The sequence below is a fragment of the Mirounga leonina genome, unplaced genomic scaffold (genome assembly GCF_011800145.1).
Source record: "Mirounga leonina isolate KUSES-001 unplaced genomic scaffold, KU_Mleo_1.0 Mir_165, whole genome shotgun sequence".
In the NCBI taxonomy this organism is placed as follows: Eukaryota; Metazoa; Chordata; class Mammalia; order Carnivora; family Phocidae; genus Mirounga; species Mirounga leonina.
The window spans coordinates 27,835,969-27,908,057 of NW_023270415.1; positions in this window are offsets into that span (position 1 = coordinate 27,835,969).

Below are 72,089 nucleotides of genomic sequence, written 5' to 3' on the forward strand. Positions count from 1 at the left end.
GAATGTAGCATTTTTGTACACCTGAAATTAGTATAACAGTGTATGTCAACTATACTTCAGTGTTAAAAGGAGGGAAAAGAATGTTAGCAATATAAACTTTCAGAGGATCACAGAATAATTTCTGCATTAAATGAATTTGCATTGTCAAAGATATTCCTTATATGCAGTTGTCTCTTAATTGCTGAAACGGCTGGCGCTTTTTTAAGATTTAAAGCAATAGTTGTTCAATATTAATGCAAAGAAGAGCTAGTAAAATATGGATTTGAAGTCTGACTGGATGGAGGAGGTGAGTGTTAAAGGACTTGGAATAACCAAGATAAGGTAAGCAGGTTTCTTCAGACAGGGGATGAAAACTTAATTTTCCTGACAAAAGATGTTCATTGGCATATCGAGGGGAGGGGATCAAGATATTCAGATTGATTAAAATTCACTAAAAACTTTTAGTTACAAAACTGTAGATGTTAATCTTTAACAATCAATGTTCCAAATTGCACTGTCATTCAAAATATATAGGATCAAACTTTGGGTCTGCGTTTTGAATATATTTGCCCCGTGGCTAGAAAACTTCGAAAATTTTTATGGTGCCAGATGTAATACTTCTCTACTTCTTTAAACATGCCTTAAACTGAGCGATCGTAGGCTTGGATTTACTTGCAGTTTTCTTTCTGTAAACTCCGTAGCGCAGTCAGCAGCTGCTCGCCTACACCACAGTTCTCAATTCCGCCTGCAATATTTTATTGCTTCTGCTACTTGGCCTCCCAGACGGTATTCAATAGGCACTTTACTACACCTAACGGTAGCAGATAACTTAACTGTATTGTCACTGCATCACATTGACTAGCAGGTACCCTCCTTTTCCACTGGCAAGGATGTCATCCCTGTTTTAAAATATAAAAACATCGGATAATAAATCCCAGAATTCTATCTTTATAATTGACTTCATGGAATCACTTATGATAATAAAATTCTCAGTTTGTGTTTGCTAAGGATGACAGTAACCATTCTAGATATTTCAAGTGGAAAAAGATTGAATACAAGATGAAAAAAAAAAAACAACCATGACATTTCAAGATTCAAGAAAACTGCTGATAGCTCTCAGATTTGCCTGGGACTAACACCTGAGAAGTCATGAGGTTGCACGAACCACAAGAAACTTTTGGCAATGAACACATCTGGCCCCAGACATGAGGCAGAAGTTCTGCGAGAAAGCTTCTGGAGATAGCAGCAACAACTTTGTGCCTGATAAAGCTCATGTTTTTGCTCATTGTTACTAGAGGAAATATTAAAAGTCTTCTGTCACCTTCCTCCTTCCAATTCTTACATTCGTGTCTCTAATTTTCAGACTCTAAACCTGACCCTATTGGTACAGATTATAGGAAAAGTGTTCCTGGACTTCCAGCTGGGAGAGCAGAGAAAGCAGGGAAAGTTAGGGCTGAGAAGCATCAGACAATCTCATATTAAATTGTAGTGTATAATTTCTACTGTGTTGTAGTTAGTTACTCATGGGGTAGATTAAGACTTGCTTATGACAAATCTGTTTGACCTTATGAAAAACTAGGATCTTTTCCCAGCCTTAGGTTTCCAAGTAGCACTTAATGTTATCTAAACAAACAAACAAAAAAAAAAAATGTCAGATTTTTTTAGGATGATACCTTGAATTACAGAATAAAAATATACTGGAAAGGTAAGATAGTGAAAGCACACAGATTGTTGAATAGATTATTGCTATATTCCAGGGGGAAAAGATGATGAAGGTTAAATTAAATGAAGTGACAACAGAGTTCAAAAGAAGGAATACATTCAAGAGGCATTTTAACATAAAATTAACTTGAATTGCTGAATAAGGGGAACTCTTAGTTCCTCCCCTTTCCTGTATCACCTTCTACTTTTCCAAACCTACGTGCCATTTAATAGATTACTGTTTGGCTAAATTGTCTTCTGGTTCTCAAATATATTGGATAGATGATAGATAGATCAATAGATAGATAATAGATGATAGATAGATAAATAGATAGATAATAGATGATAGATAGATAGATAGATGATAGATAGATAGATGATAGTTGATAGATAATAGATGATAGGTAGATAGATGATGATAGATGATAGATAGATGATAGATAATAGACGATGATAGATAGATAGATGATAGATAGATAGATAGATAGATAGATAGATAGCCACTGTCAATGTAGAACCTCTCATCATTTCCCACAAGGATGACTGAGACAGGTTCTAACAACACAAACAAATAAATTATTCTTCTGGAAAAAGCCCTTCAACAATTCCACATGATCTAAAGGAAAAATTCCAAACTCCATAGAATCAGATGCACACTTGATATATTTATCAGAGCAGGAGCCTGGTCTCTTCAACTTGTGGGTATCATTTTTTTTTCACTTTTTTAGAGCAAACTTCTCCTAAATTCCATATATCCTGGTAAATATTGCCAACTACTTTGTGGTAGGGAAGGTTTGTTATGTAAGAAAAATGGAGCCAATCATATGGCTTCCCTGCTTGGCCTCAGAGATATATCTAGATATTGGCATATGGCCCAAGAAGAGCCAGTCAGTGTCTCCTAGCTAAAGTTTTTCTAGCTGGAACTTCTGGGGAACACGCAGAGATACAGAGATGGAATAGAGTGAACACCTGTAATCTTGAACTTGACTATACGATAAAGCCATTCTGGATTTTGAGAAGATAAAGCAAAAATACAAGAAACAGCAGACAAGAAAGAAGAAAATTCCACCCTTGGTTGAAGCTCAACCTGTATCCTTGTCTTTTTCAAGGTTTGGATGAGAGCAAAATCTCTTTTTTATTTAAGACTGAATTAAAATTCTGCATCATACTACCAAAAAGAATGAACAAACGAAAGAAAGAAGGAAGGAAATAAGGAAAGAAAGAGAAAGAAAACACATACTTAATACCATTACGCAGAAGAAACTTAGTGGTCTGGATATGCAGTTTCATGTTTTCCTGACTTCATGTATGCTGCCCCTTTTCTGGACTCTTCTTTCTCTTCCCTTTATCCCCTTATCTAGATCCCTTCTACATTCCTTTTAAGACTGGTTCAAGTCTCACCTTCCCACTAATCCTTCCCTGACCTTTTTCCTCAACAGATTTCCTTTGCATATTTCTATCACAATCCTTACCATATATAACTTATGCACATTTATATATGGATTCTCCATACCACTGGGAACCCTTTGACTGGAAGATTCATCTCTTTTTGTTTGTTTGTTTGTTTCTTCTAGGAGACTATTTCAGCAAAGTTATTGCTCAGTACATGTTTGTTGAATAAATAAATGAATGACAGGAAATAGAGTACTCCCAAGTCCATGGAAAAATATTATTCTTTCTCATTTTTTCTAAGACAAATGTTATTATTTTTATCTGTAAGTTGATATCTATTACATAATTCTTAATTTAGCTCCACATTAAATACTGAGTCAAAAAAAATGAATAAGCTAACATGAATATGTGAGGCAATGCATTTGCCCAGGTATTTGGACCACACTTTTTTTTTTCACTTTTGCCTCAATTTTTTTTTTGCATATTGATATTTATAGAAAAAATCCTGTAAGTGATTAACAATAAAAAATATTTACCAATGTGAACAGCAAAATCAAAGACCAAAAGCTAATTCATAGTGCCAACTGATAAGATTCAATTCCATTCAGTTCAATTAAATGTTGGTCACATCACCTCCACAGCATGTATTGAACATCTACTATAAGAAATACAGTTTGTTAGGCCCTATAGGAGATACAGATATAAAAAGTTATCTGTAAACAAGTATTAATTTTAGTGAAGAGTGAAGAAATGGAGAGGACACTTTTGAATCTGTATCTCAAAGTTCAGTTTCGGTCAAGAAACCCTTGACTCTCCTAGATTAGCATTATGTTAAATAGATCATTAATAAACCCAACCAATAGTTGATCAAGTCTTTATGAGCTTTGAAAATATGCCTTCGATACAGCCATGCAGCCTATAAACAATTACCAAGTTTATACATATAAACATAGTGTTACAATTAATCTACAGAGTCACTTTGTATCAGATTTGTGACAAAGCAAATTGAGTGGTGACTTTTACACCAGTGCGTAATCATTTTGTAGCTGCCTCCCACTATTTTGGCAAGACTTTCAAATGTTTTCTCGCTCCATCATGTTCCAGCAAGAAAGCCAACAGCTGCGGCTAAGGCAACAATTTTGGCAGTGGTAGTGCCCAGATGTGTCTCCAGCAGTAGCAGCGACATCTGGACTACTTGCCACACTTGAGCGTATTTTGGCTCAATTCCATTTTCTGTATCCAGCTGGAGAGCCATGTCTAGTGCTATCTTCAAATAAGGAAACAGTACTGTGAGAGAAAGTTATCTTCTTATTTTCTTATCCTCTGATTATAAGGTTATTCACATTACGTATGTGTGGGTGTGTAGTTGCCGCATGTATGTGAATTTTGTGAGAAGGGTTAAAATCAGTTTGTTTAAAAAGAGAGAGCATTAAATACACTCTATGTCTTCAATGCACTATATTCCGTTATAGCTATATATTTGGGCTTATGTATGGACATGTACATACACGCAAGCATGATCTGAGTCATTATTCAGACAATTCAGCATTTAAGAGACTTGGCCTATCGCAAGATGTGACTACTTCCTTTATGAATTCATTTGGTGCATAGAGAGTGTTTTCACTACTAACCACTATGTGCTTTGAGGAAGTAACATGTAAAGATGCAGATTACCTAAACATAGCGTAATCACAGATGAGGAGTTCAGAATCTCACCACTGGAGAAAGGCATAAGAAATTCAAAAGAACCAGTAAGTAAGGCAGCACTTTAACATATCCATTATTTGAGGGCCTTGAAATGCATCATCTGTACTTCATTATGATGTAAATTACTACTTACCTATCAAGAATTGTGCCGTTCCCTCTGCACACAGTATCTTATTTAATTCTCATAACACTGTGAAATAGGCATTATTCCCATTTTACGGATAAGGTAGATGAGGCTCAGGCAAATCAAAGGTCACATGACTCATAAAGGGTGAAGCTGGATTTCAAACCCTCATCTGTCTGCTTTCAGAAGTCACTATCTTTACCTCTGTCCCTCCCCTACAGCATCTAGTACAGGAGCTGACCATTCGGTGCATTTCCTGAAATCAGTCCTATCATAAACAATCAATTGTGTGGAAATCCAAAAGCAAGAGTTACAGAAGGAATTCCAATAGGAATAGAGTAAAGAATATGAGAAAAAATGGAGACAGGATATTTCAGGTAAGAAAATTTGACATTAATGGACAAATCAGTGGGGGGGGGTGCCTGGGTGGCTCAGTCGTTAAGCGTCTGCCTTCAGTTCAGGTCATGATCCCAGTGTCCTGGGATCAAGCCCCGTATCGGGCTCCCTGCTTGGCGGGAAGCCTGCTTCTCCCTCTCCCACTCCCCCTGCTTGTGTTCTCTCTCTCACTGTGTCTCTCTCTGTCAAATAAATAAATAAAATCTTAAAAAAAAAAAAAAAATAGACAGATCAGTGGACATCGACAAGGCAGGTTAGCAAGCTGATAGGCTCGTCTGTCACCACAAGGCCAAAGTAGACATTTTGATACCTACAGTGTTTGAGTGACACCCTCTGGATTACTTTCTTCTGGTAAAAATCTTTTACTATGAAGTCTGGCATCTCTATTTGTTTTGACAACATCACAGGTCATGGCATTGCCAGCATTCTTCTGCAAATGAAGTCAGCCCCTTCTCATTTCCTCGGTCTTACTTCTGTGCCATTGAGCTGAGGAGCGGTGCCTGACTAAAATGCCAGAGGTTTCCACTGTTCTTACTGAGCTTCAGTATAATGTCTTGAATAGATATTTCATAGTTTGCTATGTGACTTTGGTCAATTTTAGATGTTTTAAATGGCTGAATTTTTATAATTTTATCTGATTTACCTTTTCATTTTAAAGAAAGGATTCGTTGAGGTCCTTAGTCCGCCATTCTGGAAGTCCTACTCTCTCTGTTTCCTTTGTCTTTCATTCCCTCATTATTCCTTCCTACCTGCTTTTGGGTTATTTGAGCTTTTTTAGTGTACTTAATGTCTTCTTGACTATATCTGCATATTTGTGTTAACGGTTGTTCTTTGGATCACAATATAATTTTAACTTTTTAGTCTGTTTGGAATCATTTTTAGCACCTCAACTGAAATATGTAACACTTAACACCATAGAGATCTCTTTATCCTACTAATTACAGTTTACTTACATTATATATTACATTTATGTACATTGAATTCCATGACAGTTTTAGGGGCTTTGCTCTCAACCATAACACATATAATAAAGAACAATAAAAGAAAAGAATAGTCCATTACATTAATGTGTACATTTACCATTTCAGTTGCTTTTTTCATTTCTGATGTTCCAAATTTACTTTGGTTGCTTTCCTTTCTGTCTATAAAATTTACTTTCACAATTATTTGAAAGCATATCTCCTAACAACAAATTCTCTAAGATTTTCTCCATTTGGGAGTGTCTTTACTTTGTTTTTAATTCCTGAAAGATATTGCCTCTGGATAGAATTCTGGGTTGATAGTTATCAAAAGGAATGAGATCTTGCCATTTGCAACGACATAGATGGAACTGGAGGGTATTATGTTGAGCGAAATAAGTCAGAGAAAGACATGTATCATATGACCTCACTGATATGAGGAATTCTGAATCTCAGGAAACAAACTGAGGGTTGCTGGAGTGGGCGGTGGGGTGGGAGGGAGCGGGTGACTGGGTAATAGACACTGGGGAGGGTATGTGCTCTGGTAAGCGCTGTGAATTGTACAAGACTGTTGAATCTCAGATCTGTACCTCTGAAACAAATAATGCAATATATGTTAAGGAAAAATAAAAAAGAAGAAGAAGAAGGTGGTAGCGGGAGGGGAAGAATGAAGGGGGGAAATCGGAGGGGTAGACGAACCATGAGAGACGATGGACTCTGAAAAACAAACTGAGGGTTCTAGAGGGGAGGGGGGGTGGGAGGATGGGTTAGCCTGGTGGTGGGTATTGAGGAGGGCACATTCTGCATGGAGCACTGGGTGTTGTGCACAAACAATGAATCATGGAACACTACCTCTAAAACTAATGATGTAATGTATGGGGATTAACATAAGAATAAAAAAATTTAAAAAAAAGAATTCTGGGTTGATAGTTACTTTCTTTCAGCACTTTACGAATGCTAGTCCGCTTACTCCTGGCCTCCGTGGTTTCCAATGAGAAACCCAGTCATTCCTATGATTTTCCCTTATAAATAATGCGCCGTTTTTCTCTGGCTGCTTTCAAAAGATTTTTATTGTCTTTAATTTTCAGCAATTTGCTTAGGATATAACCTGGCATGGTGTTTATCTTTTTTGGACTCAATGAGCTTTTTTTTTTTTTTTTTTTTTTAGTTTTTTCCCTTTTACTAAATTTTGGAAGTTCCCAGTTCTTTTTTTTTTTTTTTTACTGAATAATTCTTTCTTTCTGAAATTGTGATGACGTGATTCTTAGAAATTTTGGTACTGTCTTAAAGGTCTCTGAGGCCCTTCTCATTTTTAATCTTTTTTTCCTCTATTTTGTTCAGATTAGATAATTTCTAAATACATTTTCAGTTCACTGACTCTTTGGGCATTTCCATTTGGCTATTGAGCCCAACCAGGGATTTTTATTCCAGTTACCATATAGTTCAATTCAAATATTTCCACAGGCTTCCTGTACTTTGTATTTCTTTGATGATATTTCTACCTTTCCACTCATTCCACGAGGTTCGCCTTACTTGTTGGAGTATTTTTATTATAGCTGCTTTAATGTCTGTGCCAAATAATTTCGATATCTTTGTCATCTCAGTTTTGGCATCTGTTGAATGTCTTTTCTCAAGTGAGATGAGGTTTTCCTTATTCATATTTTGCTGAGTAAATTGCATTCAATCCCCAGATATTTTGAATATTATGCTGTGAGACACTGGATCTTATCTAAATTCTATGGAGAATGTTGATATATTTGTTTTAGCAGGCAATTGGCCCAGTTAGGTTCAGACCACAATTTCAACTACTTTCTGTAGGATGAAGTCTGTGTCCGCAATGTTTTTCACATCAGTCACACATATGTAGTACCCCAGTGGACAGTCTGTGACCTAGGCAGTGGTCTTTTTTAAGTTCAGTTCTCAACATCTATGATGTGTTGTTTAGTATCAGGTCCATAAATATACAAAACAGGAGTAAGTACAAAAGTTCATAAACAAATCAAGGGGATAGCTTTCCCAAACTACTCCCTCTCCACAATCTCCCTGATATTTTCTGGTACCCTGGGCTCCTCTTTGGGCTCCTCTTTTCTCTGGGCCGAAAGCTGGGGATTTTTTTTTTAACTTTGCACTGCTGTGTACTTCCCACAACTGTGGGATAAGCAGCAAGAGGTGGGGGGGGGGTACAAAAAACAAAACATGGCTATGCACCACACTCTTGGGATCACAGTTCTTTCGATGAGATGGCGGTTTTCTCTCTTTCACCGTTAAAGGCTCTTATAGTCCCCGTGATACCAACACCCTGGGAATGCTTGGTGGCCTAGACAAAAAGAATAGAAAAAAGAAAAGAAAAACAATGATGGACTTCCCATACTCTTTTTGAATGTTAGGAGACCCCCTTCCAAATCCTCACAGCAGAATTATAGGAGGTCTGTTGGAGCTTTCTCCCTCAGCGTCAATTCTCATTTCTGGGCTTCCAGTCGTGTTCTTTCTAGTCCTGAGAATACGGGAAGGAAAAAAATAGTAAATCCACCACCAGTTTGATATGATTTTGAATTTTACTCTCTTCCAATCTACTGGCTAATTTTTGCTTTTCAGAGTTCTCAAATAGTTTTCCAGGCATTTTCTCCAGGTTTTATGGCTTCATTTAGTGGGAAATGCAGAGTTTCCTTATTTCATCTTACCCAATATATTTTTGCTACTCCATTGATGTCTTCACCCATAACTCTAGTTGAGAATCGTATCTGGTGCTGCTTCTATTTCAGCAAGTTGTCACCATTGGTGTTCAAACTCTTGTCTCTCTCTCTCTCTCTCTCTCTCTCTCTCTCTCTCACACACACACACACACACACACACACACACGCACACACACACACACACCATCCCCAGAAATACATTGATATTACTTAACAAGGTTTCACACAGGTCTCCCTTATTCTTTTCTTGTAGAGTTTAATCTGAGGACAGTTCTGTTAATCCACTAGGGAAAAATTCTGAACCTAAGTAAATTCCTTTGGTTATGTGAGAATCTGGCAAGTGATTTTTTCACTCTTTTTTGTAAGCATGCATGCCAATTGTTTTCCTGGAATTGGTACCAACTTACTCATCAAAGGATAACCATAGGAATCCCTCCCCATTCCCTGTAGTAGAATGCATTGGCTCTCAGTCACAACATTTCTGCCAGGAAATGTACTTTTATGAGCTATGGTTGTTTGCAAAATATATGATTATAGCCTACAACTTGAAGACCTCCATGTCACTTCATTCTATCTAGGTATTTGACAAATTAATCACTGTCGATAGTTTGAGTGAATGAATAGCCAGAATGATGAGTCTTCTGGGGGTTAGGCAACTCAAAAGATCTTGGAACATTCTTCAGAAATGAAAATTCCTGAAATAGCTGATCCTATTATTTTAAAAGCTTTCAAGGCAATGACATTATCAACAAGAAAATACCTTAAAAACGGGTGTCCTTTGAATACAAAATATTTATTTTTAACCATTTGCTCTCAAAGAATATGACATACACAAAATCTCTTTCTTATTGGTATCTTCAAATTTCATTACCAAGTTACATTATTTGCAAGACATTTGGAAAGGTTTATAAACAGAATTTTTTTGTGTCTCTAAAAGGACACAAAAGTAATAGCTAAAACAAAAACATACTTGTTGGCGCAAATACAGTCATGTTTCATGTAGGCTTTTTTTCTTAATTGGAAGAGAAAAATATAGAAATTGCAGGGTGGTTTGCATCCATCTTCATAAAAGGCATTGAATGAATAATATTAGAAAATCAAGTTTATCTATAGCTTTCTTGATGTTTAGCTTTGCTTGCATACATACACATGTTCATGATCATGGACTACTGACAATTTGCCAATTGTAGAAAATGTTGATTTTATTTACTTAATCTAAGAAGCAGAGGAAGTATGGTCTTGGGAGGAGTGCAGACTATGACATATTTTAGAATAATAAGAATTTTGGATTTATAGTTTAATTTGTGGCTTATTTTCAAAACAAATTTAAATTTTACTTGTAATGCATTTCTTACTTCTTGAGATATTTATGATTTAAGGCCTATGCTGAATCTTGTCAGAGAAATTGAGATGTGGCAGAGATTGCTAGTTGCTCACCCAATATCCACTTTTATGTTGTTCCTTTTATTATGGATTCCTAGAATTTTTAGGAGATGGCAATGGGCCCAGCAAAAAATTTCTAGCATTGGGTAAGACTTCTGTGAGTTCTTAAATGTGTCTCTAATAGAAAATTCCTTCTTATGCTTGATAATTTCTCCTTTCATCCTGTATGGATGGGATACACAACTATTGGAGCACCAACAATCATCTGTGAGCACAGAGAGCTTGCATATGGAAACCACAGAATAAGGATGACAGAAAAGAAAGACAATGGAGCCTAAGTCCATGAGGTCACTGCAAAATGACAATGTGATGCTAGGATATAATTTTGTAATAAAGGAGAGGCAGAAAATCCTATTTTTTGAAGTTACTGTTATTTTATGTCTTTGTTGTTAACAGCCAAAGTAATTTCCTAGCAGATGCAAGATACATGGTGTGTACCACTGGTTGTCTTTCTGTAATACCACTTTCACTTTTGTGGAAAATTTATTTTCCCCTATTTCAGCTATATAATTCTAATGATAACTGTCATCTCTCTATAGAGCTTTGCCTTTCTTTCCATTATTAATTGATTCAAAGTCACCACCTGAACGAAGCTGGACAAAACAGCACACTTAATCCTTATTTGCACCCCCAATTACTATTGATTGATCTTGCAATGCTCATGTGTCTTAAGTTGTATCTGTTTAAAAGGGTTCAAGGATCTTTGAATTTAGCATTGGAGAGAAAGAAAAAAAAAAAACCTCTATTATCTCTCAGGTGGTGATATAATCAGCAAAACCTGGGCTCTCTCGGTGGTCCTATTTCCTACCTGACAGAGAAGGTGGCCAGAGAAAAGCGGGAAACCTGCGAAGATTTAGAGACTGGAGGAAAGAAAAGACTTCTGGTCATTTTCAAGTCCTTGGTTCCAGTCATCCTTAAAGCTGTGTTACACCTTTTTTTCATCCCAGAGATATACTGTACAATTCATTCCACATTTTACCTAAACTTCTTAGAATGGAAGTGCTTGACATCTGCTACCAAAATGTAATGAGCTATTAGATTAACTTGGGTCATTTTATTGTTCACAAAGAATACAAAGACACGTTCATCTGTTTCTGCATAACTGGAATTATGTTAGTAACTCAAGTTGAGCCAAAAGTGATTCGTTAAAATTAGTTCTTGCCAGAGAAACTTATTCACTAAGACATTTAAGACATCATTCATTCTCACTCACATTCTGAAATCAATATTCTAGCCCATCTTATACTTTGTCTTGAAGTTTTCATTCTTGTTTTTTGTTATTATTTACCCATTTTTCTCCTTCACTTATGTTTGCTTCCTGACAATCAGTCTGCTTGTCTCAGCTTAAAAGAGGGAAATGGTTAGTCATTATTCTATATATGTTCATCTAATTAATAATTCTTAGGCATCAACAAAGGAACCTGCACTGAGGCAGGATTGCAAATACGACTTAGACGTATTAACATAGCATCCCCTTTCAATGATCTTAAAGATTAATATACTTATATAAAGATAAATGCAAAGAAATTATGATGCAAGAAATATCTGCAATGAATAATAGAGTACAAACAAGGGAGTAATCATATTTATGTTCGAATTGGGAGTTTTTAGTAAAGGCTTCACACAAGAGTCAAACTAGAACAAAATCTTGAAAGGTGAGTATAGATAAGAAGTTAAAGAAAACTATCGTCTTCCTAAAATTCTAAATAGTTTTTTTTTTCCTGGTCTATAGGTTAGGTAAATGTTTAGGGTAGATGGCAAGTCAAGAAATAGCAAAGCTATGTAACTAGGTAACGAGGCAGAAGAAAGATCATAGAAGGAGTGGTATGTTTTGCTAAAAATCAGGATATTTCTCTATTAGTAATGAGCAACTGTTGGATAGATGCAGCAAGGTCATTCTGATTACAGTAAATTAATTGATATCTTATAAAAGTCTGAGTAAGAATTAAGTGGTGAGGATAAGTGGAGTAAATAAATTAGAGAGAACATAGGGATTCAGAATAGGGATATCATATTTAGTAAACAAACATGTATAGTTTATGAAAGATGAGCATAAATTCCTCACTTCTATTGAGATATGGAGTTTCCTGTCCTTGAATCTGGACTGGTTTGTGTGACTAGTTTGACTAAAAGAATGGAGCAGAAGCGACACTGTGCCATTTTCATGCACAGGTCTTAGGAGACTGGTAGTTTCCACTGCCTGGTCCTTGGAACACTCTTCACGGAAACCCTGAGCACAATGTAAGAAGTCTAACTACTCTAAGATCACCACATGTAAATGTTCTGATACACAAATTCACCTGAGCCCAGCTTTCCAGTCATCCACTCCAATGTATCAGCCACATCCTCTAGACAACATATTTCACAGCTGGATGATACTCTAGTCTATGCTACATAGTAGATGTCTTAGTCTGTTGGGCTGTTTAACAATTGTTATATATGTTACTGCAATTTTCCTGTGAAGGAAAAACTGGAATGTCTCAGGAAGATATTTCTGAACTCCTCACAGCCCAGAATTCAGCAACATTTCCTAGACTACAGAGAAAACTCTCAGAGCAGCACCTTTCAGATGCCAAATTTGCATCTCAGATACTCCAGATTTGGTCATAGCCATATACATGACAAATTAAAGAAACACCATCTCTACTTCCTTCCAAGGGGTCAGAGTGTGTGCAGTTTCTTTGTGTATCATCTTTCCCAGATTGCTCAGGCTAAGTGTCATTCTTCCTCATATTATGCTTACTCTGTTTTTCTGTCCTCCCTCTTCCCCTCCAGCTTGCAGGTGTTTTGGCCTCATGGGTAAGATTTAAGCATTTAAAATATATGAGGCATTGGGGTGCCTGGGTGGCTCAGTTGTTAAGCTTCTGCCTTCAGCTCAGGTCATGATCCCAGGGTCCTGGTTCCCTGCTTCTCCTTCTCCCACTCCCCCTGCTTGTGTTCCTTCTCTCGCTGTCTCTATCTCTGTCAAATAAATAAATAAAATCTTAAAATAAATAAAATAAAATAAAATATATGAGGCATAAATCACACCAAAATAGTATGTGTGTATGTGTGTGTGCATGAGTGTGTATATATATGTACACATTATGGATGTGTTTCTATGTGTGTGTGTATAGATATATATATGTACAATGAATGTATATGTATATATTTATATATTATATATAATAATATGTATTATTATATGCATAATATTTTTTCAGAACCATCTGAAAGAAGTTGCATATATAATGGCCCCTTACTTCTAAACACTTCAATTTGTGTTTCTTTAGAATAAGGACTTTTGTTACAAGTACAGTAGCACATAGTAGATCTATTACCTTCAGTAAACAATATTGGCACAATAATTTTATCTGTTATTCCAATTTTATGAATTGACCTAAAGATTTATTTACAGTATTTCTTTCCTTCAATACTTTCCTTTAATACACTAGTTTTCAGTACAATACCTATTGAATGTAGTTTTTACATTCTTTTAGTCTCCTTTATTTTGAACATTTCCAGAGCCTTTTCTTACCTTTTATGGCATTGATACTTTTGAAGAAAATTGTTGAATGGTACTTATTTTGAGTTTATCTGATATTTCCTAATGATTGGAATCAGATTATGTGTTCCTGACTAGAATGCTTCATAATTAATATTATATCTTTTGCTGGGTCTCATATTTGACATCACACAATGTGTATATCTGCTCTTCATTAGTGATATTTTGAGCATTTGGTCCAGTCCAGTTTCTCCAATGTATAGTTATTTACTTTCCCTTTACAACTAATAAGCAATTTGTAGGAAGATACCCTAAGACATATATAATCTGTTCCTTATCTCAATATCCCACTATATTTAGCATGAATTGTCAATTATTGCTTCCAAAATCTCTACTATGATTGTTGCAAAATTGATAATTTTTCCAGCTACAGTACTTCCTCCATAATTATCATGTCACTTGACAATTTACTGTAAGGCAAGAACTCTCCCTTTTTCCTATTTTCTTATGTATTTACTTAACTATCTATTCATTATCAGTAGATAATTCTTCAGATTCATGAATTCTTTTGTATTTTTCCACAATTTATACTAGCTTTGAAATCAATTATTTTCTGAGGATTACTGGTTTTTTTAGTGGGAAATGATATTAAACACTGTGATCTAGGCACTAGATTCACTAGATATACTTTTTACTACTGGGTGTCTGGGGCTTCTAGGCCCCTTCAAGATCAGAGCTAGAAAATACATGCATATATCTGTACATATTCATACACACATGTGGACAGCATATATATGTACATATGTGTATACACACATACACGTGCACGTGTGCACACATATACATACACAAATATGCATACATTAGAAATCATGTCTTCATACCAACATGTCTGACACCAGCTTATATCCACTCGGTGCTATTTTCTCCCATACCGTATGTGTTTCTTCGTCCACAGTGAGAATCCTGCTTCTCAACAACATGAACATAATTTTTCATTTGCTCAATCTATAATCTAAAATAGTTTCAGAACACCTTTTCCCATACAACCACAAAATAATCTATTTTTAGAAGTCCAGGATTCATTTGTATTTCTATTGTTATAAATCCCACTCAAGACTGAGGCTATATAGTCAAATACTGTGTTTATAGATTAATTTGATCAGTTTTTTTTTTTAATTTTCCATTTCATTGTGACTATTCTTTAAGAAAAAAAAGAGAAGGTTTTTTCTTTAATATTTATGTGGTCCAACAGGTCAATCTTTTGTCTTAGTACATTTTAGTCATAGGAAGTCTTTCTTTATATTCAGTTTATGGAGGAATTAACTTTTTAACATTTAAATTTATGATGCTCTTGGAGTTTATTCTTGGTTATGATATGAGCAACAGATAAACCATTGCCTTTTCCAAAAGCTGTACTGAAGCACCAAAAACATTTATTAAAAAGACCGTCATTGTCCTAGTGATTTGATATAGTACCTTTTTCATGCCCTAGACTTCTACGGGTAGTTGAGTCCATTTCTGGACTTTTCATTTTGTTTCATTGACCTTATTATTCATGTGCCAGTATCACACCATCTTAATTTTAGAGGCATTGTATTATATTTTATTATCTGGTAAAATCAGCCTCTCTTAAAAGTTTCTTTTTCAAAGTTTTCCAAGTGATTCTTGCATTTTGGAAATTATTCCATATGAACTTTAGAATCAAATAATCTAAGTCAAACAAAAGGTCATTGATGATATTATTAGGATCTTATTAATTAAATTAATATGTTAGTTTAGGAAGCACTTATCTTCATGTTGAGATATTTTTATCATGAAATAAGGAATGTCTTTCCATTTCTTCAAATCTATTTTTGTGTCTTGTCTTTCAAAAGTGTTTTATGCTTCTTCTTAGATAGATTTTAAACATTTCTCATTAGTTTATGCATAAATATTTTGTATTTCTGTTAATGAAAATCAGTTTTTCCCATCCTTTATAACTTCCAAATGGTGATTAATTATGTTTATAAATGCTATTTATTTTCATTTATTTATTTATTCATTCATTCATTTATTTATTTATTTGAGAGAAAAAGAGTGTGAGTTGGTGGAGCAGCAGAGGGAGAGGGAGGGAATCTCAAGCGGACTCCCTGTTGTGTACAGAGCCAGACACAGGGATCAGGGCTCAGGGCTCAGGGTTCAAGGCTCAGGGCTCAGTCCCAGGCCCATGAGATCATGACCTGAGTCAAAACCAAGAGTCAGATGCCTAACCGACTGAGCCACCCAGGCATCCCAATGCTAGCAATTTGTGACTGAATTTTATATTTTCACATATTGTTGAATTATTTTAAGATAAACATTGTCACTGATTTTCTAGGTTTTATTTTTTCCAGTTAAACTATCATAGCATCTGCAAATAGAGAAAGCTTTACTTTGTCTTATTTTTGTGCTTTTAATAGTTTTATCTCATCTAATTGCATTGGCTAATACCTTCAGTATAATGTTAAGTAGTAGTTAAGATAATGGGAATCTTTGCCTTTTTTCCTAGACTTTGTGGAATATGTCCAAGGGCTCATCCACTGATTAGCCATTAATTAACATACTGGCTTTAGGATTGAGGTACATCCACACAGGAACACAGTCAAAACTTCAAGCCAGCAATGACCGGCCAAATCCTTCTCATGTTTCAACTCTGTCTTACTACCTTTTCTGACGTATCTCCCTGCCTTCTGCTGCTTTTCTCTTTTGCTTGTAAGTGCTCGCGTCATTACATTGGTCCCACTTGGATAATCCAAGATAATCTCCCTAATTTAAATTCAGGTAATAAGTAACTAGAATTACAAATGCATGTCTCTTTTGCCATGTAAGGTAACATATTCAATAGTGTAAGACCAGAAGATGACAGTGATGAGGGCAGAAATTCCACCTAATACAGGAAGTTCTTACCCTAGTTTTTTTCAATGTTTGAGAGTTTCTATTAGAAATGGCCAATAAATATTGTCAGTTTTGTTCAGTATCTATGGAAAAAAATCATAGTGAGCTTTCTCTTTAGACATTTAAAATTAACTAAATTAATAGATTTCCAAATATTGCCTTATTCTCATATTCCTGTTGTAAAATCCACCTAATTATGGTATATTATTTTCATAAAGAACTGTTGAAGTCAAAGATTTTTTCACTGATATTCATAAAAGATATCATATGTAATATTCCTTTGGGGAATGTCAAGTTTAGGTACCAATGTTACACTTGCTCTAAAAAAAAATTATTTGGAAATTTGCCTTCATTTTCTGTGCTTGGAAAGAATTTATTTATTTATTTATTTTTAAAGATTTTATTTATTTGACAGAAAGAGATAGAGAGAGCACAAGCAGGGAGAGCGGCAGAGGGAGAGGCAGAGGGAGAGGGAGAAGCAGGCTCCCCGCTGAGCAGAGAGCCTGACGTGGGCCTCAATCCAGGATTCTGGGATCATGTTCTGAGCCGAAGGCAGATGCTTAACTAATTGAGCCACCCAGGCACCCCTGGAAAGAATTTATATAGCAGTGGAGCTATATGATCTCTAATGGTTTAATGGAACTCTCCAATTAAATAATATGGACATGGTAAGTTCTCTTTCAGAACTTTCACTACATCTATGGAAATTGACAAGCTTAAGGTTCTTATTAATATTGGGGTGAATTTTGGTAAATTTTTTATTCCTAATAAATCAACCATTTAATGTATGCTTCAAATTTATTTTACATATCTGTGTGCAAATTGTCTATTATTACTTTTCAATTTTTTCAGTGGTTAGTTCCTGCTTATTTATTAGCTTTCTTCCTTTCAATAATTTAATTATTTTTTCTCTTTTATAGAGTATCTTCAGAGAAATAGAATTCTACTACTTTTTTTCTGTTTTCTACCTTATTAATTTCTGTCTTTTACAATTTCCTTCTTATGCTCCATTTTTACATATTCTGTTGCTCATTCACTAGCTCTTTGTTGGGAATCATGGTAGTCAATGTTGTCCAGAGAAACAGAATCAACCAATCAACCCACAGAACAATTTCTTATAAATAAAAAGATGTATTATAAGGAATTGGCTCAAGTGACTATGGAAGCTGAGAAATGCCAAGATTTGCAGTTAATAAACTGGAGAACCAGGATATCTAATGGTGTAAGTTCTAGTCAAAAAGCCAGGAGATTCCAGACCCAAGAAGAGCCAATCAGTTCGAATCTAAAGGCAAGAAAAGACCAACATTCCAGATCAACAATTAAGCAGTTTTCTCTAACTTGCAGGAAGGTCACCATTTTCTTCTATTCAGGTCCTCGACAGATTGGTTGAGGGCCAGTCAAATTAGAGAGCACAATCTGCTTTACTCCGTCTATCAATTCAAGTGCTAATGTCATTCAAAAAAAAAATTTGCTCACAGACACCCAGAATAATGTTTGACCAAATATTGGAGCACAGCATAGAATAGTCAGGTTGACATATAAAATTAACCATCACAGGAATTTAAGTCATTTTCACTCTTTTATTTTTTATTGATGCAGATATTTGGGGCCATAGTTTTTCCTCAGATCACTGTTTCAAATCTATTTAGATTTTTAAAAATTTTTAATTGAAGTATAGTTGACATATATTAGTTTCAGGTGTACAACATAGTCAAGTTTAGGTACCAATGTTACACTTGCTCTAAAAAAAAATTATTTGGAAATTTGTCTTCATTTTCTGACAATTATATACATTACAATATTCTCACCATAATGAGCATAGTTACCATCTGCCACCACACAAAATTATTATATCATTATTATCATTATCCTTATTAACTATATTCCCTACACTGTACTTTTCATCCCCATGACTTATTTATTTTATAATAAATCTATTTTTAATTAAAGATTCTGAAATGTGTTTTTATTAATTCTTTCAGAAATTTTTTAATCTCTTTCCATTTTATCTTTCACTGAAAGGTTGGTTAATGGAATTTTTCACATTTCCAAGTGGAATGGCACTTGGAGTGGCAAGTGTCTCTTGCATTTTTTCTTTTTTTATGTCATTTTCATTCTCATTTGTTTCCTGATTTTCTTCAATAGCATTTAAATAAATTTTCATTTGCCTCTATCGGTTATTTTATATGATCCAATTATTAAATAAAGATTACTATTTTATTGTTTTTATAATAGCTTAGCATATATAAAATAAAAATTAAAGCATATTTTCTATATGAAAAATGTAAACATTAAGTATTATTGTAAATAAATCAAGCCAGAGTGATTTTTTTTAGCGTATGTGCTTATCTTTTGTGTGTGGATATATATCTATATTAATTCTTTTTTTTTTTTAAAGATTTTATTTATTTATTTGAGAGTGAGAATGAGAGAGAGAGAGAGAGCATGAGAGGGGGAGGGTCAGAGGGAGAAGCAGACTCCCTGCCGAGCAGGGAGCCCGATGTGGGACTCGATCCCGGGACTCCAGGATCACGACCTGAGCCAAAGGCAGTCGCTTAACCAACTGAGCCACCCAGGCGCCCCGTATCTATATTAATTCTTATTCATCTTTGAAGTCACATATTCAGGTTGGTGTTGATCAGTGTATTTTGTGTGTGTATATATGAAAAATATGCCATTAAAGTTAAGTAGAATTTCTCTAGTATCACTTTGAAGAGATATTTTTGTTCAACTGGGCTAGATTGAATTTCCTTTGTATTCCCTATCATTTTAATGATGTTAATTCTACTTTTTGTTCTCTCTAATATTTTCCAGCATTGCAATCACTTTAATTTGTACGTTCTTTTTTCTGATGTCTTCTAGCTTAATTTATATCCTCTGTTCTTATAATCATCTATAATAGCTCTAGTTTCTTAATATACCTTTTATTACTTTATCAGAAAGTATATATTGTTTATAAAATTCTGTTTTCTTAGAAAATTCCTCTTTTATCCTTTCTCAGCTTTTTATTTAACTTTCCTTCTCCTTCTGTTTTGCAACATCTATAGATTTTATGTGTATTTCTCAGGACTATTATGCATTTCTGAATTGGGTCACTCTTTTTAAATGATAGTGTGGAATGAAGGCTCACGTTGTCACAAAAACTATCTCACTAAATATATTATTTCCTTGGGCTCAGGAACACAAGACCTGCCTCCTTTGGAGAGTTCTAAAAACTCCCTGTTTGTTGCTTTCAGTGTGTTTTGATCAGGTGCATTTTTGTTTCACCACACTCTTTCCCCTTAACCCCCAGAAGGTATTTTAAGCTAGGACACTGAGTTATAGATATGAAAAATCACTAAGTCTTTAAATTCATTAATTTCTCTGCATCCTTAAAATGTGGAACACATAGCTTATTAAACTAGGCTTTCCTTCAGTCATAGCTTACCTTTCTGAACTTAACTCTTGAACTCATCTTTACTAATTTATGTTAAACTCATTGGTACACCATGAATAATAACAAAAAAAAAAAAAACTATGTCTGTATATATATCATCTACATATATTGTATTCTCCCTCAACCATTATGTTCCTTTGGTCTACAACACCTCCCTTTTCCCTTACATATTTCCTTTCTAATTATTAAACGCAGCTATTTAGGTACCTAAAACCAAAATAATTCCTTCTGTTTTAAAAATAGATTAATCAGAAATGTTTGATCTAAAATCTTCTTCCTCCTTCTATTTTAACACTGCCAGAATAGTGCATAGTCACATTAAGAAGCTATAAACTTAGAACTCAATTGTGGAAAAAAAAAAAAAAAAAAACGTTTAATATAGTGAAAATTCTACACAACACTGCAAATAACATTTATTAATGAAACATATTAGAATGTTTGCAGTGTAATTCATAAATGGGAGTGTGCAGCATTCTACTTCAGTCATAAATGTGTAGCAGCTGTGGCTTTGTGAAATGAGTTGGTACCTTCCATAGCATAAGATATAGAAAAATACAGATGACTAATTTAAATCAACATGGTTTCACATAGCATATCACAGTGAGAATCTTAATGATCTACCTGGGTTGTTTGTCTAAGACCCCCATTTTCTGTTCTGTTATGTGTGGATGTGAGCTATGCTGAAGATAATTTGCAACTAATTACTCTCCATGTCAATGGCAATTTTCCTACAATGATAAATCATATTTTCTTTGAAAAAAAGAGGGGGGAAAGATGGTGGAGGAGTAGGGGACCCTATTTGAACTGGTCCCCAGAATTGAGCTGGATATCTACCAGACCACTCTGAGCAACCACAAAACCAGCCTGAGATGTAAGAAGACCTGGATCTCTACAAACAGAATATCGCAGGCAGTTGGTTGTGTGGTACGAAGCGGGGAGCCGTGATTCCACGGGCAGATATCAGAGGATAAACAGGGCAGTGGGAGGGTGCCTGGCTGTGGGGATCCTACACCGCCGGTGAGTGACAGCCTCACGCACTGGGGACGAGGCACAGACTTGCAGACCAGTAGTGGCGGGGAAAGGACTTTAGGGCAGCCCCCAGGGCGGAAACCTGGAGCGGCGGGGTCGCACGTGCGATCTGGGGGTGGCTGGCAGTTTTAGAAGCACAAAAGGCAGAGACGTGCCCCGACCTGGAGGCAGGACTGGGAGCGCTGCAGAGGGGCGCACAACTCAGGACGCTGCAGTTTATAGCAGCACAGTCAGAAACAGAGACAGTGTGGCCTGGAGAGCTCACTGAAGAACAGACTGTGGTCTCTCTGCTCTGAGGCAGAGGGTTGGAAACAGTCTCTTCTGCTCTGACTCGCGGAAGAGACAGGAAAGCCACCAGGGAAAGCTGCCAGAGAACAAAAGCCCCAAAAACTGATTCCCACTGAGCCCATCCCCCGCCACAGGGGCGCAGGGCAACTCCACCCAAACAGGGTTGCCGGAGTAACAGCGCGGCAGGCCCCTCCCGCAGAAGACAGGCTGGGAAAACAAGAGGCCAACAAACCTAAGGTCCCAAGAAAACAGGTGCATTTTGCTTGGATTCTGGTCAATAATTTGGACTCTATACATTCCCTCAAACACCCATCAACAGAATGACTAGGAGGAGGAGCCCCCAAAACAGAAAAGACTCAGAGATGATGACTTATGCTGCAGATTTACAAATGGATGCAGATATAACCAAGATGTTGGAGATGGAATTCAGGCTAGCAATTGTGAAGACAATGGCTAGAATGGAGAAATCAATTAATGGCAACATAGAGTCTCTAAGGGCAGAAATAAAAGGGGAATTGGCAGAACTGAAAAATGCTATCAATGAGACCCAATCCAATCTAGATAATCTAACAGCTAGGGTAACTGAGGCAGAAGAGCGAATGAGCGACCTGGAAGACAGTATAATAGATAAAAAGGGAAAAGAGGAGGCCAGGGAAAAACAACTCAGAATCCATGAAAATAGAATCAGAGAAATAAGTGACACCATGAAGGGTTCCAATGTCAGAATAATTGGAATCCCAGAGGGAGTGGAGAGAGAGAGAGGGCTAGAAGATGTATTTGAGCAAATTGTAGCTGAGAACTTCCCTAATCTGGAGAATGAAACAAACATTCGAGTCCTAGAGCAGAGAGGACCCCTCTCAAGATCAAGGAAAACAGGCCAACACCCTGGCATGTAATAGTAAAACTTGCAAATCTTAGAACCAAGGAAACCATCTTAAGAGCAGTTGGGGGAAGAGATTCCTTACGTACAGAGGGAGGAACATCAGAATAACGTCAGACCTATCCACAGAGACCTGGCAAGCCAGAAAGGCCTGGCAAGACATATTCAGGGTACTCAATGAGAAGAACATGCAGCCAAGAATACTTTATCTGGCAAGGCTTTCATTTAGAATGGATGCAGAGCTTCCATGACTGGCAGAAACTGAAAGAATATGTGACCACTAAGCTGGCCCTGCAAGAAATATTGAGGGGGTTCTATAAAAGGAGAAAGACCCCAAGAGTGATATACAACAGAAATTTACAGGGACAATCTATAAAAACAACAACAACAGGCAACATGATGACAATTAATTCATATCTTTCAATAATCACTCTCAACGTGAATGGCCTAAACGCTCCCATAAAACGGCATAGGGTTTTATGGATAAAAAGACAGGACCCATCCATATGCTGTCTACAAGAGACTCATTTTGAACCTAAAGATACATCCAGACTGAAAGTGAAGGGATGGAGATCCATCTTCCATGCCAGCGGACCTCAAAAGAAAGCTGGGGTAGCAATTCTTATATCAGACAAATTAGATTTTAAACTGAAGTCTGTAATAAGAGACACAGAAGGACACTATATCATTTTTAAAGGGTCTATCCAACAAGAAGATCTAACAATTGTAAATATCTATGCCCCCAACATGGGAGCAGCCATCTACATAAGCCAACTATTAACCAAAATAAAGAGTCATATTGATAACAATACATTAATTGTAGGAGACCTCAATACTCCACTCTCAGCAATGGGCAGATCATCTAAGCAGAAAATCAACAAGGAAACAAGAGCTTTGAATGATACATTGGACCAAATGGACCTCATAGATAATTACAGAACATTCCACCCTAAAACAACAGAATACTCATTCTTCTCAAGTGCACATGGAACTTTCTCCAGAATAGACCACATACTGGGTCACAAATCAGGTCTCAACCAATACCAAAAGATGTAGATTATTCCCTGCATATTCTCAAACCACAATGCTTTAAAACTGGAACTCAATCACAAGAAAAAATTTGGCAGAAATTCAAACACTTGGAAGCTAAAGACCACTGTGCTCTAGAATGTTTGGGTCAACCAGGAAATCAAAGAACTTAAACAATTCATGGAAATCAATGAGAACAAAAACACATTGGCCCAAAACCTATGGGATACTGCAAAAGCAGTCCTAAGGGGGAAATACATAGCCATCCAAGCCTCACTCAAAAAAATAGAAAAATCCCGAATTCACCAACTAACTCTACACCTTAAAGAACTAGAGAAAAAGAAACAAATGACGCATAAGCCATGCATTAGAATAGAAATAATTAAAATTAGAGCAGAAATCAATGAATTAGAAATCAGAAACACAGTAGATCAGATCAACGAAACTAGAAGTTGGTTCTTTGAAAGAATTAATAAGATCGATAAACCACTGGCCAGACTTACCCAAAAGAAAAGAGAAAGGACCCAAATTAATAAAATTATGAATGAAAGGGGAGAGATCACGACCAACACCAAGGAAATAGAAACAATTATTAGAAATTATTATCAACAACTATATGCCAATAAACTGAGCAATCTGGATGAAATGGAGGCCTTCTTGGAAACCTATAAGCTGCCAAGACTGAAACAGGAAGAAATTGACAACCTGAATAGGCCAATAACCAGTAACGAGATTGAAGCAGTGATCAAAAACCTCCCAAAAAACAAGAGTCCAGGGCCTAATGGATTCCCTGGGGAATTCTATGAAACATTCAAAGAAGAAATAATACCGATTCTACTGAAGCTGTTTCAAAAAATAGAAACAGAAGGAAAACTTCCAAACTCATCCTATGAGGCCAGCATTACCTTAATCCCCAAACCAGGCAAAGCCCCAAACAAAAAGGAGAATTTCAGACTGATATCCCTGATAAATATGGATTCCAAAATCCTCAACAAAATCCTAGCTAATAGGATCCAACAATACATTAAAAGGATCATCCACCACGACCAAGTGGGATTTATCCCCGGGATGCAAGGGTGGTTCAACATTCGCAAATCAATCAATGTGATAGAACACATTAATAAGAGGAGAGAGAAGAACCATATGGTCCTCTCAATTGATGCAGAAAAAGCATTTGATAAAATACAGCATCCTTTCCTGATTAAAACTCTCCAGAGTATAGGGATAGAGGGAACATTCCTTAAGTTCATAAAATCCATCTATGAAAAACCCACAGCGAATATCATCCTCAATGGGGAAAAGCTGAGAGCCTTTCCCTTAAGATCAGGAACACGTCAAGGATGCCCACTCTTGCCACTATTGTTCAACATAGTACTAGAAGTCCTAGCAACAGCAATCAGACAACAAAAAGAAATAAAAGGTATTCAGATTGACAAAGAAGAAGTCAAACTCTCTCTTTTAACAAATGACATGATACTTTATGTGGAAAATGCAAAAGACTCCACCCCCAAATTACTAGAATTCATCCAGCAATTCAGTAATGTGGCAGGATACGAAATCAAAGCACAGAAATCAGTTGCTTTCTTATACACTAACAATGCAACTGTAGAAAGAGAAATTAGAGAAACAATTCCATTTACAATAGCACCAAAAACCATAAGATACCTCGGAATAAACCTAACCAAAGAGGTAAAGGATCTATACTCTAGGAACTACAAAACACTCATGAAAGAAATTGAAGAAGACACAAAAAGATGGAAAAACATTCCATGCTCATGGATAGGAAAAATAAACATTGTTAAAATGTCTATGCTACCCAGAGCAATCTATACCTTCAATGCCATCCTGATCAAAATTCCAATGACATTTTTCAAAGTGCTGGAACAGACAATCCTAAAATTTGTATGGAATCAGAAAAGACCCCAAATCGCCAAGGAAATGTTGAAAAAGAAAAGCAAAGCTGGGGGCATCACGTTGCCTGATTTCAAGCTATATTACAAAGCTGTGATCACCAAGACAGTATGGTATTGACACAAAAACAGACATATAGACCAATGGAACAGAATAGAGAACCCAGATACGGACCCTCAACTCTATGGTCAAATAATCTTTGACAAAGCAGGAAAAAACATGCAATGGAAAAAAGACAATCTCTTCAATAAATGATGCTGGGAAAACTGGACAGCCATATGCAGAAGAATGAAACTCGAACATTCTCTAACACCATTCACAAAGATAAACTCAAAGTGGATGAAAGACCTCAATATTGGGGTGCCTGAGTGACTCAGTAGTTAAGCATCTGCCTTCGGCTCGGGTCATGATCCCAGGGTCCTGGGATCAAGCCCCGCATCAGGCTCCCTGCTTGGCGGGAAGCCTGCTTCTCTCTCTCCCACTCCCTCTGCCTGTGTTCCCTCTCTCTCTGTGTCTCTCTCTGTTAAATAAATAAAATCTTAAAAAAAAAAAAAAAGACCTCAATATGAGACAGGAATCCATCAAAATCCTAGAGGAGAACATAGGCAGTAACCTCTTTGACATCGCCCACAGCAACTTCTTTCAAGATACATCTCCAAAAGCTAGTGAAACAAAAGCAAAAATGAACTTTTGGGACTTCATCAAGATAAAAAGCTTCTGCACAGCAAAGGAAACAGTCAACAAAACAAAGAGGCAACCCACAGAATGGGAGAAGATATTTGCAAATGACACTACAGATAAAGGGCTGGTATCCAAGATCTATAAAGAACTTCTCAAACTCAACACCCAAAAAACAAATAATCAAGTCAAAAAGTGGGCACAAGGTATGAAAAGACACTTCTCTGAAGACATATAAATGGCTAACAGACACATGAAAAAATGTTCATCATTATTAGCCATCAGGGAAATCCAAATCAAAACCACATTGAGATACCACCTTACACCAGTGAGAATGGCAAAAATGGACAGGGAAAGAAACAACAAATGTTGGAGAGGTTGTGGAGAAAGAGGAACCCTCTTACACTGTTGGTGGGAATGCAAGTTGGTACAGCCACTTTGGAAAACAGTGTGGAGGTTCCTCAAAAATTTAAAAATAGAGCTACCCTATGACCCAGCAATTGCACTCCTGGGTATTTACCCCAAAGACACAGATGTAGTGAAAAGAAGGGCCATACGCACTCCAATGTTCATAGCAGCAATGTCCGTAAGAGCCAAACTGTGGAAAGAGCCGAGATGCCCTCCAACAGATGAATGGATAAAGAAGATGTGGTCCATATATACAATGGAATATTACTCAGCCATCAGAAAGGATGAATACCCAACTATTCCATCAACATGGATGGGACTGGAGGAGATCATGCTCAGTGAAATAAGTCAAGCAGAGAAAGTCAATTATCATATGGTTTCACTTATTTGTGGAACATAAGGAATAGCATGGAGGACACTAGGAGAAGGAAGGGAAAAATGGGGGGCGGGGAATTGGAGGGAGAGATGAACCATGAGAGACTATGGACTCTGAGAAACAAACAGGGTTTTAGAGGGGAGGAGAGAGGGGGGATTGGTTAGCCCGGTGATGGGTATTAAGGAGGGTACATACTGCATGGAGCACTGGGTGTTACACAAAAACAATGGATCGTGGATCACCACATCAAAAACCAATGATGATGGTGACTAACATAACATAATAAAATTTAAAAAAAATAACAAATAATAAAATAACTTCATCAAAGTTTAAAAAAAACTTTTCTTGGATAATGACATGAAAACAAGGAGATTTCAGACTGTTTCCTGGTTGCTATGTTCCCAAGAGGGTTGATCTTCCCCATGAAACACTAAGAATCACTTAATCATAAATAAAAATTTAGATTTTATTTGCCCTGAAAATACGTGGTGAGGACAAAAACAGAAGGCTAATGTGGCACCTGGTACAAGGGAAGTACCCAGGCTTAATCATTATTCTATTTCATTAAAGGAATTTAAAGCAGTCAGGAGGCAAATTTAGTGGGCAGTAAATGATGTATCTAGATAAATATTTGCTATTATGTTACCTTGCTTTTTCTTATACCAACTGCAGCCATCTTGAAGAGTAACATGCTGGATAACCTCATAAGTGCAAGCTTTAAACTTCGATGTTTATTTGAGAGAGATTTCTGAAAGTAAAGTCCTTCCAGTGGAAATACAAATAAAACAAAGTGGAATAGACTCATTCACAGAAGATGCAAGATTTTCACATGATTTTAATAATTCTCATTATGAAATCACTGATATCTATACTGCATTAATACTTTACAGAATTACCAATGTTCTCAGTTAAAATAATCTCCTTAAATTTAACATCCATTTGACAATTGGTTTCCAAACCACAGTATTGTATTAAACATGTATAACCATTAAAATTAGTCTGAACATCCTTCAGGAGACCAGCTTTCTTTCTGTGGTATATTTGGAAGATCTGATTATATGATTGCCTGGAGAGAAAGTAAGGACTCTATGTATATGGTATATATGGTATGGTATATTATGATCTTTTGTGAAATAGCATTAAGCTCATTGAAAATCACTGGTACATAAATAGTTGGGTTTAATAATTGGAATAATTGGAAAAATCAGCCTCTTTGATATACTATTGAGATAAAACAGCTTATTCCACAATCAATGAACTTGTTACCAAAATGAGTTTAATAAAGGAAGAATACACATAGAACAATTGAAGCATATGTACTTAACCTTTATGGAATACAAAAATTTGGTATATAACTCATCAGCAAAATATGACAATATTCTTGGGTAGAAAAATTTTAGCCTAGACCCAAAGGCAATTGCCAAAATCCCATGTAAATTGATAAATTAAAAATGCTATAGTGCTGGGGCGCCTGGGTGGCTCAGTTGTTAAGCGTCTGCCTTCAGCTCAGGTCATGATCCCAGGGTCCTGGGATCGAGCCCCGCATCGGGCTCCCTGCTCCACGGGGAAGCCTGCTTCTCCCTCTCCCACTCCCCCTGCTTGTGTTCCCTCTCTCGCTGTCTCTCTCTCTGTCAAATAAATAAATAAAATCTTTTTTTAAAATGCTATAGTGCTTTTTCTTTTGTTTCTTTTATCAAATTCAGTCACTTAAACATGATTTCCACAAACTCACCCCATGGCATACAAAAATATAAGATTAAAAAAAATCATTTTATCAACTATTTTTTTTAAAAAGGTGCTGCATTCTATTCTCCTTATTACAACAAAGCATGAACTCTATCCAAAACTAACTATGGTCTTGTCAAAAATATTTAAGAAACAAATTTGAATAGGTTGTTAATGTACAGAGTTGGGATATTTTAAGAATCCTCAAAAATGAATACAGTGGACCAAAACATCAAATATATTTAAATTCATGAGTTTACTACTGGTATTATGAAATGACAGTGACAAAAACTTGATCGGTCATCTTTGGAAGAAAACAGAGAACCAAATCATTACTTTGAAAATTAGTTTTTTTACCAAAAAAAAGGTAGGAAGAGAGCAAGGAGAAAAAAGGGAGATCAAGCATTTTCTAGATTTTTGTAAAAAACTCGGTACTTCGGATTAAATTAAAAGTTGATAATAGAAGTCATGAAAATATTACCTATAAATTTAATTTTTTACCTACTAAATGTATCAAACCTAAATCTGATTAGGTCTCTATATGTAATTACCAATTTATATGAAATATAGTGACAGAAAAATGTGTCAAATATTTTGAGGATGCAATTGGCAAAATCTAGAGTATGCAAAACAGGACAAATATTCTGTTTTTTTCCAAGCACATCAGCAACATACAAGCAAGAGGCAGGAAGAGATGACTAAGACTTAAACAAGAGATACCAACAAATAAACCAATTACAAAATATAGAACTTAATTTGTACTTTGAATAAAACTCTATTTAAGAATTATAAGACAATTGGTACAATGTGAATACAACATGTGTATTTGAAGATGTTAAAAATTATTATGAGGGCACCTGGGTGGCTCAGTTGGTTAAGCATCTGCCTTTCACTCAGGTCACGAGCCTGGGGGTGCCCAGCACAGGGCTCCCTGCTCAGCGGGGACCTTGCTTATCCCTCTCCCTCTGCCCCTCCCCCCTGTTTGTGCACCCTCTCTCTCTCGCTCTCTCTCTCTCCCTCTCTAATAAATAAATAAATAAAAATCTTTTTAAAAAATCATTATGAATTTTTAGGTGTAAGATGATATTTTAGATATGCTTGAACAATTTTTAAGTTCCTATCTTTTAGTTATGTAATGAAATATTTACAGATAAAATTATAGGTTATTTGGGATTTGATTCAATATTATTTCGGAGGGGTGAGTGGGTTTATAGGTCCAAATGAGATCAGTTGGAAAATTGATCTTTTTTTTATCTTCTGATGGATATATAGGAATTCGTCATATTATAAATTATTTTTTCTCTTTATTTTTGTATAGGTTTGAAATGGTCTATAATAAATTTTTAAAAAATAAAGAAAAGATTTGGATCTTTAGACAAAGAGAGTTCTGAGAACAATTGGATCTGTGGAAAATGAAGCCACTTCTTTTCTGAGAGCACTTGCAGTCTTCAGGATCCTGGAGCCTCAAGAAAGGACAAAAGACAAGGCCTCAAGTAACATTAGTAAAGAGCTGAAATGAGAACCCCACAAAAACCATACCCTCAACAAAAATGATACACTGGAAAAAGTACATCCACTAAGAAAAAGTGGCAGCAGCAAAGTGAAATTTCTCTCTTTTGCCCTAAATATGAGTGGGAATAGAGGGACGAGCTAAAAGACACCAAAAAAAAAAAAAAATGGCTACAGACAACAGAAGATATCACCTCACACCTGTCAGAATGGCTAAAATCAAAAACACAAGAAACAAGTGTTGGCGAGGATGTGGAGAAAAAGGAATTCTCATGTACTGTTGGGGGGAATGCAAACTGGTGCATCCACTGTGGAAAACAGTATAGAGCTTCCTTAAAAAATTAGTAATAGGACTACCATATGATCCAATAATTCCACTACTTGGTATTTACCCAAAGAATACAAAAACACTAATTTGAAAAGATATAGTCACCCCATGTTTATTGCAGCATTATTAACAATAGTCAAATTACGGAAGCAACCCAAGTGTCCATCAACAATTAAAGGATAAAGAAGATGTGGTATATATAATGGTATATTAGCCATAAAAAGGAATGAAATCTTGCCATTTGCAACAACATGGATGGAGCTAGAGAATATAATTCTAAGCGAAATAAGTCAGAGAAAGACAAATACCGTATGATTTCACTCGTATGTGAAATTTAAGAAAGAAACCAAAGAACAATGAAAAGAAGAGACGAACCAAAAAACAGACCCTTAGCTGTAGAGAACAAACTGATGGTTGCCAGAGGGAAAGTGTTGGGAGGATGGGTGATATAGGTGATGAAGATTAAGAGTATACTTATCATGATGATCATTGAGAACCATATAGAATTGTTGAATCATTAGATTGTACACTTGGAACTAGCCTAGCACCATATATTAACTATACTGGAATTTAAAAAAATGAAAGCGAAGTATTAATCTAGAAGACTGATGAATATTGTTGGCTCTGGTTTGGTCCATTAATTCCATGAATTTAGAGTTTGGCGATAACTTCTGCAAATATGTCCATCATGTTACTTGAAAGGGAAGGTAGAAGTTTTCCTGCAAAAATATTTAGTTTATCATAATCATTTTAAAAAAATACTGAAAAATAGTACTTTCATGTAAAAAGAAATATGAGAATAAATTTAGAATATGAACCAGAAAGTGCAGTTATAGATGTGTAATGCAAAATGATTGGGTCCTCTGTTTTTTCTAATTTTCTTGAGAATTTGAATAGGAATAATACTAATGTTATTCATAATAGTTTGCATATGGACTGGACTGAAGATGCTGAAATTATTTTATATCCCTTTTACTTCAGAATGTATTATTTATATACTATGTGGTTGGAAATTGTCATTTTTTTTTTTTTTGGCTTTCAATTTAACTTTGTGCTGTATCTCTACAGTTTTTGAGCTTTTATGTGTGAAACTACATATATAGTTTCTATTTTAGTAGTAATATAAAAAATAATTTCCCTCACAGTTATTTGTGTATACAAAAATACAATTTGATCATGAGTTTTTGACCATTTTAAGAATCATCTAATTCAATGTTAGCTATTCCTGTTTCAATGATTACTACTTCTTTGATTCTATAATCATCAAATATAATATAATTTAATATTGATTCTTGGAAAGATGTATAATAAAAATTCCATTTCTATAGTTATGTTTTAAAAATAATTATATTATCACAAACCACAATTTGTGTTTATACATTAATGCTGAACATTCTAGTAATTTCATGACATAATTTTCCAGTGTATCATAGGTTTCAGGGAAAATTAACCATATTTATCAGAATTTTCTGCCTTCCAGTACACTCTTTAGTTTAAGTAGCATAGCAACATATTTCTTTTTAACATCAATAGAGTAGAATTGAATTTTAAAATTATGTAGTTTCAGGAATAGAGCAAGAATAGAGATAGAAAAATTATGCAAATTTGCTGTTGGACTTTGAATTTTATATTCTTTTTTTATTTTTAGATTTTATTATGAAAATATCCAAAACATACAGAAGTAAGAATAATGATATAATGAATCTTGGGTGTCTATTTCAAATTTAACACTTATGAAAATTCTGCCACTTTGTCTTCATTTATCTTCTTTGTCTTTTTTTTCTTTGTTGGAATTTTTAAAATCAGTTTCTATAATATTAATGTTCATAAAAATCACTTGGGGATCTTCCTAGAATGGGAACCCTGATTCAGTAAGTCTGTGGTGGTGACAGATTCTGCATTTCTCATATGTCCCAGGTGAGGCCAGTGTGTCTGGTCTAGGGACCACACTCTAATGTATTTGTAAAGCATACTTCAAATACTATGTTTTTTCAAGCAGTACCTACCTCAATATGCATTTCTAAAAATATGAGCTTTTTTTACAAAAACCTGCATTAGCCTACTTAAAAATTAACAATAATTCCTTATAATCATCTAATTTCCAGCCCATAATCATATTTCCCCAATTGTCTTGATAATTTATTTTTATACTTGATTTGTACAAACCCAACTTGATGACTCAGTGCACAATTGATCTTGCCTCTTGGATTTTGTTTAATATGTAATAGTCTCTCATTCTTTTAATTTTTTTAAATACACCAACTAATGAAAGTTATCCTGTAGAATATAGCACAAATGTCCATTTTTTAATTGGATTATTTGGGTTTTTTGGTGTTGAGTTGTGTAAGTTCTTTATATATTTACTTTATATATATATACTTTATATATATATATACTATATATATATATATATACTATATATATACTTTATATATATATATACTAAACCTTTATTGGATATTTCATTTGCAAATATCATCTCCCATTCAGTCAGTTGTCTCTTAGCTTTGTTGTTGTTTCCTTTGTTGTGCAGAAGCATTTCATTTTGATGTAGTCCCAATAGTTTCTTTTTGTTTTTTGTTTTTCCTTTGCTTCAGGAGACATATTAAGAAAAATGTTGCTATAGCCAATATCAAAGAAATTACTGCCTGTGTTCTCTTCTAGGATTTTTATGATTTCAGTCTCACATTTATGACTTTAATCCATTTTGAGTTTATTGTGTATGGTGTAAGAAGGTGGTCCAATTTTGTTCTTTTGCATGTACCTGTCCAGTTTTACCAACATCACCTGTTGAAGAGACTGTGTTTTTCCCATTTCATATTCTTGCCACCTTTCTTGAAGACTAATTGACCATATAATCATGGGTTTATTTCTGGGTTCTTGATTCTGTTCCATTGATTTATGTGTCTATTTTTGTGCCAGTACCATACTGTTTGATTACTACAGCTTTGTAGTACATCTTGAAATCTAGGATTGTGATACATCCAGTTTGGTTCTTTTTCAAGATTGCTTTGGCTATTTGGGGTCCTTTGTAGTCCCATACAAATATTAGGATTCTTTGTTGTAGTTCTGTGAAAAATGCTCTTGGTATTTTGACAGAGATTGCATTAAATCTGTAGATTGCTTTGAGTAGTATGGACATTTTAACAATATCTGTTCTCCCAATCCATGAGCATGGAGTATCTTTCTGTTTGTTTGTGTCATCTTCAATTTCTTTCATCAGTGTTTTAGAGTTTTCAGAGTACAGGTCTTTCACCTCCTTGGTTAAGTTTATTCATAGATATTTTTTATTTTTGGTACAATTGTAAATGGGGCTGTTTTCTTAATTTTTTTCTGCTACTATTAGTCTATAGACATATAACAGATTTCTGGGTATTGATTTTGTATTCTGCAACCTTACTGAATTCACTTATCAATTTTAATAGTTTTTTGGTGGTGTCTTTAGGGTTTTCTATACACAGTATCATGTCATCTGCAAATAGTGAAAATTTTAGTTCTTCCTTACCAATTTGAATGCCCTTTATTCCTTAGTCTTCTCTGATTGTTGTGGCTAGGACTTCCGGTACTTTGTTAAATGAAAGTAGTGAGAGTGGACATCCTTGTCTTATTTCTGACCTTAGGGGAAAAGCTCTTAGTTTACCATCATTGAGTATGATGTTAGCTGTGGGATTTTCATATATGGCATTTATTATGTTGAAGAATGTTACCTCTAAACCTACTTTGTTGAGGGTTTTTATGAATGGACACTGTACTTCATCAAATACATTTTCTGCATCTATTGAAATGATTGTATGGTTTTTATCCTTTTGTTGTTGTTGTTGATGTGATGTATCACATTAGTTGAACAACCTTGCATCCTGGAAATAAATCCCACTTAACTGTGGTGAATGATTTTTTTCATGAATTTTTGGATTTGGTTTGCTAATATTTTGTTGAGGATTTTTGCATCTATGTTCATCAGAGATATTGGTCTGTAGTTCTCTCTTTTTATAGTGTCTTTAAATGATTTTGGTCAGGGTAATCCTTGTATCATAGAATGAATTTGGAAACTTTCCTTCTTTTTCTATTTTTTTTTGAATTGATTGAGAAGACTAGGTATTAACTCTTCTTTAAATATTTAGCAGAATTCACCTGTAAAACCATCTGATCCTGAACTTTCGTTTGTTGGGAGTTTTTTGATTATTGATTCAATTTCATTGCTGGTAATTTCTCTCTTCAAATTTTCTATTTCTTCCGGCTTCAGTTTTGGAAAGTTATATGTTTCTAGAAATTTATCCATTTCTTGTAGGTTGTCCAATTTGTTGGCCTATAATTTTTCATAATATTCTCTTAGAATTCTTCCTATTTCTGTGGTGTCAGTTGTTATTTCTCCTCTCTGATTTCCAATTTATTTGAGTCCTTTCTTTCTTTCTTTCTTTCTTTCTTTCTTTCTTTCTTTCTTTCTTTTCTTCTTTTTCTTTTTTCTTTTTTCTTTTTTCTTTTTTTTGAATGAATCTCACTAAAGGATTTTGTTGATTTTTTTCAAAGAAGCAGCTCCTGGTTTCATTAATATGCTCTATTGTTTTTTTAGTTTCTATTTTATTTATTTCTGCTCTAATCTTTATTATTTCCTTCCTTCTATCGGTTTGTGGGGGTTTTTTTTGTTCTTTTTCTAGTTCCTTTAGATGTAAGTTTAGGTTGTTTGAGATTTTTCTTGCTTCTTGAGGTAAGCCTGTATTACTCTAAGCTTCCCTCTTATAACAGCTTTTGCTGCATCCCAAAGATTTTGGACCATTGTGTTTTCATTTTCATTTGTCTCTATGTATTTTTTTATTGTTTCTTTAATTTCTTGGTTGACCCATTCATTGTTTAGTAGCATGTTATTTAACCTCCATGTATCTGTGCTATTACCAGATTTTTTCTTTTGTTTGAATTCTAGTTTCATGATGTTGTGGTCAGAAAAGATGCATGGTATGACTTTGATCTTTTTTAATTTGTTGAGACTTGTTTTGTGGCCTAATGTGATCCATTCTGGAGTATGCTTCACATGCACTTGAGAAATCTGTATATTCTGCTATTTTAGAATGGAATGTTCTCAGTATTTCTGTTAGATCCACCTGGTTCAATGTGTCATTTATTTATTATCTATCATCTATCTATCATCTATTTATTTATTTTTAAATATTTTATTTATTTATTAGAGAGAGAGAAAGCATGAGCGGGGGGAGGAACAGAAGGAGAGGGAGAAGCAGACTTCCCTGCTGAGCAGGGAGCCTGACATGGGGCTTGACCCCAGGACCCTGAGATCATGACCTGAGCCAAAGGCAGACGCTTATTGACTGAGCCACCCAGGTGGCCCTCCATGTGTCATTTAAATCCACTGTTTCCTTGTTGATTTTCTGTTTGGATGATCTATCCATTGACATAACTGGGGTGTTGAAGTCCCCTACTAACATTGTATTATTATTGATTATTTCCTTTATGTTTGTTATTAGCTGCTTTATGTATTTGGGTACTTCCATGTTGGGTGCATAAATATTTACAGTTGTTATATATTCTTGTTCGATTTCCCCTTTATTATTATACAGTATCCTTCTTTGTCTCTTGTTACAGTCTTTGTTTTAAAGTTGATTTTTTCAATATAAGTATTGCTACTCCAGTTTTCTTTTCACTGCCATTTGCATGATAAATCCTTTTCTATCCCTTCACTTTCTTTTTTTTAAGATTTTATTTATTTATTTATTTATTTATTTATTTATTTATTTATTTAACAGAGAGAGAGAGAGAGAGAAACAGCATGAGAGGGGAGAGGGTCAGAGGGAGAAGCAGGCTCCCCGCTGAGCCGGGAGCCCAATGTGGGACTCGATCCCAGGATTCTGGGATCATAACCTGAGCCAAAGGCAGTTGCTTAACCAACTGGAACCACCCAGGCACCCTATCCCTTCACTTTCAATCTGCATATGTCTCTAGGTCTGAAATGAGTCTCTTGTAGGCAGCATCTTGCTTTTTTTATACATTCTGTCACCTCATGTCTTTTAATTGGAGCATTTAGTCCATTTACATTCGAAGTTATTATTGATAGGTATGTACTTATTGCTATTTTGTTATTTGCTTTATAGTTGTTTTTGTAGTTCTTCTCTGCTTCTTTCTTCTCTTGCTCTCTTCTCTGATGGTTTACTTGGATTCCTTTCTCTTTATGTTTTGTATATCTATTACTGGTTTTTGATTTGTGGTTACCATTAGGTTTATACATATCATCTTCTGCATATTGCAGTGTATATTAAGTTGATGGTCACTTAAGTTTGAACCCATTCTTTACTCTTTTCTCGCCCACATTTTAGGTATATGGAGTCATACTTTACATCCTTTTATTTTGCGAGTACCTTTACTGATTTTTATAAATATACTTATTTTTACCGCTTTTGTGCCGCCTACTTTTCTTACTCCTACTTATGGTCTTTCCTTTCCACTCAAAGAGTTCCTAGGAATATGTCTTGTGGGGCTAGTTTAGTGGCCATGAGTTTCTTTAACTTTTGTTTGTCTGAGAAAGTCTTCATCTCTTCTATCCTAAAAGATAGACTTGCTAGATAGAGTATTCTTGGATGTAGGGTTTGGTTTTTTTGTTTTGTTTTGTTTTGTTTATTTCAGCCCTTTGAATATGTCATGACACTCTCTTCTGGCCTGCTAGGTTTCTGCTGAAAACTCACCTGATAGCCTACAGGTGTTTCCCTTGTATGCAACTATTTTCTTTTCTCTTGCTGCTTTTGAAATTCTCACTTTATCACTACTTTTTGCCGTTTTAATTACTATGTGCCTTGGTGTGGACCTCCTTGGGTTGACTTTGTTGGAGGCTCTCTGTGCTTCCTGGATCTGGATTTCTGTTTCCTTACTCAGATTAGGGAAGTTTTCAGCTATTATTTTTCCCAGTAAATTTTCTATGCCCCTTTCTCTCTCTTCTTCTGGGATATTTATATTGCAAATGTTATTACACTTGATGGTATCACTGAGTTCTCTGAGCTTATTTTCATTTATTATTATTTTTTCTCTCTCTGTTCAGCTTGATTACCTTCCATTATTCTGTCTTCCAGGTCAATGATCCATTCTTCTGCTTCCTGTAGTATACAATTTATTTCATCTTGATCATTTATAATTTCATTTATTGAGTTCTTCATCTCTGATTGGTATTTTTTATGTTTTTTATCTTCTTGTTAAGGTCTCACAAAGGTCCTCTACTCTTTTCTCAAGTCCAGTGAGTGTCTTTATGGTCATTACTTTAAATTCTCTGTCAGGTATATTACTTATCTCCCTTTCATTTAGGTCTCTTGCTGTGATTTTTGTCCTATTCTTTCATTTGGGACATATTCTTCCATCTCCTCATTTTGTCTAACTCTGCATCTGTTTCTATGTGTTAGGGATGTCAGCTATGTCTCCTGCTCTTGAAAGTAATGCCTCTATGAATTAGAGGTCCTATAGTGCCCTGAAGTGCAATACCCCATATTCACCAGAATGTGGCGCTTCAGGGATGTCTCCTATGTATGTCGCTTGTGCCCGCTATTGTGGCTCAGTCCCTTTTACCTTTAGTCTAGTTGTCTGCAATGGCTCTCTTTGCCTATGGTGGTCAGGCTCTGGTTCCTGTGTTGTTAGTGGGCCAGTCTGAGTTGCCTTGGACTTAAATTGAGTCAGACCAGGTGTTTGCCAGACATGAAGTAACACCAAACTGCAGAAGAAGGTGGAGGTGGGGCAATAGGTACCAGTAAGTTCTGTGCAGGTACAAGGGTACCTGAAGCTGCCAGGAACCTAGGCAGGCCAGGTTGAAACAAGAGGATCCACGGAAGCACACAGTGTTTGGACTTGGTGTTAACAAGGTTTGCCAGGGTCTGTTGTGAGAGGGGACCTGAAGCCTAAGCCTGGCTGGAGGAGGAATGGCCACAGGAGAATGTGGGAGCAAAGCATGATGTTAACAAGTTAGGTAGCCAGTGTTGGCACTGTGCAGATTCCCACGGGTGTTCCTGCATTTATGCTGGGGAGCAGGGAGGGAAATGGTGTCCACCAGCTCCTTTGTTCCCGGAGAAATTTCCCAATGATCCCTACCCCTCCACCACATGGTCTGAGTTAGTAAACAAATCTCCCTCCTGTATACTCCCCCAGCATTTTTCAAACTGCTGCTTCTATACTGTGTCTCCAAATGGCTGTTTGTTGTGCTGTCTCTTTAAGGGTAGGGAATCAGTTTTCTCTTGCCCTCCACAAGCCTCCTGATTTTTAAAATTCCTACTGATTTTAAGAATTTGCAAAATTTGGCCCTTCTGGTTTTCAAAGCCAAATGTTATGGGGATTCATCTTCCCTGTGTAAGTTCCCTGGTTTGGGAGTCTGTTTCATTCTCCTCCCCATGCCCAAGAAGTCCTCCCTCCTGTGAACTGTCCTTTGGGTCTGTTTGGCTCCCAGCCATGTGTCTGCTCTTCCCACCCTCTTCCATGCAGCTTCCTCTCTACAGTTAGCTGTGGAGAGACTGTTCTGCCAGTCTTCAAGTTGTTTTCTGGGTTATTTACACTGATGTGGCTATCTAGTTGTATCCATGGGACAAGATGAGCTTAGGGTTCTCCTAAGCCACCATATTCCCCAGAAGTCCCAGTTTCTTTTTATTTTTTACTGTAAGGATACTTTACATTTTAATTGAAAACCTCAAAGATCTTTAGTTTTTGTGGGTTGTACTTATCAATATTTCCCACATTAGAAGTTTAACTGGGAATTTTTTAATTAATTGATTTTGAAATAACAATAATAAGCCCATTACAAATGAGTCTAAATTGCACATTTTTATGAATTATAGCTATACTTTCAGGAAGAAAAATATCAATGAGGGCGCCTGGGTGGCTCAGATGGTTAAGCGTCTGCCTTCGGCTCAGGTCATGATCCCGGGGTCCTGGGATCGAGTCCCGCATCGGGCTCCCCACTCTGCGGGGAGCCTGCTTCTCCCTCTGCCTCTCTCTCTCTCTCTCTCTCTCTCATGAATAAATAAATAAAATCTTTAAAAAAAATGTCAATGAGAAAAGTGGCATTATTTTACATTTTTACAAATATCTTTAATATCTGGCTCAGTAGAAGACATCTAGAGTCTCATATTTATTTCTGCATCCATTTGGTTGTGATACCACAGGATGTGCACAACCTGGAAAGTTCCACTTATGAGACAATGATGAAAAAAATCAATGATGTCTTAGTGTTATTAGGAAAAATTGTCTTGACCTTACAGACTCCCAGGAGTCCCTGAATCACACATTGAAAATGTTGCTGTAATTTGATTCTGGCTCATATATTGTCTTGAACTGAAGGATGAGGTTCATACATTTCCTAGATGGAATAGAAGCTACGCATGTTTAAACAGCCAATTCTACTTATTCATTAGGGGAAATCTCTTAATAATTCACTTGATCATTGAGCAGATGCCTATTTAGTAATTACTTTCTAACAAGCTTTGGACAATGGACCAATGGATCAAAAATAAATGTATGTGCCCATAAGTCCTTTCCTCAACATCCCTCAATGGATTTATAATCTGATAGGGAATAAACACAAGTAGTGAGATACCCAGTCATGACCAGTGTTGTCATATTTATGTGCAGAAAGTGACAGAGTTATATCTAAGGAGAGTACACACTCTTTTTGGGGTGGAGCACTTTGGAAGAATGTGAGGGAAATCTCAGAGCAGTGAGACCTGAGCTATTAAGAACAATAACAGATTTTGAAGAATAGTTTAAAAAATGAGGAGGGGTAGAGGTGTAAAGAGTAAAAGGAAAAGGTGAGCCTACAAATGTACCTTAGTGAATACTGTAGCTTAGTGCATTTGGGAGAACACAAGAAATTCAACAGTGCCAGAGCACATTGTTCCAGGAACGTGGAGTGATGAGATAGAAAAGGGAGGCAACAGGAGATGTTCTAAAGGGTTAAGACAAGGCCAGAACAGAGTAGCTCATACAAGTTGTATTCGCAAGTTAGAACATGCTGGTGTTTTACTAGGGAATTTTGTCTATTTATTAAAGAATAAGATAAAAACAGAAATGTATATAGCCCTATGAACTGGGCTTCAATGTACATTTTGATACATGTCTTTTAGTGAACATTTGAACATGTTGGAACCACACTTTGAAGGGTAAATTTTGAGTCATGGGCTCTGTACATGTTCAATTTTAGCAGAAGCTGACAGTTTTCCAAAGTAGTTATATCAGTTGTTCTGCATCTTCAACAATGCATACTATTCCTTATTTTTTAGTCTAGTGTTTCTAAATGATTTGCAGTGGTAATCCATTATAGTCTTAATTTGTGTTTCTTTAATGATTAATAGGTTGAGCAACCATTTTGTATGTTAAAACAGACATTTGAAAACTCACTTTGTTTATTGAAGTGTGGTAATTTTTCTTTTGGTTATCTTTTGTGTGTGTGTGTGTGTCTTTTTCATACAAATTTGCAGGGATAGTCTGTATATTCCTTTCCAAGATACATGTTGTTGGAATAACTTCTACCACTGTTCATCCTCTCTCCAAGTGGGCATTTGATGAATAAGAGTTGTTAATTCTAATGTAAATCCATTTATTGATTGTTTTTCTTCATATTTAGCACATACGTCCATTTTTAGAAATCTTTGCCTAGTTGGAAGGCATGAAGATATGTTTCCAGTTGTCTACTAAATGCTTCACTGTTTAAAATTCATATTTAAATATGCAATCTATATGCAATTCATTTCTGTGTGTGGTAGAGAAAGGAGTTTTATACATTATTTTCCATATGGAAAACCATTGATATAGCCTCATTTATTGAAATAACCACTTTTTCCCACTGCACTGTAGAATCACTTTTTTTCATAAAATATGTTCATATATGTGTGAGGTCTGTTTCTGGTCTCAGTATTCTTTTCCACTATTCTATTTGTGTCTGCAATGGTATCACACTCTGTTAACTATTATAGCTATATAATAAAACTTGATATCAGGGAGTGTAAGTCCCAGCTTGCTTCTTCTTTTCCAGATTGCCTTAACTGTTCTTACCCATTTACATTTCTGTATATTTTAATATTTTTTCACTGTACCAATATCAGGAATAAAAAGGAAGACATCAGTACAGATGTTATGAACATCAAACATGACAAGAAGTTATTATGAATAATTATTGAGGCATTGATTTTGACATTTTGAATGAAATGGACAAAATCGTAAATTTTAAAGTACACATAACACATAAGTACACATAACAAAATTTACCATCTTAACCATTTTTAAGTATACAGTTCAGTCATGATTAATACAATCATATTGTTGTCTAGGATTTTAACTACTTTGGTTATCTCATATAAATGAAACCATACGGTCTTTGTCCTTTGTCATAGTTTGATTTAACTTAGCATAATGTCCTCAAGGTTTATCCATGTAGCATGTGTCAGGATTTCCTTCCTTTGTAAGGCTAATATTCCATTGTATGTATATGCCACATTTTGCTGGTCCATTCATCTATCAATGGACACTTGGGTTGCTTCCACATTTTAGCTATTGTGAATAAGGTTGCCATTAACATGGTTTTACAAGTATCTCATAGAGAACCTGCTTTCAATTCTTTGGGGCATATACCTTGGAGTGTAATTGCTGGATTATATGATAATTCTATATTTGATTTTTTGAAGAACTACCATACTGTTTTCCATAAAACTGAACATTCCCACCAACAGTGCACAAGGATTTCAATTTCTCCATATCCTCACCAACACTTGTTATTTTCTATTTTGTTTTTGCTTTGGTTTGTTTTAGAGTAGCCATCCTAATAAGTATTAGGATGTTTTCCTTTGCATTTCCAAATAATTAGTGATGTTGTGCATCTTTTTATGTGTTTATTGGCCATTCATATATCTCCTTTGAAGAAATATCTAAGTCATGTGCCCATTTTTTAATTGGGTTGTTTGTTTTATTGTTGGCTCCCACAAGATGCATGCAAGTTGCTCTCAGAACACATGCATGAGCCCTGTCGCAAGACCCTGAGGTGGGAAATGGGTAACTTGTTGGTGAGCAAAGAGCTTAAATTGACCAATTAACTGCAATTTACAGCCCAAATCTTCCCCTGAAATTTGCAAGCCTTCTATAGATTCCAGAGTTCCAAAATAGTTACATTAGATCCTGCCACTGCAATTGTTGTCTAGGTGGGGAGATAGATTCCTGATGCTTTCTACTCTGCTATATTCCCCAAGTGTATTTTTTCTTTGTATTCAAATGCTATTTTTACCTTTTGTAGATGATCGATGTTTTTCTTTCTTTTAAGGTTTTATATTGTTAATGAGTCTGTAATTTTATTTTCTTATATTCTCATCAGGTTTTAGAATTTCCTGGCCTCATATAAAGAATTTGGATATGTTCCTAATTTTTCTACCCTTTGGAAGTGTTTGCAAAACATTTGTAAATATTTAGATTAATTCACAAATAAATAGATTAATTCACAAATTAATTCACCTGGGCTTGGAATATTCGTTTTATGAAAAGTTTTATTAGTGCACTCAATTACTTTAGTAAATATATGCTTATAAGATTTTCTATTTCACTTTCTGTCAGCTTTCTTATGTTGTCTTTTTTTACGATTTTGTCCATTTCATTCAAAATGTCAAAATCAATGCCTCAATAATTATTCATAATAACTTCTTGTCATGTTTGATGTTCATAACATCTGTACTGATGTCTTCCTTTTTATTCCTGATATTGGTAACTTAAATGTGTGTGTTTTCTTTTCTTCCCTCTCTTTCTCCCCTCTCTTTATCCTTTTTTTTTTTTCTGTCTCTTTCCCACTTCTCCAGCTAACCCACTTGTGTGTGAAACTAACCCACATCCGCTCTTCAGCAGCTATTGAAAAACGTAGCTGCTCTGTCTTATCCACTTCAGTTGGAACTGACAAGGATTGTCTTCCTCCCATGCTTCCTCAAAAGTAAGATTAGCCTTGTGTCTCATTTCTCCTTGCAGGTGCTTGCCCCTTTTTGAAATATATATTATGTGGTTGCCTTGAAGTTTCAGCTCTCTGGTTCAAGGAGAGTTACTATTTTGTATTTTATGGGTTGTTTTTTTTCCCCCACTGTTTAGTCTGGGAGCAACATTTTTAAAACTTTCTTTATCCTAAGCAGAACTCTAACAGTGTATATTTTAAATCTCTATTTTTTTAGAATAAATTTGAGAAAAATTGAAGACCCCCTTGGGGAAGAAAAAAACAGAATGTGAGAATCTTTGATGTAGAAATATACAGCTGCAAAAATTTTCATGTGCTCATACAACTTTTCTTCTTCACTTCTAAATATTTTCAATCAAAAAGCACATTAAAAAATATTAAGCCTTTTTTATATGTAAAAAGTTGTTATTTTATTGGCTTTCTATATATTTATAGTTGAATAATTTGTATGTGACAAAGGGTCAGATTAATTGTGATTCAATAGGTCAGTCCTGTTTCAATAGTACATTAATTTATTAAAGAACAAATAATTTTTGAGTGTGTCTTTCATGTGTGGCAATGTGCTAGGCCCTAGAGAGAGACAAAATCCCTACTTCTACAGAGTTTATATTTTTGCTTTGGGAGTTAGAGAACAAAGAAATATACACATAGAAGATCAAGATAATTTCAAGAAGAAATAAGTACTATAAAAAATATACTACTCAGTGACATAATGGAGAAGATTGGAGAGAAGAAGTTCTAATTTGGATGTGGTGAGTGGTAACAGAGTATCTTATTAAAAGTTGTGTTTTTAGAAGGAAACTCAGTGACCTGAGGGAACCATCTTTATAAGAATCTGTGGGAGAAAGACAACTGAGAAAGCACAAAACATAAGTCACAGTGGCTAGAAAGTGATGATTTAGATACTATCTTTGGTCTATATTAGAAACTATTATTCAAGTGGGCTATTTTAGTAGGTTACTTTCCTTTTATAAAACTTTACCAAGTGGCAGCCTAATATGGGTAGAAGAAAGCATTATATAGGAAGAAGAAAACTTGTGCTCGGCAATGTTACAGCTGAGAACGTTCAAATCATTTGGAATATCTGGATCTCATCACTGTTTTTAGGATACAATTTCTTTGTAGTAAGACAGTGGTGACAATGTAATCAATGTAATCAAAGGATGAACAATGTCTGTTCTCATGCATACCTGTCCATGCACCCAGTTACCTTAATTTTTGCAAGCTTAATTTGATGGTGGTTGTCAGGCAATCACAATGTTAGATAAAACATATATAATTTACACCCTCTTCAAAAGTTTAATGAAAACCAGTGCATTTCTTGCCTGAATCCTCTTTTAAAAACCCAAAGACATATCACTTCAACAGCCCATTTCGAGAACTATACCAGATGGACTCCACCTTCATATTTTCTTTATAAGAATATAGAAAGTGACAGAGAGAATGCCATTTTCTCCCCTTGGGGGAAAAACATCAATAATACTTACTTATAATTTTATATTTCAATGACATTTCAAATTGATTATGCAATTAATCATAAATTATTTCTATAAACTTTGTTTATAAAACCATAAATAATAACCTATTTTAATAATGTATACACTTGTCTGATTATTCACAAGTGATATATGTCTTAGCACAAGGTGAGAACCACAGATATTATCTTCTAAGACAAGTCCATCCAACCTTAACAGATTCAGTTTGATATTTCTACCTAATAAACTAGGAATAAAATAATTTATGATAAATTAGTTATTTCCTTTTCTAAAATTACTGATAAACCCAAATCCAGTCAGAAGATGGTTCAAGCTTTTAGCACATTTCTCTCATCTCACATATTTTTGGATAGATGGAATAATAATTAATAATAACATTTTGTCAATGACTACTGGAACAGCTATATGGAAAATATGACTTCATTATATGTAAAGTAGTATTTTAGGAGATATAGATATATATTTAGATGTAGATATAGATACATAGCTTATATACACAATATGTAGGATATAGGATATGTAGGAAAGCACCAGAATGGTGCACCCTATTATTCTTGAGCTGCTCTGAAAGGCAGTTATTTAATATGAGTTCACTTGGCACAAAGGGCTTTATTTTCTGAACTGAGTTTCAAAGAAAGGATTTGCTAATACTTTCTCCCATAGCCATTAAAAATCTTGACATCTCACCCTTCAACAAGTATTTTGAAAATTTTATAATTTTCTGCAGGGGATGTTGTCAGTGACAAAAAAAAAAAAAAAGAAATCAAAGGCTGATAATGTGTAAAAATTAATCATTCTTTATATTCATTTGCCTTTTAAATTGATTCCTGCTTCTCAGAAAAGGAAATATGCTAATCCTTATATCATTTTTGTTCAATGTAAACCAACTATATTTATCATATAAAATTTGTATTATTTATTAATTTATTTTATTTATATATAAAATAAAATAATTTTATTTCCCTTTACTATATTCCTCCATAACTAGTGTTGTACTTTCACATTTTCTTTTCATTCTGCTGATATACATTTTTATTTGAGTATTTAAATTTTAGATATTTTCAGGGCACCTGGGTGGCTCAGATGGTTAAGCGTCTGCCTTCGGCTCAGGTCATGATCCCAGCGTCCTGGGATCGAGCCCCGCATCAGGCTTCCTGCTCAGCAGGGAGCCTGCTTCTCCCTCTCCCTCTGCCTCTCTCCCTGCTCATGCTCTCTCTCTCTCTCTCTCTCTCTCTGTATCTCTGTGTCTCAAATGAATAAATAAAAAAATCTTTAAAAAAAAAATTTAGATATTTTCATTATGCAAGACAATCCATACTATAGAGAGGTGCTTAATTTTGATAACGTTAAAGAAAATTTTCATAATTTCAGACTCTATATTTTATAACAGCAAAAATTTGCTTTTCCAGGGAGGCTAATCTTGCTTCTGCATTGTCTCATCTCTTTTAATCCCATTCAGTTTACTTTTCATCTCAGAAACTATATTTTTCATCTCTAGATGTAAAATTTGTGTCATATCCTCCATGTCTCTTTAAAATGTTGATGCTTTCCTTTAGCTTTTTGAACCCATGGAAATAAGTTGTAATAACTGTTTGAATGTCCTTCAAATGTCCTAAAAATAATTTACTAATTATACCATCCACAACATTTTTCAGGCTTTCTATTAACTGATTTTTCTCATTATGGGTTATATATTCCTTCTTGCATTCCTGGTAATTAGAGATTGCCTGTCAGATACTGTGAATTTTACTTTATTGGTTGTTGGGTGTTTTTGTATTATTTTAAAGATTCTTGAATTTTGGTCTAGAATGTAATTAAGAAATAGTTTGATCATTTTGAGACTTGCTTATAAGCTTCATTAGGATGCAACTGAGACAGAATTTAGTCTAGGACTAATTTGGTCCCATTACTAAAGCTGTATCCAGTGAATACTCCATGGGTATTGAATACTCTAGTTGATGTTGCATGTATTAAATTATACCAAAAATATATTTGTATCATTTTTAAAGCAATAAATGTAAAATTTATAAAAGTATGTTTTCTTCTAGTAATTATAGTATTTTAACATACTTAAATATTTCATTCTATATGAAACTCATTTTGTTAGCAAATGTGAAAAAAATCCAGTTTTATTTTGTACAGATGACCAGAGACTCGTTCAGACATGAACATTTTAGTATATTGTACAAAATATTATGCCACTGGTTTTTAGAGATTATCACTATAATTAATAGCTTATATAATCCCTTGCCCTGTGCTGCTTGTTTTTCAATGTCCAAAAATAACTGTTTAATATATTTTGGGGATTTTTTTATTGTTTAAGCTAACAGTAAATCCAGTTCCTATTACTCCATTTTGGCTAGAAGCACAGTCTTTTTTTTTTTTTTTTTTTAAGATTTTATTTATTTACTGACAGAGAGAGAGCACAAGCAGGTGGAGAGATAGGCAGAGGGAAAGGGAGAAGCAGACTCCCCACTGAGCAGAGAGCCACAAGGCTACCGTTGGGGCTTGATCCCAGGACTCTGGGATCATGACCTGAGATGAAGGCAGATGCTTAACCGATTGAACCACCCATGTACCCAAACTAGAAGCACAGTCTTAGGTGAAATTTGATACCAAAGAAACAGTTCCAGATTTTGCTAGCAGATCCAACACTGGTTTTTAGCATATCTTCCCACACCTGAGTCACCTAGATGACTCCTACTCATTATTAAAGCTTTATGATAAACAAAACATCCACCACTGTGGTTTCCTTAGCATGTGAGCCTATTTCTAATTTATTGATTATAAATATTCTCTAATTATCCATTATCTTGTCCTTTTTTTATTAGATCTTGATTTCCACATTTTTTTCTAATAGTTGACAGATATTTCTATCAGTAACAACAATAGAAATGACAATAAATTTGAGAGACCAAATTTATGTCACATTATTAACTTTTTATTTTGCTCCATGGAAACTACAAGATACAACCACTATCATCGGCATCATTAGAATGAAAACAGAGCATTCTAATATGAAAAGATATTTTGTTTCACTTAATAAATTTAACATTGTAACAGAATTTCTCACAGGACCATCTTTAATTTCCTCAGCATACACTAGTATTGGGGATTCTTGCTTGTAGTTATTTGAAACTAGGGACAGTGTTATTCACCTCTGCAAGCTGGTATATGTAGAATGATTGCAAAAGGTAGATTTTCAAAAAAAATGCTGAATAAGTGATAGAATTTAAGTGATCAGTTCTTCATTTTTTTTTTTAATTTATTTGACAGAGACACAACGAGAGAGGGAACACAAGCAGGGGGAGTGGGAGAAAGAGAAGAAGGCTTCCTGCAGAGCAGGGAGCCTAATGTGCGGCTCAATCCCAGGACCCTGGGACCACAACCCAAGCCAAAGGCAGATGCTTAATGACTGAGCCATCCAGGTGCCCCAAGTTCTTCATTTCTTAAACCTTTAAATTATTCTTTAATTCTAAGAGAAATCATATCATTTTTAGAGATTTCAAAATCATGCTAAGGTGCCTGCCTTCATTTCCCCATCTGAGGAAAACAGGATAGAAATAGATGGCTCTAAATTCCTTCCAAGCTCTCTAAGCCTCTGTGTCTTTTATATGTCCTTGATTTTAATCCTTATCATTTTCAAGATTTGCTAAACTATTTGGGGTCATCTTATTACAAGGACAGATTTTATATTGTATACTGAATATATTAACAAACAACTTATGATAGATGATAATATTCATAACATCAATTTAATCTTATTTCCATGAAATAAGCATGAGTTATTTCTTTGGGAATATTAATTCATCTAATAAGGATTAGGATATTTGGACAATATTGCCTGAAACTTTTTTTTTTGATGTTTTAAAACAGTTTTCCTAGAAGATAGTACTTTGGAAGACAATAGAAAAATAGAATCTTTAGATAGAATCTTTAATTCCAAATGAGAGAAAGAATCCTCATATAAAGTATTTGGGAAAACCAGTTCACCATTTATAGATTCAGATAAATGGCCGTATACATGAGATATTTTTAATGTAACCCAAATTATAAGAAATAGGGTTTTTTTGGTATAGAAACAACTGCTCTACATTTTGCCTATAGAGAAATATAAAATCTGAGTTCACTGAAAATTTGTCTCATTGCCCTCTGATAGTTTGTGCCTGCCCCATCCATAGGGCCCCAGTTAAGAACTGTTTTATCCTCTATACATCAGAGAGGAAAGTGCCTGTGTGCTATGTTGATAGTCACTCTAAACAAATATTTATACAGTTGAGATCAGAGATATAAAATGTCAGTTCCAAATCCACCCATGATGGCACATATACCAGACAGATGACAAAGTCTGGCTCAGGTTATAAAGGCTTGTGAAATACTTGAATCATATTTTGCAACCCTTGAAAGAATTCAAGTTGGAGATTAGCAGAAACCAGGCTCAGTTCTGTTCGTAATCCCCTTTATCTGTCTTCTAGCCAACAAAATGAAAACCTTAAAGCCATACTGACAAATAGAGTGTGAAGGACCTTCTACTGCATTAAAAAAAAAAGTCAGACCGCTATAGGTAGAAATTATCTTGTATGTTACTATTATTGTTGTTGTTATTTATAGAAATAATGGGGGGGAACCTCTACATGATACTATTCTGCTGGATTCTTTGTTAAATGTAACATTCAATATACTAATTCCTTTCATGTTACACTGGGCATATAACACGAAAATATGTGCAAAGAATATAAATCAGTCTCCGTAAGGACAAATGCCTCTGTAATGCAGAAATCTATTTTAAGTCCACCCACTTGGATCCATTAAGGTGTAAAAGTGTTTCAGGACAGTCCTTCTGCTAGAGGTAAAAACTTAGAAGTAAATTTTAGAAAGGGAGAGATGATGCTATTTACAGATAATGTATAAGATTATCTATGCTGATGTGACAAGCTAGAACTCTGCATGAAGTTGCAAACAGGAAAATTAGTCCTAGCAACAAATCAAGTTACATTCTCATCAAGCATACATATTTCAAGAAAGGTAAAGAGTATATTGAATGTAAGACTTATAATATCCAAGTTAATTGTATAAGAGAAAAGAAAGAAAGAGAGATGCTCTTAATCAATCAGATAGGTTACATTGATATTGGAAATCTTTCCTGCCAAACTAAACACAGTCACATGTGTGTTTGTTTTTATGTGCTCCTTTTATATGTAGCAACTGATAAAACGCAAATAAACAAACAATAAATGAACAAACTTACAAAAAATGATGTGGGAGCAGAAATCCCCCATGTCGGGATCTAAGGGGAAAAAAATATTCAACATTAGAGTAATGAGTAGAAGATAAAGCCAAGAAATTCAAGGGGGGACTGGAAATAATACTTGTTTCTGAGGGCTAGGTTTAAATATTTGTTGTCTTCTCAAAAAAGAAATAGATGTTGAAAGATAATAGAGTATCTCCAAAGTCCTGAGGACCTATAATTATCCAAATTAAAATTGTATACCTAGTTAAACAAAATCACTCAAGAACAGGAAGTAAGTAAAGGTATTTTCATCATCAAGAGACAAAGGAGAATTACCACACACAAACTATACTCCCCCCAAAAAAGGACTCAAGCAATGATGTCAGCTTTTGGAATCATCTGGGGAGCAATAAAAAATATTCTGATACCTGAATGAGTATCTCAAGATTTGCTCACTTAATTGATCCAGGGAGGTGCCTGAATACTGAGCTTTAAAGACTTCTCACATAATTTTCATGTGTTTTAGCCAAGATTGGAGACCATTGTACATGAAATGTTCTTCAGCAAGAAAGAAAATAAACACAAACAGAAGAAGTAGGGTATATTGAATAGTGACAAGTAAAGAAATTAGTAATTTGAAGATAAATTTAAATAGCTATTGAGTGTAAAAACTAATAGTAAAAGGGGGTAGGTACAAAGGACTAAAACACTAGATAATATACTGAAAGATTGGAAACGAGAAGTAAAATTCAGGGGGCCCATGAACTGTTTAGGAAGAAGCTGAAATAATGATTAGTTTTAGCCTATATAAAGTTAAGAATGCATTTGAAATTTTTAGAAACCATCAAAAATGAATACTGCATATATAATTCATAAAAAGGTAGATCATAAAAAGAGAATTAAAAAATCTAACTAAACAAAGATAACATAGGAAAAGATGAAACATGGAAAAATAAAGGAGAAATAGTCAACATATTATCAGTAATCACATCTGATTACAGAAACAATAAAAATAGATTTAAAACTTTCAGTTTATATGCTGCTTACAGAAGATATGTGTAAACCATTTTAAAGGTGCAATACCATACTTCAAAAAAAGAATTAATTATGTGTCTTTGATAGATGTTTTTCAGAATTACAATTTGGCATGATGACATGTATAAAATTTTCAAAAACTCAAAGCAATCATATATTGCTCATGGATTCATTTTAATATAGTAAAAATATTACAACATGGACTGGAAGTATTCATACCAAATTAGGAGTGAAATGGGAGTGGACAGGAGAAAAAAGGAGTCTTGGAATTCATCTATATTGCTTTATCTCGAGTGTGTGCCTATGTGCGTATGTGCACACCCACACACAACATTCAGAGGTGTGAATCTCTCATAGCATCATTCCCTGTACCCCACTATCATATTAATAAAGATCTCAAACAATATGGGCATTTGTGCAGAAATTATAATTTTCTCATGGTTATGTGTATCGTACAATGAGCTCACCTTACTATTTCCATTCATTCTTCAGTTAGAATCTAGAAATGAGAAAGGGCTGTTATAGTTTAGTTAATGAGCTAATTATTTTTTCAGAGCATGCTAGCTAGTTGTGCACAGCTTCTCTTTTGCTTAATTATGTTTTAAAATAACAGGCATTCATCTTATGTCTTACTCATCTTTATGTTATTGATGGTTATCACACAAATTAGTTTGAAAATTCCTATCAATATTCTTGAAATATATTTGTTTGAATCATTAGAATAATCGTTTTAAACTTATCTCAAAGGATAACGTATTTTATAACTTTCCACTGAAAACGGCATTTCTGTTTAGCCCTCCTAAAGATAATGGCACATTTCAAAAGCACAAAGTAAGTGTATTAAAATTATTCCTAATATGAAAACATTCAATATCTGTAGAAACAATTTTCGCATAAAAATTTAGCTTTCAGAATAGAAGAAAAATAAGAGTAGAAATTTAATTAGAGGCAAATTTGAAGATTGAAAAATCAAACTCTGAATTTTGTGGTAAAAGAAAAGAAGGTTAGTCATTATAGAAAGAAAAGCAAATAAAATTCAAACTATGTTAGAACATATTTTGCTCAGGTACAAATAATGTATAGTAAGTTGTAGCACCCATTGCACTATTTTTTAGCCTATTTTAACTAGAATTCATTGCAAATATTTAAACAAGTCATCTGTTGTTCACTGGAAATCATCTACACTAGTTGAGGTGAAATAATGTTCAGAGAATGTATTAATATGGGGCTACAAAAGCTTGTAGAAAGGCATAAGCTTAGTTCTTAATACTGACAATTTCCAAATCAGTTATTGGAATATACATTATTTCCAAATTTTAAATGAATGATAATTTTATATACATATATATGTATCTTATCATATTGATTATTTAATGATTTTTTTCCTTCGGTAAGACAAGTAAAATCCCATGAATTCAAAGTTTGACTGAAAAATTTAAGTAAACATATTTTTGTGGATTTTTCCAAGCATTCAAAAATGAAAGCAATTTCTATTATTTATCATTTTTCTTTGGAGTCTCTTGGCTTCCTGAAAATATTTGTGTTTAGATCTTAGAGAAATAACCTTAGGAAACAACAAAGGTCAGGAGAACAGAGACCCACATGGTCTCCTCATCAGCTAAAAAAAGAAAATTAAAAAAACAAGAAAAAGATTTCCTATCTATCCATTTCAAAGTGCATCCAGAGATGCTTATAATACAGAATTTTAAAATTGAAGACAGGCTAGCTGCCAACTAGTCAGCCCCTTGGATTACTCACCCAATCCATCTTAAGTATGTTGTTCTTAAAATTCAGAGGGGCCCTCGTATTTCCTCTCTGCTGATGCCTCACAACTCCAGATTTTCCTACTTCATGGCATAGTAGTGTACAATCACTCGTGGCGTGGCATACACAATTACTCTGTGCTAAGCACTGGGGATCAAAGATGAATGAATATTCATTTGTCAGTAAGGAGTCACAGTTTGCTGGAGAGAGGCAGAACTGTGGACAGATGACTTGCATAAAGAGACAAAATAAGGTCTTGTTTATTCTGAGGAAGAAGTCCTCATCATCAAGCAACAAGTGAAATCATTTCATTGTCCAAGAGATGAATTTGAGATTGAGAATGCACAGTATATTTATCTCAGTATCCATCAAAGATGATCACCTCTCATAATCACAAAGACTTCTTCATGGCACAGCAGCCAGAGAAGGACATCATGCTTGAAGCGGTCATATTCAGAAAAGGAGAGTGTCACGCGGGGAACAGCACAGGAAAGGAAATAAACACAGGAGCAAATTTAAGATTTACTTTAACTGTTCTTACGATTATTAATCTATTTTGGCTAGTAGTTTTCATTAATGTTAGCCTTTTTTCATCCAAAATTTGAAATGAGTCTTCAATACTACTATTATAAAAATACTAATTATTGACTTATTCACAAATTGATAAAAATGGATCAGCACCATAGACCTATTTATTGAAAACAAAGTAGAACGTAGAACAATCAAACTCATTGATAGTTCTTTGCCAACCAAGGTAAACAGAAGTTTTATTATGTAGAGGTTAATCTTGGGCCAGAGGCTACTTAATATTTTCATCAATGACTTAGATGATGGAAAAGTCTGTGAACTTAGTAATTTACAGTTCTCTGTAGTTGTAAAGACTGATTAACGCTTTGAATTTCAAGATCAAAATTCATCATGACCATAATATGACCCTGACAAACTGGGGAAGTGGTTTAAAACAAGGCAATTCAATAAGACCACAGGTCAGATAAAGACTTCAAAAAAATTGGGAAGGAAATGGAAATAATAATAATGTAGGTGATAACATGCTAGTGAGAATGTGTATGCGTAATACAGTATATAAAAAATAATACTTGAAGAACATAACAATGGCTTTTAATTTTTTCTCTCTTGCCTTGACAAAGTGCTTACTCATTTATAAATGTTTTTGATACATATTATCACAGTTTACTCCACTTAAATCCTATATCCCTACTGATTAAATTCAATGTGAAGGGTATAAAAGTATAAAAGTATATATAAATGAGTGAATATTAATGAAATGACTGTGTAAGTGTATCATGCCTTACAAATACTATCTATCCATTTACCTAGTTATTAACACATTTATTCATTCACTTATTTATTAATCATTAAACATGTATAGAGCTTCTACTATGCTCCAGGCATTGCATTAGATGCTGGTAATACAAGGTTGAGAAAAACAAGTATTGTCCATATTTTCTGGAGCCTACAGTCTAATGAATACTCACTAATATTAGTAAATATTGGCAGGATACTATGATCCATGTATCAGGGAGTCTTGTTCTTATCTAGAAAGATGAGAAAAGGCATCCTTGGTGAAATGTCTTCTTAACTGATGTATATGACATAGGTAGGCTAAGGAACAAGGGAATTAAAGGAGTGAATGTTTCTTGCAGAGGACAGCAATATTAAGGATCTGAGCTTCAAAAAGGTAATGCTCTTTGTTGATAAACAGTAACAAGAAATGCAATTAAATTTCTGTATGTTAATGTATTGCACAAAAGTGGAGTGGATTTCTGCCAAAATTAGAGGATATAGTTAGTATTAAAAATGTGCTGTGTGATATCAGGGACTTTAACACTGTGATGGGACTGGAAGAAAATGTGAACAATCAAAGATGTCCTCTGGAGCAAGAGCACTGCTGTACATCCAGGTCCCTGCTGAACTGTTTACCCTGCTATCAGTATCAGGATGGCATTGAATGAGAAACAATTATTTCAAATATGAGTTCCAAGCTAAAACTCAGAAAGACAGTTGCTCTGACATGACTTAAATTTGAGCTGCTTTTCATATGCAATTTATACTTCAGGATAAATGGAAGCTGGGATTGCTTTCTCTAATGATGCAAAGGGAAAAAAAGGAAAACTTTTTGGGTGTTAGGAAAATTGTCTATCTTGATGGTAATAAAAGTTACACACATGTTCACTGTTTAAAATTTACTGTTAAATTTGGCTTAATATTTTCATTTTACAAATATCTGACCTCAAAAACTCTCTAAGGGAGAATAAGGAGAAAGGGAGATAACTATCTTGTTTAGTTCCATTACCTTGATTTTATTTTTTTTTTAAAGATTTTATTTATTTATTTGAGAGAGAGAGAATAGAGACAGAGAGCATGAGAAGGAAGAAGGTCAGAGGGAGAAGCAGACTCCCCGCTGAGCAGGGAGCCCGATGCGGGACTCGATCCCGGGACTCCAGGATCACGACCTGAGCTGAAGGCAGTCGCTTAACCAACTGAGCCACCCAGGCGCCCTCCATTACCTTGATTTTAAATTCAAACTGAGTCATAGTACTATCTCCACCAATTCTTAAGTAGAAGCATGCACAGTGAGTAGTGGTAATGGAGGAGACTGGCTCATTTTAACTGACATACCTGATGAATCTCAAAGCAATACAGGTAAACAAGTCTTTGCATAGTTTATAGTCAATTATTTATACTTAAGGAAAAATGAATGCTAGAAAATTTTAAATGGTGAATAATCTGCAACATTCACATTTTTCCTTGAGGTTTTCCTGGATTATACAACCATGCTAAACACGTTTGGGTTTTCAAAGACATGTTTTGGAAGTTCACTGGAGGTATTCTAAGAAATACCCTCATGTTAAAATAATCTCCAAATATTTTAGGAATAACTGGTATCTTTATAAATAATTCATGCCTTAATTATTATAATTGTTCCTAATTAATATTTAAATATTTCAGGAAGAGATCACAAATTACCATATTAAGAATGTGACATTGCTTCTATGTCATGAAAGAACTCGGGGGATATCTCTATATCTCTATATGGAATGCACTGTATTTTGCTACACCACTTTTGTCTTCTCTTCCAGATTACATGCTTCTTAAAAAATAGATTGTGCAGAGATCTGAAGTTGTTGCCTCTGTATGCAGCACTGGAGACTACAATTGAAATATTAATAAGAGATATTTTAGAAAACATTATAGGCAGAACTCTATCATAGATTCTAGTATTATTTAATCATCTTAAAGATTGGTTAATACAAACTTTAATCTCTAAGGTACTTCTTGAACATATCTGAAAAATGATCATCAGCTGATACTTGATGTCTTCACTGAGAAGGAAATTGCCATCTCAAAAGCAAGCTTATTGTAATTTTAGGAAGTTGTAATTGTTGGGGAAAAACCTCACTATTAAAATAAATTAAAATCTCTATGCTGCAAATCTCTATGCTGAATTTTCCTGGTTTTTCAATTAAGAGCAACTTGATATATATATATTTTTTATTTTACATCTTTCACAAAGCTAAGGTTGGCTTTCATACCACTTGCTCCTTACCCATCTGTTCACATTTTTTTTTATTAAAAGAAATGCATTGTGGTATAACACATACAAAATTATACCAACTTAAGTGTGCACACTAATGAATTTTCAGAAATGTGAACATCTGTGTAACTTTTATTACCGCCAAGATAGACAATTCTCCTAACACCCAAAAAAGTTTTCTCTTTCCCCTTTGCAGTCACTCCCCATTCCATACATGGTATAGGGAATCACTGACATGCTGTCACTGTAGATTATTTTACCTTTTCTAGAAATTCATATAAGCAGAAACAAAATACATGTTGTTTTTTGTCTGGATTCTTTTACTCAACATAATGTTTCTGAGATTTGCTCTTGTTGCATTCATCGTAATTTTCAATCCTTTTACTTTTGTGTGATATTTCATTGTATGGATATACCACACACTTGTTCACCCATTTAAATCTTGTTGGGCATTTGGATTGTATACAATTTTAACTATTATAAATAACGGTGTTACAAAACTTTGTGTACAAATTTGTGTGGCGTAAGTTTTCACTTCTCTTGGGTAAATACCTAAGCATTTAATTGCTGGATTATGTATAAATATATATTTAACTTTATAAGGAACTATCAAACTGTTTTGTAAAGTGATTTTGCATTCTCCAAACCCAACAGCAATGTGTAAGAATTCATGTTTCTCTAGGTCCATGTCAAGACTTGGCATTATCAGTCTTTCAAATTGTAGACATTTTTTTATTATGTTATGTTAATCACCATACATTACATCATTAGTTTTTGATGTAGTGTTCCATTATTCATTGTTGGCGTATAACACCCAGTGCTCCATGCAGTACGTGCCCTCTTTAATACCCATCACCAGGCTAACCCATCCCCCCCACCCCCCTCCCCTCTAGAACCCTCAGTTTGTTTCTCAGAGTCCATAGTCTCTCATGGTTTGTCTCCCCCTCTGATTCCCCCCCCTTCATTCTTCCACTCCTGCTATCATCTTCTTTTTTTTTTTTTTTTATCATATATTGTATTATTTGTTTTAGAGGTACAGGTCTGTGATTCAACAGTCTTACACAATTCACAGCACTCACCATAGCACATACCCTCCCCAATGTCTATCACCCAACCACCCCATCCCTTCCACCTCCCACCACTCTAGCAACCCTGTTTGTTTCCTGAGATTAAGAATTCCCCATATCAGTGAGGTCATATGATACATGTCTTTCTCTGATTGACTTATTTCGCTCAGCATAATACCCTCCAGTTCCATCCACGTCGTTGCAAATGGCAAGATCTCATTCCTTTTGATGGCTGCATAATATTCCATTGTGTATATATATATATGTATATATACACATATACATATATGTATATATATGTGTATATGTATATGTATATATATATATATATATACCACATCTTCTTTATCCATTTATCTGTCAATGGACATCTTGCCTCTTTCCATAGTTTGGTTATTGTGGACATTGCTGCTATAAACATTGGGGTGCACATACCCCTTTGGATCACTACATTTGTATCTTTGGAGTAAATACCCAGTAGTGCAATTGCTGGGTCATAGGGTAGCTCTATTTTCGACTTTTTGAGGAACCTCCATACTGTTTTCCAGAGTGGCTGCACCAGCTTGCATTCCCACCAACAGTGTAGGAGGGTTCCCCTTTCTCCTCATCCCTGCCAATATCTTTCGTTTCCTGACTTGTTCATTTTAGCCATTCTGACTGGTGTGAGGTGGAATCTCATTGAGGTTTTGATTTGGATTTCCCTGATGCCGAGCAATGTTGAGCCCTTTAGAATGCTATGTAGTGGTATCTCATTATAATTGTAATTTGTACATCTTTGATGACTGCTTATTTAAAGTAATTTCACATATGCTTATTAGCTATTTATGTATTTTCTTTATTTTTAAATGTCTGTTTATGGGGCACCTAGGTGGGTCAGTCTGTTAAGCATCTGTCTTCAGCTCAGGTCATGATCCCAGGGTCCTGGGATTAAGCCCCACACTGGACTCCCTGCTCACCGGGGAGCCTGATTTCTCCCTCTCCCTCTGCCCTTCCTCCCTGCTTGTGTGCTCTCTCTCTCTCTCAAATAAATAAATAAAATCTTTTTTAAAATAAATAATTAATTAATTAATTAATTAATTAAATACCTGTTTATATTTTTTGCTATTTTCTCCCATTGGGTTGTCTTTTTATCTTTAAACTGTAAAAATTCTTTATTCTGTATACAAAATCTTTGCCAGATATTGACATCAAAAACACTTTTCTAAGTGTATATCTTGCCTGTCGATTTTCTTAATTTTGATTTTCACAGAATGGAAGTTTTTAATTTTGATAAATTCTAAATTATCAATATTTTCTTTTATGTCTCAAACTTTTTATATTATCAAAAATGATTTTCCTGTCTCAAAACCACATACTTCCCTTTGTTTTCTTCTAGATGTGTTATACATTAGGTATTTACACTTAGATCTATGATCTAATTAGAATTATTTTTATGATGATTTTTAGATACAGGTCATGGTGATTTTTTTCCATGGAGGTATTCACTTGTTCTGTTGTTTCTCTAAAGTATGCTTTCCAATAGAAATATGACATGAAATCACATATAATTTTTTAGCTATAGCAGCCACATTGAATTGTAAGAATAAAGAGGCAAAGATAATTTTACCATATAATTTATGTAACAACATATATTCAAAATAACATTATTGCATCATGCAATCAATCTAAAAATATTGGATTAAGAAAAAAATCAATAAAACAAACTACAGTGCTTATAAATGGTATCCCACACAGTAAAAGTGTAAATTGTTTGTTAACTATGAGAGATAGCAGCTAAGAGTGAAGCAAAAAGGCAAAGCTACCTATGAGATGTAGGGTCTAAGCCACTAGAGCATAATAATGGTTTTAGAAAAAAAAAATAGTATAAAGTACAGTCATAAGTTTTATGAATAGAAGCATATCAGCCAGAAGAAGGGAGGTGTACACGGGATTAGACAACACCTAAAATTCTGAAGTTGCTGCTGGGCTTGCTATGTTTTAGAGATGTGTGCAAATTCTGCTTCACTTTCCCGAGGGATCACTGTCCTTAGAGGCCTCTTGTTAAATTTCTGAAAACACAAGATCAATATATTTTGCTCAGTTTTCTAGTTGTTAAAGAAGGGCAGAAGTCTTGTAGCAGTTATTATTTCACAGACAGAATCAGGGTGTGGAATTCAAGGTTAAGAGTTTCTTTTCAGTGCTCTAAAGGTGCCATTTTCTATCCTTTTCGCTTACATTGCTTCTGACAAGTCTGCCATAATTCATATCTTTATTTTGGGTACATAATGCATCATTTTTCTCTGGCTGCTCTTTAAGATTTTCCTTGTTGCTGTTTTCAACAATTTGATTATGACATGCTGGTGGTGGTATGTGTTTCCTGAAATTCCTTGAGGTTTATTTATTGGTTTAATAGTTTTTATCAAATTTGACATTTCTCCTCACCAAAGAAGATACACAGATGGCAAGTTAACATATGAAAAGATGCTCAGCATTATATGTCATTAGGGAATTGCAAGTTAAACCAATTAGATATTACCACACACCTATTAGAATGGCCAAAATCCAGAACACTGACAACAACAAATGCTGATGAGAATGTGAAGCAGTAGGAACTCTCATTCATTTCTGGTGGCAGCACAAAATGGTGCAGCCACTCTGGAAGACAGTTTGACAGTTTATTACAAAACTAAATTCGGTTTTACCTGAAAATCCCCCCCAGTCATGCTCCTTGATATTTACCCTCATGAATTGAAAAGGACACACAGAAACCTACACATTGATATTTAGAGCAGTTTTATGATAATTGCCAAAAACCGGAAACAACCAAGATGCCCTTCAGCAGGTGAGTTGATAAAATAAACTGTGGTACACTCTGAAACAAATAATGCAATATATGTTAAGAAAAAAAGGAAGAAGGAGAAGAAGGTAGCGGGAGGGGAAGGATGAAGGGGGGGAAATCGGAGGGGGAGACCAACCATGAGAGACGATGGACCCTGAGAAACAAACTGAGGGTTCTAGAGGGGAGGGGGGGTGGGAGGATGGGTTAGCCTGGTGATGGGTATTGAGGAGGGCACATTCTGCATGGAGCACTGGGTGTTATGCAAAAACAATGAATCATGGAACACTTCATCTAAAACTAATGATGTAATGTATGGGGATTAACATAAGAATAAAAAAAAAAAACAAGCAAACAAAAAAATAAACTGTGGTACATCCAGACCGTGGAATATTTTTCATTACCAATGAGAAATAAGCTACAAGCCATGAAAAAACATGGAGGAATCTTAGACATGTATTACTAAGAAAAAGAAACCAATATAAAGGGGCTACATACTATATGATTTCCACTTTCTGACATTCTGGAAAAGGCAAAACTATGGAAACAGCAAAAAGATTAGCGGTTATCAGAGGAATGGATCAATCGGCAGCACACACAGGATTTTAGGGGAGTGAAATTATTCCATGTGATACTATAATGGTGGTGACATGTCATTATAGATTTGTCAAAACCCATAGAATGTAAACCTAATGTAAATGTAACCCCTAATGTAAACTATGACTTTGGGTGATGATGATGTTGTCGGTGTGGGTTCATCATTTGTAACAAATGTACCGTTCTGGTGTGGGACATTACTAGTAAGGGAGGTTGTGGGGACAGTGAGTAAATAGGAACCCTCTGTTCTTTTCACTCAGTTTTGCTGTGAACAGAAAACTTCTCTAAGAAATAAAGTTCATTATTTCAATTTTTTTTACATTTTTTTCACTCACTGTATTTTCAAATTCCTTTTCTTTCCTTCCATTTCTCCTTTCTGTCTGAGACTCCAAAACATGCATGATTTATCTCTTGGTATTTTCCCGTAAGTAAGTGAATCTCAGTTTATTATTTTTAGGCTTTTTATTTCAGTGATTTGGCATGAAAAAGAGACGTAAAATATCTCATTAATAAGCTTTAGAAATCAGAATAATTATGGTGATTCCCATGGTAGAGTGACTTATACATCTTTGTATAGTTGCATATTGAATAGCACCCTTAAACAAAGAAAAAATATATTTTTAAATGCTTCTTAATCAGTATTGCTTATGCTGAAAACCAAAATGTTGACTGGAGTTGTCAGTTGGGAATTCTTATATTTGAAGGGAATTTTTAACCACAGGGCTTGATGGAAAATATAAAGTATCTATTGAGAATGATTTAATGAATATCATAAAAATAGCACTATATTCTATACTACAAGTTTTATTGCATGGGACAGGCTATAAATTATATACAGTGGCATTTGATAACAATTACCAATACTTCCCTTATAAGAACGAGAGAGGCATCTTTGCTGTATGTGTCATCTCTCTACTAGTCACATCTTGATTTTTCTCTTCTTTATCCTCTGCCCACGTTCTCTTTTATATTTTTTGCAATTTGTTCTATAGGAGAAGAGAGATGTTTTTGCCTTATATTAAAAAAAATTATTCAAAGTTAGCATCACAAATGACAGTTCCCAATAACTGATCTCTATTTTTTTTTAAGATTTTATTTATTTATTTGACAGAGAGATAGAGAATACAAGTAGGCAGAGAGGCAGGCAGAGGGAGAGGGAGAAGCAGGCTCTCTGCTGAGCATGGAGCCTGATGTGGGACTCGATCCCAGGACCTTGGGATCATGACCTGAGCCTAAGGCAGCCGCTTAACTGACTGAGGCACCCAGGCACCCCCAATAACTGATCTCTAGAAAATTGTTATTTTCTCCCATAACTTCACAATGCCTACTAGTATTTCCTCTTTAGCCTTGATTTTTTTCTTAATTTAACGTTTTTTTATCTTTCATTGAAATCTTGCTAACTACCATTTATCAATGTTCTTTCAGCTGTTTATATATTCACTATGATAATCCCTGAGCTCTTTTGGGAAAACTTAATTTTGATGGCCCTTACACTTTTTTGAAAAAGCAACATTTAGGTTCTTTACAAGCTGTAATGAAAATATGAATACCAGTCTTCTTTTTTTTTTTTAATTTTATTATGTTATGTTAGTCACCACACAACACATCATTAGGTTTTGATGTAGTGAATACCATTCTTCTTATGCAAAAGTTTTAACATTTAAACCATTGTATGTAATATTTATGGAGACTCTAACAGTGTAAGGTTATTCTTCCTTCAAATATTGCCTGAAATTCTTGAAAATACATTACTGTTAATAAATTACTTCTTATCTTGATGTAACTTCAACATTTCTATTCCCAAATGTGGAGAATATATTCCCACATATGGGAACAGAAATTCTTGCCTGTTGAAAGATTTTATCTCATATTGTGTGTGTGTGTGTGTGTGTGTGTGTGTGTGTGTGTTGGCCAAGAAAGCCTGATGTTCCTCTCAGCTTGACTAAAGTTTAGACAGGTTTTTTCCTGACTATAGGCCCTTAGTTTCCCTTTTTTTTTTTTTTAGAGCATTTACTTTTAAAAACTTGTAATTGTGAATTCTTTCTCTGTCTTTCAGATATAAGTCTTCTCTCAGCCTCTTGCTAGTTTTATAATCCAAAAACACCTGTCTCAAGGACCTGGGCGTCAGAGTCATCAGGAAAGATAAACCCCCTATGTCCTCCTGGCTCCTACTTTCTGTCGGATGTTAGGAGGCTAATTTTGATAAGTGACAATTAGCAAACATGAATGGCCTAATCATGTTGACCAGTCTCTTTCTTAACATTCTCCTCTACTTTTCCACTAGCTCATTCCAGTGCCTACAAATTTCCCGCCTTTTACTTCAGAGAGGTTGAGTTCAAACTCTCTCCCTTACTGCAAAAGTCTTAACCTCTATTGCAGTAGTTTCAAATAAAGACTTCCTCTTCTATTTAACTTTGTCCAGAGAAATTTTTCTTTGACAGTATGTGTGCATGTGTATATGTATGTATGTATATATTTATACATTATATAAATGTATGTATATATGTATGTGTATATTTCCTGGGGCTTTTGCCAATGGAAGTGGTTCTTTAATGTATGTATATATGTTCTTAAGTATATATATTGTATGCATATATATGTATGTATGTATATATGCATGTATGTGTCTATTATATGTATACATGTATATATGTATGTGTGTGTCTATTATATGTATATATGTCTGTATATATGTATATGTATACACATATTTGTATATGTGTGTATATGTATGTACATATACATACATTTATATATGCATGTACATATACATACATTTATATATATATGTATACACATGTATATGTCTCTTATGTATATACGTATGTGTGTATATATACATATATTGTATGTATACACAGATTTGTGTATGTATGCATGTGTGTATGTGTGTATGCATGTACATACATTTATATATGTATATACACATGCATACATACACAAATCTGTGTATACATACAATATATACATACATATATACATAAGTATACACACTCTATAGACACTTGCTCATGCACACACACACACACGTGCGCATAGACATCTACCATACATACCAGGGCCACTGTAGTTCCCTGAAGTACATTAAATGTGTTACAGAGAAAATTTTTCAGTAACACAAAATTAACAAAGAAACATTTTTTTTACCAACCATTTAAAAACACAGTTGCTAAAAATCTGAGCATGTACAAGAAATCTAAGATTGCCAATCTCTAACCTGTTTTTTTATATTTGGCCATACAAAAAGTAGATTCTTCATTTAGTACCCCAGTCTCTGAAGCAACAAAGAAAAAAACTACTTATATTGAAAATGCATGTTGATTTATTTCTGTGACCTTCAAAACATTTCTACAGTGATCCAAGTGAAATACATTTTACACAGTAATCTAATACACACACACATACACACACACATATCCATGTATAAACAGACACATGTATATATAATTGAAAAAATTTTCATGATAAAGAGCTCATTTTTACTTTGAGCAATGCACGTTAATATTTATCAATTCGATACTTATTGCTACCAACCTATAAAGCTCACCGTATTATATACAATGCACTCTGATATTGCCTTCTCAATGCTCACCACTGCCAACTAAATTGATAATCTAACCAATTAAATAATGATCCACCTATAATTTGAAAATCACCAACATAGTGGAATTTAGAACTTATTTTTGACATGACCATAAAATATTGGTAACAAAATACATATATAAATATATACTTTATGCATAGATCAAACATTAGAAGATTGCTTTTCGCAGACATGTAGTTTTATAGTGATTTTCTGGGGCTTTTGCCAATGGAGGTAGTTCTTTAAAAGTCCTGTAGATGAAGTACAGGTATACCCTTAAATTAAATGATAAGAGCAGTATGAATTCTAATTTGCTAAAACACTTAAAGTTGATTCTTGAAAACAAAAGGTTCATTTACAAAATGGCAGCTGATGAATTCAGAGGGAAACTATTTTGGCTTAAAAACAAAACCACATATGCCTGAGGAATTATTGTTTTCACTAAGTTCTCTCTTCATGTGTTAATTGTAGGGTAGGAAATGATTCATATATCTTTTATTCTTCTCTACTTTTTCTTGCCAAATTCCCTTAAGGTAGTTACAGAAATAAAAGAGATGTTTGTAGGGAAAGATATGGAAAGTGAAAGCAGAACGGGCTTTGAATAATATAGTATTAAATGCAAACAAAAAAAATAGTTAAAAAAGTCTTTACAAACTTTAACAAACAGTAATATCAATGAGACTGATAAGAGGATCTTGATTACACTTTTTTTTTTTCTTTTCAATAGTGATTTGAAAAATAGGAGAAATCACACTGGGATAAAAATGGACAATTTAACATAACGTTAAGTCACTTGGATTTCAGGAAAAGAATTACGTTAATGTTGATAACTGATTCATACTCTTATGCATTATAGATGAGAAAAATAACACCAACAAATCCATTATGGAAGCAAGAATTTTTTCCACTAAGAATTTTATCATTATTGGGTGCCTGGGTGGCTCAGTTGGTTAAACGACTGCCTTCGGCTCAGGTCATGATCCTGGAGTCCCAGGATCGAGTCCCTCATCTGGCTCCCTGCTCAGCAGGGAGTCTGCTTCTCCCTCTGACCCTCCTCCCTCTCATGCTCTCTGTCGCTCATTGTCTCTCTCGCAAATAAATAAAATCTTAAAAAAAAAAAAATTAAAAGAATTTTATCATTATTATTATAGAAGATAATTTTAAAAGAAGGTCACCTTCTTTTTTCACCAGTCTATTGATGAAACCATTAGGAAATTGTTAATAGACAAAGATTTTGCAGTGATTTTGTCATACCATTTTCCCGTTAATCCAACTTTTTTTCCCCTCTTTAGGGAATTGGAATGGAAGGAGTGGTATAGTCTCTCCAGTAACTCTCTAGTTATAAATATGTTTGCAAAGAAAATTAAATAGAACAAAAATGGAAATCCTGCTTGGTTTCTCAAGTAGATAGAGTTTCTCCTTACAACGTAGAGGAATGCAGCAGAAAAAGCAGGAGTGGCAGTAATAGAGAGACCTGAGCTCAAATTACACTGTAGCTGCTCGACTGTAATCAAAGTAACCTGCTGTTTCTGTGCCTGCTTAATCAAATGTAAAATGAAGATGGGTAATACCTTCTTCCGTGGCTTCATGCGTATTAAGGGAGATGCAAATTCCTGGACTATATTACATTATCAATAAATACAGTTCCTTTCTGTATAAAGAAAGTGATATATTGCTACTTAATTACCTTACTTTCACATCTCTAGGATATGAAAGACACCAGGACAGTAATAGAGAGAATGGGGGAGAGAGAGAAAGAAATCAAGTTGTAGGGTTAAAACAGACAGAAAGGCCAGGAACTCCTGTTTGTCTACCACCTGCCCCCATTGGAGGTAATCATCTATACCTTTAACCTCACTTCTTGGCAAAACTGCCCATTAGCCAGAGCTCATTAGATCAGGGTGTGTACCGGGCACTTGATTCATATGCAGCCAATTTCCAAACTGATAAACCTGGCCAAAGAAGATCTGGGCAATCTTACTTTCTTGGGTCTTTGGAATTAGGCCACTGAGAGATTACACAGCACAGAACCTCCCCCAAGTAGTTCAGTGGCAGTCCCAGACCAAAGAGGAAAGTTAGAGCTGGGAGGCTAGTAACTGAGGGAAGGCCGTGGTAAAGTCAATCTACTCTTTTATTATTATTATTGGCTTCAGCCAAAACTGGAATTGAGTCTGTTAAAGAAGAGGAAGAGAAAGAAGGAGGAGGAGGAAGAGGAAGGGGAGGAAGAGTAGGAGGAGAAGGAGAAGAAAGAAGAAAAAAGAAAAGGAAGAAGAAAAAGAAGAGGAAGAAGAAGATGAAGAAGAAGAGGAGGAAGAAGAAGAAGAGGAAGAAAGAAGAGGAGGAGGAGGAGAAAGAACAAAGAAAATTGTCCCCCATAAATAAATTAACAGTTCATGTGAGTAGAGCACTATTTTTCTCAATATATGATTCATAAAGGAAAATATTCTGAACTATGCACACAGTAAAATGTGGTAAGCATTTTAGAAAAGCCCATACTTTGTGTGGAAATTAAATATAGGCACTGGGAAAGCCCTCACTGTGACACAAAGACTGCCTGCATGGTGAACATATGGAATGTATTCTATCTTCTGTAAACTACACATGACTTTCCTTCTGCTACATCCCTCATGCAGCCAGTCAGCAAAAGAGATGTGTGGCTGTCACCTTACCTTTCAGCATGTCTCCCATTTTTCCTGTGAAAATTGACAAAAGGCAACAATATCAATATCAATGGGCATGATGCAGCTAAAAGACCTCCAGGACCTTTGGAAATCTAGAAAGAATAGTTTGCTAGGAAAGGACTCAATGACTGCTGAATGGAACCCATTTGACGTCCTCCATCAGTCCCACCTCTAAGAGCCCCTGTGACTGGGAAACTCCCAGCCTCCATGTCTCATCTGTAGCCTGCAGAGTGCTTCCTGTTACAATCACTTCATGAGAATGACAGTTGAAATATTTTAGGTTTCTATTTGAAATATTTGGGGCACTTTGTGTATAAAAGGTAAGTCTATTAGTATTTATAAAGCTGAATGATCTGGTTAAATCATTCTACTTAGAATTCCTAGTGAAATAATAAATAAATACTCCTTAAAAAAATCCTATTATAAACAGAATTAAGATAAATGTTTAAAAGAATATTGTTGCATGCGGAGTTAACTACCTCACAAACATTACCTTTTATGTTTTTGTTAAAGAAAGAAATATAAGTAACTTGGAAGGAATAATGATATTAGATAAAACTTTGATTCCTCAAATTAACATGAAACCAGTAAATACTAAAAGCTGTCCACTGAAGTAAAACCCACTTCCCCTCCACAAATTCGTTCTTTTTTTCATTGATTCAGTAGCAAGGTCAAGAATTGCATAGATAAAATCCCTTTAGGCATTGCTAAGGTACATCATTTCAAAAGAAAAGCATGTACTTATGCAACCTAAATCCATTATTATAATAACATTCTGACCACGAAAACATTTTAGTCCACAGATATGTCAATCCAGTGTTCTTTACCAGATTCACACAAGCAATAAAAAGAGAAAAAAGGACACCTAACCCTGAGTTTATCAAAGACTTAGCCAGATATTAATAATAATTAAGTAAAGCATATAAGTAGGAGCATCATGTTGAGATCAAAAACTCTCCAGTCACAATGAGCTAAATTCAATTTCTGGCCTTCGTACGGATGTGTAACTTTTAAACAACTTAATTAACTTCTTTGTGTTTCTTTTTCCTTATCTGTCAATGGAATTAATAATCAGACCACCATGAGAATTATATGAGATAAAATATGCAACATTCACAGGTGCTTGGAATTGTGTTGGCCTATAGACACACTTAGCTATGACTTGCTATAAATGTGGCAGGTGTGAGTTGAGATTGGCAGTGTTAAATACACAACGGCTTTCAAAGACATAATACAAAAAGTGAACATCAAATCTCTCCCGCCTATTTTATAGTGAGAATGATAAAATGATAAAATTTCAGATATTTTGAATCAAAATGTTATTAAACTTAATTTCTTCTGATTTTCCTTTTTTAACATGGATACTACACACTTAAAAATTACATAGCTGTTTCTCATTAGAATTGTATTTGACAGTGTCAGCAGGGAACTAGAAAGTGCTTAATAAATCATAAATAAATTAAAACATAGGTTCGTACTTTAAATTTTGACATGTTTTTCAAAAGTCAGACAAAATTAAGCTGTGTGGAAAAGAAAAAGTAAGGATCATCTGTTCTTTTTGTCTTAAATACTTAAGACATAATCAGGCAAAAAAATATATATATATTAGTTTAAAAGCTGTCTTCAGCTTATACGAGTTCACAGAAGAGAAAAGGCACATTCCATTTTGAGACAGAAAAAAAAAAAAAAAAACCTTAGCATATAAAAAAAAAAAAACCTTAGCATTTTGAGACAGAACTTTCCTACCTTTCCGGCAAAAACTAAAAGCAAAGCCATTCATTGGCCTGCACGGCTTTGAAAAGCAAACGTTTTCTGTGTAGAGTCTGGTTGAATAAGCTTAGACAAGACTGCATTCATTTTGCAGAGCAGTTTAACAAGTTTAGCGCTTCTTTCCCAGGAGGCCAGGAGAAAAGGATGGAGAGGAGTTGTGGGCCAGGAAAAGAGTCTCTATGGAAAGAGGGACAAGAGAAGGCAAGCAGCCAGCACTTAAAGAGACACAATATAGCATCAACTTTATCAGGGTAAAGAGGGTCAATGACTGTTCTTTTTTTAAGAATAGTAATGATTGAAATTCAATTTTAGGTTTCTATCTAATGTGCAAATTTTACTCCAAATCATCATCAGAAATCTGTTTGCATATAAACCCAGTGGGGGAAACAAAAAAAAAAAGAAAAGAAATCTGTTTAACCGAAGATCCTTGAGCTATTATTGCTTTATGAGATGAAGCAATGGGGGTGGGGGAGGGGGGATACCTTGAAAGTGAAGATGTTTACAAAGATGCCTAGAGATATAGGAAGCAAGGAAACATCAAAGATCATGAATTCATCAGAGGCAGGAAATCAGAGAGAGAAATGCTAAGGATAAATATAATCTCTTAGAGAATTTGGTACTTAATGGTCCACATCATACTAGGAATTAAATCTCAATCTGCTTAGTGAGATATTAAAGGAAAATTGACCTCAGGTTAGCAAAGGGGATGAAGTTTCCCTAGAATCAGCAATTAAATTACATTTACTGATGCATTTGGACCAGGAATTACAAGGATAATGTTAGCTAGCATTTGTATACTGAATACTTTACAGTTTACAAAGCTCTTTCAAAAAGGTAGGGATTATTATTTCCTCCATTTTAAAGGTAATAAAACTGAAACTTAAAAAGGCCTTGTGACAGAGCCAAGATCAGTCCTCTATTAAATATCAGAAATAAGCATCCTGGGGGCGCCTGGGTGGCTCAGTTGTTAAGCATCTGCCTTCGGCTCAGGTCATGATCCCGGGGTCCTGGGATCAAGCCCCCACATCGGGCTCCCTGCTCTGCGGGAAGCCTGCTTCTCCCTCTCCCACTCCCCCTGCTTGTGTTCCCTCTCTTGTGCTCTCTCTCTCTCTGTCAAAAAATAAATTAAAAATTAAAAAAAAAAAAGAAATAAACAACCTGATCTTAAGAAGGTAAATTCCATGTTCATTCACCTCAATGTATGTATGATTCTCTTGTAATTATGATCCACTGTTTTTCATGTTGCTGTATTTTTACTCCTCGGTGTGAATCAATAGTAGTCATCTTATTAGATAGGGGTGGTATTGATGAAATTATTGATAATGGCTATCAGTTTCAACAACATCATCATCATCAAAATTATAAAAAAAAAAAAAGCCTAGTTTCAATAATCAGCAATTTTGAGGTTCTAATGCCCCTGTTAAAATATTGATATTCTCAATAACAGAAATATTAAATGTAGGTAGACAATAAGGCACTAATGCAGCTGCTAATATTATCATTGCATTGTTGAATTTAAAAACATTCATTCAAGCAACAATTTTTGTGCAAATTTTAAGTGTTAACAAAATTTATGTACTTTTACGTGCCTAGAAGAGAGGACAGAAATATGAATCTGAAAAAGCTTTAAGTTACCACTCACGGTCTAGTTGGGGAAAGAGGTATGAAAAGTAATTAATAGGCAATTGAACAAATGCATACAAATATGAAAAAAGGGTACTAGGAAAGCCTAGAGGATCATGGTCATTACTGTCAGAAATGAATAAAGGTTATTCTGGGTTAACCCTTGTCAACATTTATCTGAGGAATGATGTCTTCTTTCACAAGAGATAAGATGTAGTGGCTGATATTTTTAAGTTAATAGGCAAATATTGTCCAAGTGAGGAGATTCTGGCTTTTCTCTCTCCTCCTTTCTTTCCTTCCTTCCTTTCCTTCTTTCCCTCTTCCCTTCTCTTTCTCCTTGAAAGAAGCAATCATCAACTCATCAGACATCAAGCTAATCAATTCTGTGTTTACATCTGACATTTTATTTTAGTTCTGTGGGCTGGATTTATTATTTCATTCCTTGAATTATCTAAATAAAAAATTCACAAAGCTACTTGTAAAAATAGGAGTAACAAGGAGTTCCCCAACTGACAACATAAATATATTGAAATAATTGTCAGGGAGATCATAGAACAGAGTACAGGGAGAAAAGAATTTGTAATCAATCAGAACTAAATTTAAATTCTGGCTCTGCTACTAGGCTCACAAACTTTGTTAAATGAGTGAAGTTCTAGAGGCTTGGTTTCCTTCTCAATAAAAATAACATTTTTCAACATGCTTTATTGAGACCTAAATGAAACCATGTTTACAAATACCACCAGCACACATTACAGGGCATATAATATATAGCATACAATAACAGTATAACATTAACATTATTCTTACTTATCACAGAACAGATCATCCAAACTTATATTCTCCCTGAAACTGCTAAGGATCTCAAAACAACATTAAATGCACTTAAACTCATTTAAATTATGGAAATATTCTAATACTTGGAATAAGCACTCTAGAACAGTTATTTCTTTGTTCCTTCTTGACTCCATCATTTTTCTTTATTTGACAGTGAGACATGATCCTATTTCATTGGGGTTTTTACTCAATCAAGTACTGTGTGTGTCTCTTCTCCATGTATGGATAAAAACAACCTTTCTGCAACATGTGTAATTTGTAAGAATGCAATAAATGCCTCCAAAAAACACAATCTGAACCATCACCACAAAATAAAACCATTGTAGCTAACTATGCACTGAACCCACTAAACTAAAAGCAGGCTTTGCAAAAACAAACCATTCTTTTCTTAAGCAATCAGTGCAAATTACAAAAGCAACAAACATTTTAGCCACAGATGAAGGAGCCACAGACAGTCGCAGAAGCCTCATGTGAAATTTGCCACATATTACCGAACTAGAAGAAACCGTTTGGTGGTGGTAAGAGCTGACTGCACCAAGATATTCTAAGAGATACTTAGAACCCTCAAATGCATGAAAACCCATCAGGGTCAACATCCTTACTGGCACAATAATGCATTCCCATAGGGTAGGGGCATGAAGACATCTTTACTTAATTCTAAAATATAATATTGAGAAGTTGTGAGTTTTAAGAAAAAATAA